The following is a 69,717-nucleotide window of genomic DNA, read 5'->3' as shown; positions in this document are numbered from 1 at the left end:
AGGAGAGGAGGGAGGAGAGAGATGGACCAAATGAGAGAGACGGGGAGAGAGAAATGTTGAGACAAAGACGTGTCATGACTAATTTTGTGTTTAGGTATACTGCAGTGGTAACAACTGCAGTGGGGGTGTACTATGGAGCGAGATGGGTCTCTTAACCTGCCTACATGGCCTCAGTAAATTATGCTGCACACCTAACCTGCACCAGAGGAGGTTATGCTCAGAGTTTTGGTTTAAATCAGTTGTAACAAGCACCTTCCTTTCACTCATTCTTCTTCTGACGATATTATAGATGGTCTTGAGTGGCATATTATTATTAATAATAATAATATTAATAATAATAATAAGTACATGCACGTATGTATGCAAGTGCAATAATAAAAACAACAAAAAATAAAAGGAATTAAGTAAATGAATGAGTGAATAAAAGACATGGAATAACTAAATCCTTGCAAAACACAATGCCACACAAGGCAGTAAAAGACGTAAAGGATTGGACTATGTAATATGACTTTTACTGATAAAAAAAAGACAAAGACCGATTCAATAGCTGTATGTATACACGTATAAAGTGAACAGACAACAACAACTTGTGAACACACTTTGCAAAAGCCCAAACTACATCTGACAAGACTCTCCACATGTTGATCCGTGTTCTGTTCTTAAGTAAAACAACTGTTTGATCACCATGTATTATCTCAAAATGTTACCTTATATTCAAATACAAAGATTAGAAAATCAAAAAGTTCAAAGATACGCTGCTAGTAGGCTGATATTCATTGCTAAACAGATACTCAGGGAACGGTGAGAATGAAGGCTGGGAGAACATCCTTTCAGTGCCACAGAGGAAAGGTGGCATGCTTGCCATCGACCTGGTGCGCCTCGTCTCTGAAGATCTCCAATTCTCTTCAGGGTCCAAGTGTTAAGGACTGATGTTGATCATAAGAGCAGCTTCCACACACTGACGCACTAATGACAGTTACCATCCCCAAAAGGGAAGCCTACCACTGTGCATTCAAAGTGGAACACTCTTATATTTTTCACATAGGGTGAGAAAGAAGAATTCATGAATAGGAAAGTGAACAAAAATAAAGATTCATCTTGTGGCGTCTCTTGAATGCTAAATATAAGATGAAGGCCAATGATTTTAGAGCAACCCCAGACAGACTTGTCAAACTTTGTGCCATTACTATCCTTTGTCTTAGCACAGTTGTCATGTACAGCCTGTACCCATATGAAATATTAATTTTGCATAATAACTTTCAAAGGGGAATAAAGCACATAGTTAATTATTAATAGCATGTGTATTCAAGGCATCTTTTTTTTCACACACACCAAAATACTCCCTGACAGTTGCCACTCGAAGGAAGAGAATCCCCATAATGCCGCGCTAAAGCAGAAATGACAATCACTAAACACTGATGCAAGTTCCACGAAACATCTAACCTACATTTCACAGGTATCAGTGGGAAATTAACCAGCGCTCTGCATTTTCTTATCTTTCTCTCAGCTAGTCCCACCTGCTCTTCACATTTATAGACAGTATTAAAATGATTGAAATGAAGCAGCGGTTTTGGTGTAGGCCATAGGACACATGCGTGACAATGGAGCTTCACCTAGAACACTGATATGTTAGAATCATAAATGTTTCATGGCTGACAGGTTAGCAAGCAGTTGCCTATTACAGGAGACACGCAGCAACATTAGGAATGGTGTTTCTGGTCACCTAATGATCTAAGTCCACCGTTCACTCTCCTTTTAGCTCTATTTTGGCCTCCACCAACTAAGCACTATACTATTTAAATACTATGTTCACTTGCTAACTTGCTAATGGCTAACATCTGCTGTCTGGTGCTGGGCAGGTAGTGCACAGTGGGTTTAATGGAAGTTTTCCACTGAACTTTCCACATGACGCTCATCAGCGCGGTGAGAGTGACCAACACTGGTAAAAAAAAAAAAAAAACAATGAGCTGAAAGACACTAAAAAGCTCCACAGAGCTGAGGAGAACTCTCTGTGAGTTCTCCACTATGAGCGACCCCCTTTAGATTGCACAGTCATTCTGATTTTGATTTTGATGTGTCTTAATATATAGTTCATATCAAAATGACTAATTGATAAGAGCAGTTTGTAGGAATGTTATAGTGAATAAATGAAAGAAACAGCTAGATTAAGATATTTTCAGCACTGTGTGTGTGTGTGTGTGCAGACAGCGAGGCCAAGGTCAGTTAATTTGGAGTGGCTACGTCATAAACCCATCAGGCGTCAGTAGGGGAGGAAATCAAGCAAGCCGCTCTGATGAGGGGAAATGCTATCTACTAGACAATGGATATCTCATTTACTGCATTTCTGTCCCATTTCAACACACTTTGTCCAGAGCCCGTTAATATGCACGTTATCCGACTGCACTGAGGGGGTGTATGGAGCCGACGAAAAGGGAAGTGGGGGTGGGGGGGTGCTCAGAGGGTGGTTAAAGGGAGGGCGGCTGAGGCGAGACGGACCATTTCAGTGTCAATTTACAGCAATTCCCACCGTCAAAAATGAGAGGGAAAAAGTGAGAGTACTTCCCATTTTCTTCCCAGATCTTTTAGTTTAATTCAATTGGACCTTTCAATACCTTATTTATGACACACAGGAAGCATTCACCCTATTGCATTATGGGGAGTGGGGGAGAGATAAAGACGCTGATTCTTTAAAGCTCTTCGGCACAAAGGGAGATAAAAGCAGATAAAGCGAGGAGTGTGTTTTTCATTGTGTTCTGTTCTGTAAGGGAGGAGAGGATTAGGTCGCTTCATAATGTTGCCTGCCCATGTTCAGGAGACAAAACACAAGCTAACACATTTAACTAAACTCACACCCAGGCTGGATTTGACTTCTCTACATGTTCTCAAAGCGACGACACGCCAAACGTACACTTAGAAGTTATCGGGCCCTTCCCGTCAGCTGAGGATGTAGGGAACGCTCTCATTCTTTAATCTTAATCAAAGGGATCGTTCCAGGACTCTGATGAGATGAAACCCTAAAAAAAACGTAGAGGGGAATCGCGGCAAGACAAAAGCAACAACTGTAGGCCGCCACACATGAATAATAGGTTAGATGTGATCGAACAGCTCCATCCGCAGCGATGGCGAGCCGTCATATCTCTTCTTTTCCAGGAATGTCAATCAATAAGCAGTCGGTAATGGGGGAGAGGGGGTAAGTGGGGGGTGGGGTGGGAGGCATTGTTGCGCACATCATCTCCAGATTCATAATGATTATGAGCGTCTTTAACCCAAAGTCTTCCAGGATCGCAACCCCTGTGCGCTCCGTACGCAGGCCTTCCACACAGCGAAGCGCAGAGGGAGGCTGCCAGATAAAACATAATAAAATGACACATTCCCTCACTGAGTAGCACCGCCATGATGGCTCCAGGCGCTACCTTTGTTTCCATCACAGCGATGACTAAAATCAAGCATTGTAACGCGACACCCCTGATTTCATGCAATGTGGTGGATTATGGATATGAATTGAACGCTTGGCTCTTTTTTTTTGTGTTCCAATTTCCAAATTAGGATTTTCTGCCTTCATAATGACACACAAAGCATTCTCTTAGTCAAATCAATGGCAGCTATTTATATGAGTAATCCCTCACCCAGCACTGAACTGCCAGAAAAGAGGGATGGTTTTTAAAGTAATGCTGCAAAACAAAAGGAGTCACTAAATGAATGCAAATTGGCTTTTCTATCTTTCTGAATGTCCATCTTTAAGAACATGGTTCGGCTGGCCAGGAAGAGGAAACAAAACAGCTGTTTAAGACAGCTCATTTAGCAAATAACCCATAACGCCATGTTCGTTACCAGTTAAGCTCAGAATAAAATGTTCAAATAACCACCCCTCCCCTTCAGTAGCAGCACCAGCTCATTCCTCTCTGTCTTGCATTTCAACAGAACAGGGCATGAATGCCTGACAAGTAGGCTATCATCCAAGAGATCATTAAGCACAAGGGTTGAAGTGCCATCTTCACTGCCATGGCAACAGGGTTGAGAGATGAGATAAAAACAATGCGAGGCAGGAGGCAGGAGGCGGGGCGGGCGCTCAACGATCGCCACTGATCGATGGATCTCTCTCTCTCTCTCTCTCTCTCTCCCTTCAGAGGCCAGCCACAGGAAGGGGAGGCTGGAGTGGGGAGGACAGCAAGAGAAGGAGGGAGGGAGGGGAGGGGGGGAGAAAGGCCAAGCAGCTTTAGGGCTTCATAGGTGCACTAACAGTGGGAACTGTCTCTCTTCAAAGCGCCGATCGTTTTCTTCACAAGGGTCTAATTCAACATGTCAAACAGCACATTTGCATGGGAATGATTATTTTTACTCTGTAGCAAGGCGGAGCCAGAGGCCTCACATCTGTACCAAAGAACACCAAGTATAATAATAAAGTCACAGAGACCGTATCAAACCAATTCGGCTGATTATTTTACAGCTGTGTCTAAAAATGGTTCAGGGCCCTCGCAAATCCGCGTGGATCAGACGGTGGTTGTGTTTCAGTCCAAACAGATCAGCCACACTGTACCACAGGTTTGTGAAGCATAAGCACTTTTTTTTGTGAGAGTGTGTATGAACACAGTATCTATTTACCTCTTCTCTTCCTACATAACAGCCGTTTTGAGTATGAAAGAGGTGAGCCGAGAGGAGCGAGTGTATTATCTTTTGCAGCTGTCAGCACTGTTCGTGGTTTTGTGCCGGAGCTCCACGGGGCTCCCACTAAATGCCATCAGGTTACGACTGTGGTTGTTTGCTTTTTTAATTATAGCAGGAATGCTTTTTGAAGCGTGCGATAAGCACTCCTAGACTCCCCCCCCCCCCTACACACACACACACACACACGCACACACTCTGGATGTTGCATGCGCACGCAGCAGCACCACAACGTGCACGAGTGCAAAAACGTACACAAACCCAGTTTGGGTAGTTGTCTCTCTCACAACATGTGCTAATCAATCTGTTGAGAGCAATCTGTCAGGAAATCTTTAGCTTTAAACAACCCACTGTGAATGGGGATGAGGCCCTTTCCATGGGGCAGGGCACTGCAGGGACTTAGCAATAGCTGTCTTTACGCATCCCAGAGTGTCAATAAGGATTATGAGAGCGAGCTTTTATCTCCTCAAACACACAGACCAGTCACTCATTTAAATGGATGAACAATTCAGGTCTGCTCAATAAATAAAAAAAGAATATACTTCCATAAATACATTCAAATCCCAACACCATTCACATTCCAGCACCATATGCTTAATTTAAGATCTAATCTCCCCTTTTTCTATTTCCACCAATTCACGGAAGGCAAATCTTTGTACACATAGTTGTTTAAGACCTCAAAGGATAAACACAGACTACCTATTGTTGATGGCAATGCACCTTTATCCTCAACTTAAGACCCACAGTTCCTTTGAGAGTGCTCCTGGCAGATGCCGTATGCAAAGCAGGTGCACTGAGGGAAACATGCCCGACAAAAGAGACATTATTGCATTTCACAACCTCCCAAAAAGACGAGCGGAATATTAAAGGTGACACAACTGTATTTACACATCAGTTCAATAGACCTAAAATAACCTAATTTCTATCTTGCTCTATCAAATAAAAGGAGGCAATAAAATCTGCGAAGAGAAGAACAAATAAAAGCAAATTTTGACATTTTGCTTTTCGACGCCTTCCATTTATAGGTCAGAGGAAACACCAGCCGACCTCTCATTGTTTTTAAATGCCATTTTGTAAGGCTTGGAAGCAGGAATTAATTAATGCGTGGGTAGCTGCCACTGTCAAGAGGCAGCACATTAAAATCAATGATTAATAAATTCAAAACACACAACAAACTCAGCTGGGAGATGAAAATAGTATTGTGTGCTCCATAGGAAGCAGCCCCAGTGCGGGTCCTCCCACTGAACGCGGCGTCCACTCAGATGGCTAATGGAAAGTAGCCGGTGCCAGCTGTGTGCCTGTGAATAAAATCACTTTAATTAAAGGAATTACAATGGAAAAGGAACCGGGGATGTGTGGAGTAGTATCGACAGGAAACGGTCTCTCATGTGTGACACACACACACTTTTACACACATTATGAAATCCCATAAAGACTTGAAAGAACAGAGTGCCTTTGTGCTCGCATTATTAAATAGGCCTAATCCACACATGCTCTATTGTACTATACAGCTCTAAGATCTACTCCAAATATGTCCCCCTCAGTCTAAATTGTAAGGCAAGATACAGATACTTCTTTTATCAACCATGACATGAGTGTGGAGCACTTCGCCAAAGGATTTTTAGAAGTTCTGGCTCTGCCACAAACCCACTTCCAGATCTAGATGAAATCCACAAAAGGCTCTTAGACGAACATTATTGGAACAATTAAACATTTGGCGTCATTGGCACCGCAGAAACAATGTCATTCAGCTTGCTTTTGCACGTCTTTTAGTGATACGTCGCTCGTGAGCGAGGCGGCTCCACGGGCTGTCTTAAGTGACCGATGGGGGGCCAATTTCTCTTTTTTCAGGAGATGAATACGAGACGGAATAATAGGATGATCCTATGACACATTTGTTAAATACAGTACGATCCAGAAACATCTCAGTAGTAAGACCCGAGCACTTTTGTTCGTTGTGCCACTTTCCAACACACAAACATATTTTGGTATAAATAAAATGTCCAATTTACATGTGTAATAGTTTTTGATCTGTATTTATACAAAGCAAGAATTATAGTATTTTGGAAATGACATGCCAATCATAGGTCAAACATTGCTAAATTTAGCTTAATTAGAAAAGCCAGAGGTGGACACATTGAGCCACATGATCTGGTTCACTGAAAAGAGCCTGAATTCCGATCACTAGTGTCCTTCCTTGCAGCGGGTTAGTGACTGAGTGGAGTGACAACAAAGTACGACTCAGTGTTCAGTACTTCTTACGTCTCTCCACTTTGGTACGTCGAATTTGTAATATAATGTCACACTGTAACGTCGGCGTGTGCCTGTGGGGACTTATCCTACAGAACGCAGAAATCTAGTGAGAGAGGTGAAGCAGTTGTGGAACGGACTATCACACAAACAGGTACTTGTAAATATCCTTTTTTATGTTTGGGGTCCGGAAATCAGGGAGTAGTTTTCAGTTTTTTGTTTATGAGACACAGCTCAAGTTTAGGGAAAAAACAGAGGTATCTTCAGGAGGTATTCTGTAAGAAAAACGGACACATCTGGGTAACTCTTTGAACCTGTATCAGATATGGGGTTACAGAGGGTTTTGAAAAAGTGAAAATATCCATAATATGGCAGGTCGATTCTTTTTGGGAGTTCATATACATGCGCCTGTTTTGGTGGGAGATGAAGATCCACTGGGACCTTGTATGTTGGATGTTTTGTATGAGGTCGTTATATTATGCTGTTAAAATGTAATGTAAATGGTCATATATGAATATAAAATGATACAATCAATCATTCGATAATAATAATAATAGTTAATATGTGAAAATGAAAGTAATCTAACCCTTGTTTCTGGGTTGTGTTTTCTCATCGACAGATTCTTCAGATCAGTGGTAAAACCTCTGTTCCATTAAAAGCTGTTAATCCTTCACGATGAATCACAAAACACTGGAGAGCGCACGCAGGATTCAATAGCGAAACATAAGCATGTTTAATGGTGGTTATTATTGAAGACTTTAGTTTCCTTGCAATAATCTGAAATGTACAAACTTTGCAGCACACAGAAACAGTGTGAAAACTCAAGCACAGGCGTTACTGTTCGAAAGAGCCTGAGAACCCCCCCGTTCTCTGTCAGATGTAATCATGCTGATATTACTCGTTACATTCCATAATGTTTGCATTCAGGGTGCTTGTTTGTAGCCACTCTTCATGTTAATTGTTGTTAATTAAGCAGTGTTGTGTTGTATTTGGCCCACCAGAGGGCGCCCTTTGAGTAGAAGCAATGCAGCAGACCTTCCCTCTGACTCTTTGTCCAAGCTGCTCACGCTTGATCGAACTAGTTGATCATTTTCACGCTCAATCTGACTATCTGAAGGCTTAAGAGTCCAGTGTGTCTGCTTGTTGTTGGATGATTTCTGGGCATTGATGCTTTATTTATAGAGCCACTTCTATATGCATAAAGAGGCTTGGAATAGTCACTGTCATATGTGCCCTGACTGTGCCTTTTACTCTACCTGGATATAATTAGAGGGAAAGTATCAGGTCTGCGCACTATATCCACACTCATCATCACACTGACTGTCAGGCAACACAGTTCCTTTTCTTTGTGTGTGTGTGTGTGTGTGTGTGTGTGTGTGTGTGTGTGTGTGTGTGTGTGTGTGTGTGTGTGTGTGTGTGTGTGTGTGTGTGTGTGTGTGTGTGTGTGTGTGTGTGTGTGTGTGTGTGTGTGTCCTCTCCTGTGAGGGGAATCTGCCATCCTGCAAGTGGTCCCGCATTTAATCAGAGTAGCCACAAGAGGGAGACAGACACATGTTTAAAACAGCATGGAAGAAAGAGTGGCATGTACATGAGGAGACCCCGAGTACTTCAGCACAAGCATGTCACAGTTCGAAGCCACTTTGGGGTTTGGAGGCTCCTAAATCACCAGCGGCCCTTCAGACACTCCAGCTCATCAGTAAATCCCTCTAGATGTTTGTGATCACCGTACACCATGAGATCAACGGATCCCTTCGAGGGTTTGAGAAAGAGTCAGCAGTCAGAGCCCCTGTTATGGTTCTATATCTCACTCCACTGTTGTGAATTAGCCTAAGTCAATGAAATATTTAAGAGTAAGAAGAGAAACTGAGTCAGCTGCTGACATCAAAGTGTCTGCTAATATACACTGGAGCAACTTGTTTACATGGGATGGTGGCAAGGCCCTGAGGGACGCCTGGCCTGGTTCTCACTCACAAACAACACCATCGGCAGCGTCAACACGCAGAGAGGAAACTAACCACTGGAGACAGGTCTGGATCTGTGCTGGTGGTTAACAAAAACCTCCGTGTGGTCTAGTTTTCTGTGCGACTCTCCGGCCTCCAGCGCCCGAACGCGGAGCTGGATCTCACGAGGCACCAAAGAGGCGTCAGAGTCACAAAACTGACCCATCAAGACAAAACTGTCGGTCGTAACTCAGGACCCCCGGTCAGGTGATTCATTTCACAGCAAGGAAATAAAGTCTGTCAGTGGGGCTGTGCTAACTGGGTGATATAAACAGCTTCCATATGGCGGCAGAGCTGTTTCGAAAACTTCAGCCTCTTTGTATTTAGGTCACAGGCGGATAAGGTTTTGAAAATCAAACAAAAGACAAAAGTAAAAAAACTGATTCAGAATCTCATTTCGAGTGTCCGGAGTGTTGTATTTGCACACTTAATGGGGATCTTTAAGAATAATGCAGATGCTGACAAAAATGTCATTCAGTGTATCAATTCAGTGCAAACTAGTAAGATATAAAAGTTAAAAAAAAACAAAACTATTTACACATCCTGAAATACCTGATACGTGTGTTATTATATTCACCGTCTCATAAATGTTGTTCATGTAGCAGAACTGTAAAAAAAAATCTTAAATCTTAATATAAAAATGTATGCAATAGATACAATAGATTACATTAGTATTTACAGTAAGTTTCTCTTGGTATTGAACAAGAGGAACATTTTCATTATTTAGCTTTTTACTCTGCTTATGTTTCATGAAACCAACTCCCTGCTCCTCCCTGACCACTGGATCAGAGTTTACTTTTTTCTATTAGACAATGGAGCACAAATGTGCTTTTAAATTTACTTTAAATTCAATTAAATTGAAAAATAAATGAAATTAAGTTAGAATTTTGTCTTTCTTATCGAAGGTGAGAGGGCTTTATTTGTCTGAACATTCATTTAATGATCAAAAACACATGACGGCATGGTTCCAGCCATGTCATGTGACTTAAAATGGCTCTTAACTGTGAGATCTGTGTTTGGAGCATAGACTGTGGTTTTAGGACAAAAGTACATCATGTATTGCGATATTTGTTAAAACAATATTATAAAAGGTTTTTTTTAAATGTTCTTGAACCCACAAACTGTCAACACAAACCGTAACACCATAAGGGTACATTCGCAGCTTTACTCTATTTTGTGCATATTTAACTGGTTTTGTGAGGACATTCATACTTTAAAAATCAAAGACTCCGTAATGGTTCACTGTTAATGAATTACTGCAAAGTGCAAAAATTATATATTTATATTTTCAAAAGAAAAAAAAAATAAACTGAAGAGAAAATGTAAACGTTTTGTCTTTGACCCATTTTTGATTAACATGTTTCAGAGTGCGTTCTTTCATTTTACTGAGGTGACATTTAAAGAGACGTGTTGAACATATTTCTTACTATGAGGCTACAGCCATGGGCAAGTTTTTTTTTTCCCCATCTGCTTTACTTGAATTTCAGTGTATTTAAAAATCACATATTTGACTAAAATCCTATGCAGATACTTAAAGCTGAAAAAGACCTGACCTTAGATTTTAATTGTGCAGTTTAACATGATCTGTACACTGACTCGTGTTCACAGTGCAACAGTAGAGCGGAGCTGTGGGGGTGGAACTTTGGAGAAAACACTGTTTCCTTCTGACAGATTGTCACTTTCCCTGTGACACCGCGACCCGAGCCTGGATAAGCTGAAGAGAATGGATGGAGATCGTCACTTAGGTTAAGCCTGGGCTAAAGCTAAACCTGAGAACTAATGTGGTCAGTCCGGCTGTCTTTGGGTTACCTGGCTTCACTGGGCCCAACATTAGTGATCCTGGAGCGTGTTATCATGACACTGGTCATCAACCGGCTGTTACCCTCTGGTAACTCGGGAATGAAGCACTTGATATGAAATGACAGGAAAAGGTGAAATGCATACGATAGAACCACATAACAGGAATAGAATACGCAGCTGTAGAAACATGGGATGTGATTTATAGGAACTATAGAGAGAATCATTATATACTTTAGTGTCTTTAGTGCAACTTCTGTCTACTTTTTCATTGTGGAGTTTTTTGCTCGTCTGCGCTGACAGTATAAGGACAGACTGCATCTTTTATCAACTCATCACATTTCAAAAGTAATGACTGTCGAGTGGCTGCCTGTGTTGCTCCCACCTACTGTAACCCACTCGAGAGACGTCTGGAGCTCTCGGAAATAACTGGGGAGCTGACACCAAATCAACTTGTTTTTAAATTCTGAGAGTTACAGCTAAATTTTGATGCACTTTAGTGATGGTGTATTTGCAGGTTTTTCTTTTCTGGTGAAAACAGAACGGCTTCAGATTGACAGCAGCACAGTGACACCTAGTGGTATACAGCCAGTGTGACCTGCTATGACTAGGTTTCCTTCAAAAGAATTCTCAGAAACAGTCTAATGGAAAATATGTAGCAGCATTTTATTTTAAAAAGTCAAATAGAAATCTTACATTTTGGTGGTGGGGAAACAAACTGCAGGTTGGGATTAAAATAAAAGTTAAATACAATCAATATTTTAGCTTCTGAAGCCTGGCTGGTTCACTTGTCCATATAGGTAGCCAAGCTACTGGTCCCTAAGCAAAACATGGCCATGTTTTGTCCAATAAAATGGCAAGATTAGAACCAAAAACAATAGTAACACCTATTTTACACACACACTCACACACACTCTTTCCCCTCCATCATGTGAAGCCCACTTTTATAGCAGCAGATAGAGCCAAACGTGACCCTAGGAATAGTTTTTGGGCAAATGCGGCCACTAATAGATTAAAAACAGCGATCACCACATACACGCACACACACACACACACACACACACACACTAAATCAAGTAGAGACTCCATAAAATGTCCATTCAATTTGGCCTCTGCATAGAAAATAAAAATGGCAACCACTAAATGTAGGCGTGGTTGGAAATGCAACTCAAAAACACAAATCTCCTCGAGCCGTCCCATCCCCATCTGCCCTTTGCTTTGTGTTTCACCAGAGTAGGGGGGGTTAAATAGGTAAGATTCCTGTGGGGATAGGGACCATCCAAATCATTTGCTCACTGTGTGCCAGCGCGTCCCCAATTTAGCCGGCGTTGGTGCGTGAGCCCACCACACAGACATTTAGAAGCATCTTAATCCAAGTAATCAGCATGACTTTGAAAGGAGACAATACTATTTCCATCAGTGTTTCCCCACTGAAAAAAAAAAGTCCCTCGTACATGTGTGTACTGGTACTGCAGAGGCAGCGCTGTTCAGAGTCAACACTCCAGAGTTGCTTCTCATCCACTTCCAGCTCCAATGTAAAAATCTAATTAGGATGCGGTGTTGTCTCGTCAGTTTCAGTGTTTGCGTCGTTACTTTGGAAGGAGGAGGACGGAGAACGCATCCTCGGCTTGATTTTCAGCACCGTGGCATCCATTCGGACAAACTCCTCGGTTTTCTCACTGCTCAGGGGCGGGGTCAGGACGCCTGAAGGGACAGGACAGCTGCTGTGACGCTCCAGCTCCACGTCCTGGTAAGAGTAGGCCTTGTCCTGAACACAGCCACAAACAGATTAGAGGCATTATGAGAAAGTGGAGGAAGGGTGGCGGTTTGTAGTATTAAAGTTGAGTGTTTTACATGTGTGTTGAAGGAATGTCAAAATTCTTTTCACTGCATCTACAAGTTTGATTTTGAACCATGCTTCTTAAATATATTAAACCTAAGGGAAAAAAACTCAGTTGCCTTCTCATTAGAATAATTTCACTCACCAGCCACGTCATGTAGGAGGCATGGGTCTGGATGTTGTGCATGTCATCTGCAGGGATTCCTGTGAATGTTCTCATGGGCGACCCACCAACCTCCCGCAGCGCCATGGCGAACGGCACCATCCACCTCACGCACTCCTCTACTTCTACCCTCTTCAGAGCTGCACGGTCAGAGCAAACAAAGTGGTGAGTCAAGGCAACAAAAAGGAAAAGACAAATATTCACGGTAAAAAAACGAATCCTGCTGGTATGTTTTAATAAAACTTTAGCAAGAAAGAGTACATTTACAATTACGTTTTTGTTTTTTACCTGAGACATTTTCCACCAGCTCCAGAGAAGAGAAGTGAAACAGGGCTGAAGCAGCAAGGATGCGATTAGAAAACTCCAGGCAGCGCATATCGAGCATACACACGTCCAACAACTAGGGGGGAAAGGAAAAGAGCCGATTAAACATTAGAGCACTTACTTGGTGTGGTGAAACGTTTAAATCTACAGATTTATTATGTCTAGACTTGCTGTATTTTTTGCTTATAGTTCTGATTTTGATTGACAGCTGGGCCACAGCCATAGTAACTGGTGGTGTGGTCTAATTAACAGAAGGAAGGTGGAAACGCTCTGGAATAATAGAGTCCCAGCTTTAGTTGAGGCCAAACAAATTTTTAAATCACCTCATTGGTTAAGAATCTATTAGAATCATCTCATGTGCAGGGCGATGAGATGATATATACAGTGCAAAAGAAAGATGTGTCCATCTCAATGCCAAATCATGTGATCTCTATAACGTGTGATACGATGTTGTGAATTCAGCTGCCTGGCAGGGTAACATGATTTGGGCAGACAGGAGGTGAGTAAAACTGTAGACACAGTGCAGTTAGTTTTGCGTCTTTCCTTTTTAACTTTGCTGTATCATGTGAGACAGCAAAGCTTTGAGAGCTAAATTCAAGCACTTTTTAAAAGGAGATACCCAAGCTGTGGCACCTGGATCTACAGCCAGGTGCATTAAGACAACTCCTCTACTGCTGGGCCATGGCCCATGGTCATTCTGGTTTAGTATTGCCTCGTCCTGTTAGATTCTGCTCTATTACGTTTGTGTAGTTTACAGGAACTAGAATTACATTTTTACATAAAATGTAGCAGTCTGAAGTTTTAAAACAGTGCTTTTTTTGTGAAGTCAATGAATCAATACTTGTTTCATTGTAGAATCTAAGCTGAACTGCATGGTGCTGCCTGCGCTTCTATCAAACACCACTGATGTGAACAATGAAGAATGACAAGATGCACAGAACTGCTCAGCATTCAGTTAATTGTGCTGTTAAGTGCAAATGTCACCATCAAACATCCCAGGTGAGAAATAACTTGGTCCAGAGCTGTCTAAAGTCTTACTGAACGAGATATGGAAAAAAGACACCAGCCTGAAAAATCTACACTTCTTGGTCATGTTCTGTATTAATGGAGTATCTGATACATGCATCAACTTATCATTAAGGAAGGAGGGAGGGAAACACAACAAAAAAAAAAAACATACCTCTGCAATCTGTGTGAAGGTAGCCTGGGGGTATCTGGGGATGAGCAGCTCGTCTGTCTCTTTCAGGTAGGCCACCTGCATGTAAACATTGAGCCAGGAGATGGGAGTCTGTGGGCTCAGACTCCATTTCAGCTCCTGTGGTAGAAAAGAGAAAGCAGACAAGCTGTTGGTGCTGAGAAAGTGACACCATCGCCAACAGCAGTGCGACGACTTGCAACTTAAAATCTACATAGATTCAAGATTTGCCAGGGTTCCAGGATTGTGACCACAAAACATCATGCTCTGAAATAAGATAGTAAAAGAAAGGGAAGAAAACATGTCCTCCATGAATGATTTAGGTTACTAAGGGCCAAAAAGTCATAGTCAAAGAGTCATACTACTTATACACTAGAATCTACTAAACCTACATCAGTTGGGGTAGATTGGGGTAACACAATGCAGACCAGTTCATATTGGCGTCATTATCAATGAGCAATGTGCGCTCTTTACCTTCATAATAATGATTTCCATACTGAGAATCTCATCTTCAGTGCAGGCTTCATCTGTAACATAGGCAAACTGGTGGACCTTAGGAGGATACATCTCCTGTGACAAGGAAAAACACAGAGAGAACATTACTGCAACCAATCATACCAACCAACGTCATGTAGCAGGAGAAAAGGGACACTGCACCAAAGATAATAAACCGAAAGCAAACCCACAAAGACTAGAAAGAACTATAAGGTATTTAACGAGCAGGGACTGTGATCTCCCCACTCTACATCCTGTGCTGTGTGACCCTTCTTACCTCTACTTTGGCAGCAATGAAGAGACACGTGATGCCTATGAGCTGCAGCGTTGATTTGAAGACGTTCCTCTGTGTGGCCATGAAGCGATCAAAGTAGTCCTGGGCGAGGTGGTACGTCTCCCTGTGCAGTTTGTACACCTCACTCACCTAAAACATGCAGACAGACAGACCATCACTGCACTGATGTGGCACCCCCCCATGACTTCAAGTGACATCCACCGGTAGGTTTAAGTGAGTTAACTGTGGACATTAAGGTGTCAGGATGTTCACAATAAAGATGGTTTGTTCATCAGGAGAAGCTCATCAATAGGCAAAGACTCGATCCTATTAATTGGAACAAAGTCATATGTATCTTTGACGATTAGTGAGATTCCTTTTCTGCACCATTTTATCTTAAAAATGAAAATAGCAAAGAAGAGTTTGGTTTCTCAGCATGTTTTCCGCAGCATGAAATAGTTAAAAGGCACAGGAAACTCTGTTCTGTAGTGTTTCTTTTTTTACTTAAATGTCATCATGTTTATTTCCTGATTCAGGTGGTGGTTTTTCTGTTCAGTCTCATGTAGTAAACATGTCCAAATGGGGAACACCGCTTAACCTGGGCATCTTTTTCAATGTGATTAATGGTCATTAGTCTAATTAGTGGTGACCTCGACTTCTGTGAAACGTTGGACAGTGCAGGACTACTACAGGTGAGCATGTGCATCAGAAGGACGTCACTGTAAGACTTCCACCGAGCGTATTTCAAGTGATAAAGAATATGGATGTCGTGTGCAGATATAATGAGTATGCAGCATGGATTTCAAGCAGTGCTACTTTTCATTTGGCTTGTAGACATTTTCTGAGAGAGAGAGAGAGAGAGAGGGAGCACTCTGGTGAGGACCCACATTGCTTCCGTGTAGCCCTTAGTGCCATTTTTGATGGCACTTTATCCTCTGATGTGAAGAAGAACCAAAAGAGGCTACAGCAGATAGGGTCTTTACTGAATGTAATAAGTATGTTTCCCCACAAGATGCTGTTGACTATCACTTAGCCATTTGTGGCACAAAATGGATACTGATGATTATCCACAAAGTCAAGTCCACCATTACCATAAGAGTTAACTCTACAGTCATGAAACTTAATGATATTCTGTAAGGTAAACAGCTGAGATTATCTAAGTGAAAGGCATTATATGCTTTTTTGTTTACAATGGTGTTGACAAAAGAGGTGTTAAGGTCGTCACACTGAGACACGCAACGGACCTCCATGAGCCAGTCCAGGAGAATTGCCCTCATCTTGGGCTGCAGATGAGGATGCTTCTCCATCATGTGGACGTCCCTGGTGTAGGTCTTATCCTTCTCCACCATGTTGTTCCATACCACATCCTTACTGGCCCAGCTGATAAACACAGAGACAGACAATGGTAAATCCTCACTGCCCCACCTGATGTGCAAAGCTGTGTCAGTTGCATTTAAATTATGATTTACCGTGGACAGATACAGAAACCACTAGATAATATTTTAGCCCTAGCAGGGTGGGTAGTGATTAAAAGGTGAGGGAGGAAAACCTATAAGACACAACCCCAGAAAAAAGCAGTATTATGAAAGAAGACACGTATGTTAAGCCTAGGCATCCATTTGAAGTCCGTCAGTTTGTGCCTACATACAAGAGAGGGCACGGGCGGCTGCATGATGTACTACCTAACCTCATATACCCAACCACACAAGAATAGTACTCACCACAGCGCAGGAAGCGGGGCACAATGCACGGGGGTTGTGAATATGTTGTTAAAGTTATAGTGGGGGAAGCCTGCGTTTATCAGAGTGACTGTTTGGTCCTCCTCCTGATCAGGTGTGGGGATCCACCTGTGTGGACTTGTGTAACCGCCATCAGGACTCCAGCCCAGCTTCGCAAGAAAGAGGGAGAGGCAGAGAGATGACACAAAGAAAATGAGAAGGTAAGATAACAATAAAGAAACATGTTGTGTTAACGCCTATTCTTCAATATGCTGACTGCAAACATTAGGGCCTGAAGAGGGAATAAACGCACACCTCCCCAACTAGTGTCAATTAATAATAGATCAGTCATCTTAAATACCAGCCGTATCGCTTATGATACAATAGAGACCAACTGATTACTGTACTGAGGTACATGCTTCGAGACAAGCGATCCTACCTCACAGTCACGCTGCTTCTTCTTCGTCATCTCTGCTACCTCCTCATCCACATCATGTAAATACTGGGGGGGGCGAAGAGGGAAAACGGTTGTTATTTTGTGTGCAACTCAGTTTCGCGAACAAGCATGGGTCTGGTTGGATCAGATCACTTTCCACAGCATGTGAGAATCTGTGAAAAGCAGAAACTGAACCAGGGTGCTTTTACTTTGCAAACACCAATAAAAAAAAGCATTAATATATGCAGCAATTGTTACATTCAATACAATATCAGTTACAAATCAATCACAGATCCTGGGTACTATCACTGTCACAAGGATGAACATCCTGCATGTGACAAGGTTTCTATCTTGGTTATTCAATTAGGCCTACATGTGAAATCTCGCTGCTGCTCAAAATGGGGTTTAGGCCGCTTATTATGAGCCAGTCTGCGAGCCTTTCACACTACTTACAATGGCAACATCTGCCTTCCTCTTTCTCGATCGTACTGTATTTTCCTTGGGCGCCTCGGGAGCAACAGACTTCGGTTCTGTTTCTTCCCTGTGACAACACAAGACAAAAGAATCGTGGCTGTAAACCTCCAGAATCCGCACAAAACAGTGGACAAACATGTTAAAATGGTCAAAATCAGGTCCGATAGCAACAAGCTAACTCCCCGGGTGGCTAAAGCATCAACTCAACTTTTCTTTCTGTCGTCACACACTTTGATTGACGCGCTCAAAAAGAAACTCTTCACAGAGGAAACAAACAGAAAACTCACCGTTTTCCTCGCATTATACTCGGAGGTATGGCTGTCGGCGTCGGAGTAAACCTGTGAATGAGAAATGTTTTTAAGTTTAATTTGAGGGGGTTAAAGAAAACACATTCATACACTCCCAACCCCCACTCTCAACTCCCTCCTTCTGACAAAGCCCGACTCAGCCTGGCGCGGGGAAATGGAAACGGTACGCGATGTTAAAAGTCGCCTAAAAGTGCCACACATTGCTCGTACGGTCGTGAAATTCACCAACAGCCGACAGCAGACGCTATTTTAGCTGCTTCACGTTGTTATTTGTCGTATTTCAAAAGGGAAGCGGGTTATTTTCTCCCACTAACTTCGGACAGCTGTCTTGCCCCATAATGGCCGAACGACAGGCGCAACCAGGACGTCTATTTTCTCAATTCACCATTTAACATTAACAGCAAAGACAGCGGACGTGCATGCTAACACACGCGACACTTAAATACGGACCTTCACGCGGACTTTCAATTCATTATCCGCGTGACAACTTCATTAGCCAGCATTAGCTAGCAAAGTTGCAGCTGAAACTAGCTCGGCTAACTCCAATGCAATGATACCGCTTTATTTCACCCGCTCACCTCAAGATTCAGCCCTTGAAGTTCACTCGTATCCACGTCCTGAAAGCAAATGTTGAGAAGCTTCACCGGCTGTTTTTCACACTTGCAGACGCTCCTTGGAAGTGTGTGTCTGAGTGTGTCCAGGCCGGGATGGTTGCTCTGAGCTGGCGCCTTGTAGGGAACAGATGACTGGAGGCATCAACGTCAGGGGAGGAGTGGATTTAACTTGGCGCTAAACCTCCAGCTCCGCCGCCTCTTTACGGCCCAATTTCACCGAAATTCGCCGCAGTTTCACACCTGTGGCGTGTGAACGGCGCTCCTGTTCGATGTAGTAGGTTTATATTGAGCTAAAGAAATAGAAAAAATAAGTTTATAACCGGGAGGCGTGACTGGTGCCGGTGACAGCTGCGGGGGGCGGAGCTTCCAAAGAGGAAGTGCCCGGGCACCGCGTGGCTAGTCTGTCAGATGTAAACAAAGCCGAACTCCGTTTGGATTGAGCCTAAAATAAGACATAACGCGACCCAGGTATTGTGGGGCAATCGGGCCATTTCGTCCTGTGAACTTCAAAGATGGATGTCCCCCGCTGTCACCCTGGGCGCATCTGTTATTTAGCCCCAAAAGAACGATGTTAGCCGGCGGATGCTGCTGTTGCCGCCGGGCCGCCCATTTCCAGCCCGGGTTGCCATTCATATCCCCCCTTTGCAACCACACAACCCTTTCCCATGGGTGAGCTTTCTGCACCGCCAAATGTGCTTTTAATCCAGGTGTTAGGACAATGTATGATCAAATATTGCTTCCTATGTTTTCACATAGAATTTGAATAAGGGTTTTTGTGAACATTTTGTTTGGTTAAACAAAATTGACCTTTGGCCAGTCACGTGATCCCCACTCTTAGAAAGACAAAAAAACAAGATTTTTTTCCAGGCTCTTTGTGTTTTTTCCTACAAGAACTGGAACATGAGGTTTTTGAACCTCTTCGGGCGCCTGAAATCCGTAGTTATCGGAATGATTCATGTTAAAGCTTTACCAGGTAAGACTGCACTGACCTGTGTCCTCCAATCTTTAAAAGTTTTCATGGCTGGAGGAAGTATTCACTTTCTTTACTTAAGTAAAAGCAACAGCAATACCACAATGCAAAAATACTCTGAATCTGCATTGATAATGTAAAAAATTTGCAAAATGTACTTAAAGCATCAAAAGTAAAAGTTCTCTGTGCAGAAAATGTTGCCCCTGTTAATGTTATACTGTTGCATATCCCATGCATTAAGGTGGGAGAAGCATTTGGCTGTTGCAAAAGAGCCAGGTGAATTTTAGACCATTTTAGTGTTAGGGAGTTTAATATCTATGCATCACATTTTAATAAGTGATCATATGTTTTGCGTGGAAATCGTCATTTATAACTGTCAAATTAATGTAGGCAAGTAAAACATACAATAAATGGAATTAAACGGAAATACTCAGTTACACTGAGCCACTGCAAATTTGAGAGCTACAGTATGTGAAAGCTTTAAGCATGTAACCAGGTTTCTGGTCTGCCTCAGGTACCCCCCTGGGTTGTATGAAAATGTCTGAAATCACTGAAGCAGCTTGCAGGGAGGCAGCACTCTACCGTGATGCCGGGGTCGTAAGTTATTGCACACTGTGTAAGATCCATACACACATTGGAAGTCTTTCCAGGCAAGCCAGTGAGCATCGCTTGTAAACCTCTCTTTCAGGATGCCGTGATCATTGAGAACATGCATGATATCCCCTACTCCTTCTCTGTGGGCCCAGAGGTGTGTGCCTGCATGACTGCAGTATGCGCCGCTGTGAGAAGCACCTGTCCATTCATGCCGCTCGGAGTGCAAATACTTTCTTCTGCTAACCAGCAGGCACTGGCCGTAGCTCTGGCTTCAGGTTCAGTCTTTACGTCAGTTCAGTTATTGTTGTGCTGTATATGGGACTGCAGACCTCTGCAGCCAAAGCTTTTAGGACACAGCTGGACAGAGGTCTTCAATCATGTGTTGATTTCCCCACCAAACAGCTGATTTGGCTCTCTGGTCACCTTTTCTAATTTAAGGTGTGCTCATCATCTAATGTTACTAAATGGTTACAGGTCTGGATTTCATCAGGGCTGAGGGGTTTGTCTTTTCCCATGTGGCTGATGAGGGCCTCCTGAATGCCTGCGCCGGTGACTTACTGAGATATCGCAAGCAGATTGGAGCTGAGCATGTGCAGATCTTCACCGACATTAAAAAGAAGCACAGGTGAGATCACTACCTGTATAGTTTGCCACTTGGATCTGGACGGCTTCGGCTTTGGGTGGGGCCTTTCTGTGCGTTTGTATGTCCTCCTTGTGTCTGCGTGGCTTTTTTGCTGGATGTTTAATCAATCAAAACTCCTCCCACAGCTCAGAGACATGCAGGCAAGCTTACATGTCAACCCTATATCGCCTGGGAGTGTAACAGCGAGCATGATTGGTTGTCTGTCTTCTATGTGTCAGCCCTGTGATTGACTGCTAGCCTGTCCAGAGTGAGATAGCACATCGCTTTTTGTAAACGAGTGAATAATGGAAGCAGATGGAGGTAAATCTTTGCCTCTGATTGGTTTTTCCTTCTCTTAGCATGCATGTAATTAATCATGTGATCACTTGACAGCTGCTGGTAAAGTAGAGAATGGCTCATCCTTCCCTTTTAGTGAAAATGTTGGCTCCTCAGAGCATTATTACATTTCATGAATACAGGCCCAAATCCATGCTGATTGCTAAAGAACCGTGTCTTTGAAATGAAATACATACATTTAATTTGAATTAATTCAACCCTGGTTTCAGCCCACCGTCCTGAGTTAGTCTCAGTCTTACCCCCATGCACAGTAAACTGTATGCGTCTTTTCCAGCTCCCATGCCCTGACATCAGACGTGAGCATTGAGGAGACGGCACGTGCCTCCGAGTTCTTCCTCTCAGATGGACTCATCATCACAGGAGCTGCTACTGGAATGCAGGCTGACCCTCAGGAGCTGCGGGGTACTGTCACACTTAACTGATACAACCAGGAGCCATAATACAACAGACACATACTAAATGAGCGATGAGATCAGACCAAAAAAAAAAGCAAGTAACTCCCCAGATTTAAGAAGTACCACAGCCTTGAAGTCAGTGCCCTGTTTGTCCAGCAGAGGACATTCTCACCTGTCTGGATGTCCTCCAGTATGGGAGTTCCTGACCAATGATCGGTATTCACCCAATATGGCACCCTGAAGCTGAAGCTTGGCTGCACTGTGTCTCGGTTTAGGAATGCTGGACATGCACTCTCACTCTGTCTGTCTCTCTCACTCACACACACCATATATAGTACAGTACAATACAAGTGTTAAGTGGACATTAAGTAATCTAAACTCTGAACTCCACTGGGTGAGACCGTTTAGTTGAGTTTTAAATATGAGCAAGTGTGAAGACTGTGTGGTATATACTTTACTCACTGCGTATCATTTCCAGGTGAGGACAGTCATTCTCATTATTCTAGTTTTCACACATTTGTCCAAACTCAGTAAAAGTGAAAGTTCCGCTACATTTCCAGAGGTGGACTGTGTGAACTAAAGGCAGCGCTAATCAATCTTTTTACAGCAGACATTTTCGTACGTCACAGCAGACAAAGCGCAGGAGTACATAATACATTGAGTGAATTCCATTAAGCTGTTTCAGTTTCATGGTTTGTTCATGCTGGCTCACTGACACACTGTCATGGCTCACTGGGACACTTGAACAGAGCCATCGTTAATGTTAATAGCAACAGCTGTGCTTTTCCTGCTGTGATAAGTCAAAATGTCTGCACTGAAAATGGCTTAGCGACAGTGAAAAAAAAGGAACCAATCCACATGATTTTCACCTGATTCTGCACTTCCCCTCAGCTTTACTGAGCTTTGTTAGCCTCTTTCGGCTCCTTGTTTTGGTTTTATGGCCTGCAACTTAACCGTTTCGATTCATTCTTTCCATTCTCATCAAACTTGCCTCCACCTACACAGTTTTTCAGTGAACCAGCTGCACAACATGACAAAAAAATGAATGCTAATGTTGCTTCATATCCACTGGATGTGCAAATAAGCATCTGTTTGCTAACAAGTTTATAAACTATATTTCTAAACTAAAGTTTATAAACTATATATGTCAGCTGGAGTTAGATTTGCATAAAACAAGTACTTTTACTTACAATACATTTACAATACATTTTTCTAATAATACCTCTGTACCGTTGCTGAAGTAAGATTTCCAACGCAGAGGTTGTAGTAATTGGGTATTTTTGAATTGTTGCATTGTTATTTACACTTATTTGAATGCTTCTTTCATTGCTGTAAAGGAAATAATGTACTTGTTACTCCACTACATTCACAGCTATTGTTTCTAGTTGCATTGCAGAATCAAAATGTATACGCAAAACACATGATCACCTTTAAAAAATGATGTCGTATATGAAACATATATAGCAGAAATACTGCTATATAAGCAACATATTACATTTATTGGTAATAATGATCCAATAAAAAGACACTGAAAGGGGCCTATTTAATCTTATTTTTTTAAAAGTAAAATATTGAATGCAGGATTTTTACTTGTAATTGATTATTTGTACATTTTGTTGTTCTACCAATATTTGAATACTTCTTCCAAGTTCCATCAGTGTCCAAGGAGGCTGTGATAGAAGGGACCCAGGTTTGTCAGTGGGTCTGAAATCTGGACCATGTCTCTCCCATAGCAACACCAATGTCTCCAACAAGACGTACAAAACTGCCTTGGATTCACACACATGAGAAGAAACACACACTCTCACACACACACACACACTTTCCCCTTTGCTTTCTACTGGAGCTCATATTTAACTGTGGAGGTTAGCCTGTTCTGTGTCCAAAGTTCACTAGGTATATCACTGCCGCTCTTGGTTTGGTCCCCTTCACAATAAAATCACACACTGTGGAGATTGAAGAGTTTTACACTGGAATGGGGTTGTACACAGGGATGCCCACTCAACCCCATTGTTCACCATCAGTATTGAGCCTCTGTGCCTGCTCATTTGAGATGACTATTAAGGACACCATTATCAATAGAGAAGAATATAAGTTATCACTCTATGCTGATGATGTGACGCTCTTCTTAATGGAATCAACAACAATACCGCGTCTAAAAGAGCTTATTTTCCGGTAGGATATTATCCAGGTATGAAGTTAACATGGATAAGTCTGAAGCTGTGGCCATCTGTGGCCAAATTCCAAATTCAGTTAAAGAGTGGGTTTAAATGGACTAAGGATGGCATTAACTACTTTAAGCTTTAAATGGAAACCACACTAATATTTTCTGACCATGCCCTAAGTTATTTCTGAGGAAGTTTTCTACCAAGCTATCCTCAAAGATCCAAAGGTGGTCCTCCTCGCTGCTGTCCCGAAGGCTTTGAGGGGAGGGCCAAAATCTATTTGTTACAATTAGTCTTGGGGGCTGCAATTAAATGTATCACAGCACGATAGCTGAAACCTGAACCTCCACATCTTGATTCAAAATGTATGGTGTATGAGATGGAACAAATCACATAGGATACACCTGCAAAGACCATCTTCTTTTGAGGCCTCTGCATTTTATGTCTGCCTCCTCAGATTTTATGTACCTTCATTATACTGTGTACATGTGCTGGGGAGAAGCGAGTAGGAAATAAAGGCAGTATACTGTGTGCTCTTTTAAAAGTTGCTACTCTTCTGCTGTGTCTTTGTTTCTGCAGGTGTTTCCCAGTCTGTGAGAATCCCGGTGCTCATCGGCTCTGGAGTGACCTACGACAACATTGAACGCTACCTTGATGCAAATGGAATGATCATCGGTTCTCATTTCAAGGAAGGCGGCCACTGGGCCAACGCAGTCGACCCGGAGCGAGTGAAGAGGTTCATGGGAAAGATCTGTGACCTTCGAAAATGAGAGGGTGCCTCACACAAGTTCTGTTCCACTGTATAACTACTGTATGTACTGACACATTAAAAAAAATAAAACCACCACCTTAAGAAAACAAGATTTATTTGCAGTTTTTTTGTACATTTTATAAATAAGCACAAATAGAAAAACATAGTATTCAACTGTATTTACACTTGTGAGTCGAAAAAGAGAAGCGTGAGTACCCACTGAAAAGTACAAAATGGCAGTCAGTACAAAACATGAACAGTGGTTTTGTAATTATTCCGTAAAGAATCAATTAGGAACAAAAGGAACGTTTATCTTAGGAGGTTCACATAGTATCGTTATGATTTTGTGCAGCGTGAATACTGTACAGGTCAACATTGTATGAAAGTAACTTTTAATACACTTGTCACATGAACATCTAAAGCTAAGGCACATACTATAATACATACTGAACACACCCAAAGAATAACCAATCAAAATATGCCACACTTATAATATATGCATCATAATTAAGAGCAAAGCATTCTACACATTTTTCATATTTGGATCAGTGTCACACACTGTAACCATGACAGTACCTTTAGAATAACTTTCACACACCTCTAATCTATAAACCCAACCCCTACTTATATCTAATCAATCTACACAAGTCAAACAACTCAGCCGTTCTCATTTGATAATGTACAAAGGCTTTCAGTTGATGTTTTCCAACCTGAGGTTTAACTCAGTGATTTCGAGTTACAGTGCAGGCTGTGCAGATTAAGATCAAACTCAAATGTGTTGCTGTGGTTCATTTGGCTCAGATCAGTTCAGATGTTCTATCATTTTACTGCACAGGAAGTGGTGAATCTCAAATGCTTTAGCTGCGTGAGGTGAAACGATGGTGGAAAACCTGAGTAATTAAGAGTCAAGGCACTGTGCTGCACACTGAGCTACGGTGGGGACACCTTGAGACAAACACTCCCTCCCAGATCCTGTTCAGTAGTTGTAGAGGCGCTGGCACGGCTGCTTGAAGTGGCATTTCTCAGCCGGGGAGAAACGTGTCTTAGCCAGGTTCTGCCTGTGGAGGGCCCTGCGGCTCAGCTGCTTCCACTCCGCCTGGGTCCTGGCCTTCTGGACAGCCAGCAGCTGGATGTTACTGGGCAGAGGGATTCCCCAGGCAGCCAGACGCCAGGACACGTGTCGCCTCACCGCCGCTGGCCTGGACAGACACGAAGAAGTGTTATAGTGTGTGCTGATGGCATAACAGGTGGAATACAAGATGAGAGAGATAAAGCATTACTGCACAGTGGCTCTTCAGTCCTTGTGAAAACCAATTGAAGACTGAAATCCTAAATGGGAGGCTGTTTTTGCAACATTTTTGAAGGTCCTCATTTCTCTAGAGGTTAGTTTGGGACTAAATCCTCAGATTGTAGTTTAATATCAGCATTAGAATTAAAATAGCCTTCATCCTCAAGTAACACCGATCAAATTTAGATCTGCTAATACATGTCATCCAACCCAGGGGGGCCAAAATTGTTGGTTAGCTAAGCATGAAAGTCTATTCTTAAACTTGCTCAGCGACGTCTCATTCTTTAGAGGAGTAGTCTCATTCCCTCTCTTGCAGAGAGTCATAGGAGAAGATTAGTACAACTCTCTAATCTTTCTATCAACTATGAAGCTATACACATTATTATAAATAAATTATAATTATTATGAAAATGATCATGTTTTCACTAATTCTACTTATAAAGGAGATTTTTTTCTGTTGTGGTCCCTAATCTTTACATAAAAGTAAGAAATGCTTCTTCTACCACTGCACATACAGCATACAACCTTTAGGCATTGGACTTCATCAGCTGCTGCAAATGTCATGCATTTTGCCTGCAGTACAAAGAGGCTCAGTACCTTTCAGCTTCTGTTGTAGTCTATTACAGGGCCGAGTCCCATTTTTAAAATGAACCCACAGCAGGTTGCATTTGTGACTTTCCATCATGGAAGTAGAATCTTGCAGGTAATGTGGTAAATATTGGATTCATTGGAATAACGGTAACTCATTGCTGTCACTGGGTTCATGCCACATGAGCTGTGTGGTCTCTCATTTGTGACAGCAGATACTTCAGGTATTTCATTTTCACTTGTTCAGTGGTCATTCGTTCATTTTGGGCTCAAGATCAAAGACAAATGTGTGTGTGAGCTGAAGGTGTAGATGGAAAGTAACCTGGAGGTGTCCTCTTCATCCTCATCTGAGCCTAGCTCTTCCTCCTCCTCCTCCGCTCCGCTCATCCTGCATCTCATCTGGTAGACAGACATGCTGGGGTGCTCGATCAGCAGGTTCTCCAGGGGGTCCACCTGGGGGGCTGACAGCGCCTCGTTCTCTGTAGAAGGAACATTCCGGCATCAGCTGCGCCCTCACCGAGCCACAAACCTTTTAAATGTGATCAAGAACATTTCGATGCAGTTCGAGTCGGCTCTATGTCCCACCTGGGAGATTAACAATGACCCATCCTCCCTCCTCAAACTCCAGCAGCTCCTCATAAGCGCCGTCGGCTGCCTCAAAGTCCTCGCCGGTGCTCCCGAGCAGATGAGACAGAATCTTCCCGATCATCTTTAAGCCTCTATTGCAATCTGTGGAGTAACAACAGGAAGCAGGTGAAGTGTGAGGATGCTCCAAAGAGCCAGTGGAGAGAAGGTTTTCCAAGAGACCTCCTCACCCGAACCCCCTCCCTGCTTGCGTCTCTCTCAAATCCACAAAGTAAATGGCTCCCCCTTGAGGCTGAGTTGACAAACACCACCAAGTACCTGTCAGATCATGGACATGTCAGGCCTGCTTCCATAACGCCAACTCAGAAACCCGAGCAGCCTGAGTGGTCACGTCATAACAGTGCATGACGTGGGGTCATGGGGTCATTTTGGAGCTGAAATGGCTGAGGGGGCGCAACGATACCGGCTGATATTACACTGATTGCAGAGATATTATGTAATCTGTGATCCTGCTTCAGACTAGTGCAGACTTATGACCCCAAACTGACCTTTTGTCCCAAACTGAACACACTGTAACTCTTCTTCTAGCACGATGTGAAACTTATATCTACACTCTTTATTTGTTTGTCGGCCTCTAGTGCGGGTCACCATGCCGTTCTTGGGCATAGATATTTCAGTCTGTTATTTATATTACTATTTTTGTGCACTTACGCAATCACAACGAGACTAAAACTGAGAAATCTTACTGTCACAAATCAGTGGAAGTGGTCATCATGACACACTGACCTCCTCCTATCCAGCATGTGTATGTGATTGTATTTTTTAGTACTCTTTTCCTTAACTGATCAGAGTATCTCCAGGCATACATAAATATACCACAGCTATAATATACCAAGATGTATTGCATTTCTGCTGTTGTGGTTGAAGACAAACACAGATCCATAAATAGCCCCGTGTTTTCCCCCCAGTGTCTGGATGCCTTGCTGCCTGTCTGTCACCTGACCCCTCCCTGTAAACACAGACATACTGTCCACGCCAGTCTCAGTCTCGGCAGTTGTTGTTATACCCAGCTGATACGCATGTAGCAAAACAGGTGATTGAGAAATAGGTGGTTCTTCTTTTCTTGTAATCGCAGCTACTTGGATTGGCTTTTTTTCCCCCCCAAGTGGAGAATGTAGTCCTGCTACAACATACTCAACTATAGTGGGTATTGCATAACTGAATTTAGTCCAAAAATCAAGAAAGCCGTGGCTGCAAAGACAGCACAAATCTGGCTAAGAGGATTGCAGTCAGAGAACAAAAGACAGATTAAATCCAAGGCCCATCAAAAGCCACTATTCACACGATATGGTTATATTTGGCTGACCTGTTCGAATCCACGGGTGTTTATCCACGGGTGTGGCAGCTGCACAGACAGGATCCAGCTAAGGAGCAGCTTCAGAGACTGTTTTGATCACGAAGTTGTTTATCAGTGAGGGTGCTCCGCGGTGTCCTCGGACATCACCAAACCCCGCCCACGGAGGCGGGGCGAGTGTGCGTCAGTCCTGCGTCACACGTCAACAAACAAGCCCGCTCCGTCCTCCTCGCAGACTTGACGGCTGTGCGTGACAGCGAGACGTCAACACACGGAAATGTCAAGTAGTTTCAAAGCCTCCGCTCGCTGCTGTAAAAAATGGGGGGTAAAATATGCTACAAACAAGCCCCGGACCACAGCAATATGTTCACGAGAGGCAGAAAACACGGGGAAAACCTTCTTCTGTTAAACAGGACTAATTATTTTTTCATTATATAGTTATATAGATGAATGAGCGAACGGCCACCTAGCTAACTCCGTCTATAATTTCATATATATATATTTATATCTATAAATTTGATATTTTTATCGGAGAGCCTACTACAGTTCCAGATAGTTCACACCCTTCTCCTCACGCCATCGTTTGTTGTCGTGCGCATGCGCTTGAAGTTTGTTATTTAAGAAAATATTTATAGTAAGCCTGGACGGCGCCTTATAATTGTCAAAAGGAGAAAGCTTATCAAGTCAACTGGTAGGTAAATGAATTTAAGAACTTGGAATATTACAACAGAATGATATAGTTTGAGATATGTCCATCTATCTTTGCTTGAAATAACCATCTTGTCTCAACTCTCTGTTATATACTCTCTGACATAGCGTTTGAAAGCAGGAAGTAGAGCAATCCCATCATCCAGTGCAAAGACCGTCGTTTACAGAAAAGCCGAATGCATGTGAAGAGCAAGAAGTACTAATTCGTACATTTGGGGGAGGACTGAAGGTGAGTCTGAAACCTGTTGTGACAAGTAGATAACTGCCGAAGGAAGGCTGGTGACAGCGAGCTGCCTTCTGTCGCTTGTCTCAGCTTAAACACAGATGAAGAAATGAACTTCTAAGTTTAGTGCTTGAACTCATACTTTGTTTGGTAGCTCTAACGTTTAAACAGAAAGGAAACTTAGAACAGTGCGAACTTTTAGTCAAACCATGGTTGATTAAGCCTAAAAAAGACACTGCATAAGTATAGTAGCTTATTATGTCTAATTTAGTTTGTATTAAGTCAGTTTGATATGGAGCCTTGCTGTTTAGACCAGTAATTGACTGCTGTGCTCACTAACGAATCTGTTCTACCAAACTCCATTCAGAAACCGGGTAATTTAATAAAATAACGCTAATGGTAGGCATTAATAACGCGCACATTTTGAGTTTGGATATTTGACTAATTAATAGTATCTATGCTGAGATTCGGCGTATTTTGGTGAAAAAAATTGTAAAATGTGGGGACATTTAAATTAGTATTATTACATTATCATTTTGACGTTTTAGTAATTTTATGCTATGCAGGCCATGCTGTACTTACAAGTAAAAGTGAAACCAAGTTTTCCATGATAACTGTGCTGTACCTCCTTTGTCTGTCACTTCTTTGAAGCAGGTGGAGGAAACAAGCTCGAAACCGCTCAGTACTGATAAATTGAATAAAATAAATGAAGACGAGTACAATATCAGCGAAGATGGTTCCTGCGCTCCCACTCAGTTTTGTGGCCTTTTGTCAAAATCTATTTGAAGTCATTGTGTTAGTTTATGTTTTAACACATAGGACAGATTCAAATGTGTTTAATAACCTTACTGCAAACTAACTGACTGCAAACTGTAGAGCAAAATGAGGTTTCCTTCTAGTCTGACCCAAGGCTGAGAGATGGGGTCTTTATTTTCTAGGTGAGACCACAGCAGAGCTGACTGTCCTCTTTCCTCTCCTGCCAGTGTCTAATAGCAGCGATGGCTCCACGAATGGAAGACATCATGCGTCTGTGCTGTGAAATATCAGCTCATGATCAGATCAAGGTGGCGGTGAAGAACTCCACCAAAGGAGCGGCGGTAGCAGGAGGAACTGCTTTTGTGGGGGGGCTGCTTGGCGGACCTCCAGGGATTGCTGTTGGTAAGAATACTAATGTACTGCTGAAGCAGACATCACAGCTGTCTGATCAGGGATTCAGGTGTAGCCCACACTCACAGGGGCCTTTGAGACTGTAGAGTCCAAATAGAAAACTCTTTTCTGACTAATCCAAAAGGACATACGTGTATTTAAGGCACGGCCAATGCTTTCTGTAACGGTACTTAAACGCACCACCTCCTGTTCCTTAGTCACTGCAGGGTTATTGATCAGCAGAGGATGAATCAACAGTGATTTGCTGCTGTTTTATATTCAAAATATTTGGGCTTTTGACTTTTGGTTGGGCAAAACTTTTGTCGATGCAGTCTCTGAGAACTTGTGATGGGTAATAGCGGAGGCATCCCTGTGCTAGGACGGGTAGACAGGAAATAGATGTCACATGTAGAGTACAGAACAACAAAGTACATACAAACCCGGAAGAGGGCAGGCCATACAAAGAAAGAAGGAAAGAAAGAGAGAAACAAAATCAGGGTCGGTTATTAAAAAGCTTAAAGTTTTATTCTCCTAGGCAGAAGAAACATGGATGATCAGTGCCAGGTTTAAGAGTTATCAGTTTGGAGAGAGGTACACACACACACACACACACAGCAAACATACAAATTCCAATACTCACTCTCTTTTAAGCTCTGTTGGATGAGAACAAGATCTGGCTCTTAAGCTGCTAAAGGCTCCACCAGCTGGTCTCCAACTTTGTTAGATAGAGCTGAAAACAGCAGGAAATGCAGATGAGAAGTGAGAGTGAACCAGACCAGTTGATGTAAAAACATATCACCAGAGTTATCCTTTAAGATTCCTCATCAGTTGTCTTCAATGCGGGTTTACTTCATATTAGAACATGCTTCCAGTGGAGTTATACTGACCCCCCCACCCCCTCGTGCCTCTACCAGGTGGAGCGATAGGTGGTCTCCTGGGCAGCTGGCTGACGAGCGGCCAGTTCAAGCCTCTGCCTCAGATCCTGATGGAGCTGCCTCCCGCCCAGCAGAATAAGCTCTGCGATGACGTGGTGGCCGTCTTGGGCAGCCTGACCTGGACGGACGCGGCCCAGCTCATCGCCCTCGTGATGGGCAACGCCACCCTGCAGCAGCAGGTCACGGCTGCGCTGCTTAGCTACATCACAAAGGAGCTCAGAGCAGAGGTGCGCTATCAGGACTGAGTTATGGTTATAGGTGAACTAAACAGGATGCCAAAGGACTGCCAGACACAACAGGAGCACTTTGGGCCCAGTGTGTTTTTTTGTACTTCTCTGGAAAACCTGAATAATGGATCATTACTGTGCCAAGCTGAGTGTGTATCCTACTGTCTGCACAGTCATGATAGAAGTCTGTGTTGCTCAATAATGAATGCAGAGTGACTTTATTACAAATAAGGTTGTTGTTTTTTATGAATTTTCCTCTCTGCTTTTTTTAAAACTCTGTATGACATTGTGCCTGGGGAGTCATTTATAATGTGATCTCTTTATTCCCACACTCTGTATCAGGGTATTTTTAATCTGGTTATGAATGTCAAATAAATTATACACTCAAAGCTATCGTGTTTTACTCATTATTTGCTTATTTAAGGTTGTCCGGGTTGTAAAGGCAACATTTGGAAGAAAAATACACACATTCATAAGTAAAGAACTGCTGCAACTCTGCAAGTGAAGTGAATTTTTTCATGAAATTCTATTTTCCTTGTGCGACAAAATCTAAACCCAGAAGTCCACCTGCTTTTTGGAGCTTTGATCAAATGTCACTGCTGACACACTTTGGCCACATGACTGGTTGTCATGGTTGCTTTTCACAATTCAGCTTTAATTTTATTCCCACCTTATTTATTAACGCAGATCCATTTACACACTCTGTAAAATTTGCTTAATCATCCACAGCATCAATTACCACACACTCCTTTTTCACATGATGACCAAGTCAGCGGAGGCTGGATAAGAGCAAACTTTCAAAGTGGAAATCAATGACTGATCCTATTTGTTTAGAATCGGTAGGTGCAAATACTTTAGTCACATGAGGCGTAAATAGACTTTGTACGGTGGATACACTGACTGACAAACATCTCTGTGACATTTGACAAAAGTACGACCCAGAGACAGGATGTAGTGCCTCTACTGTGACAAATCCCCAAGCTGATCAAAAAACAAATATATCTCGATGTATTGCTTGTTTCAACTTCAGAATTTATCATGAAGGATGATGTTGTGGCAAAAACGTTTGCAGTCACCCGTTGTTTCCGTGTTTCCTGGGTCGTTACTTGTCTAAAGCACATTTGATGTAGAGCAGAAGCGGAAACAAACGGATTCACCTGCAAAACATTCATCTGTCTGAAAGCTGTGCCACTAGAGGGCGCTCACACACCCCAGGACAGCGCTTGGGAGTTCTGCAATTATACTGTATAATTATGTTGTTTTAAAGAAAATGCTGATTTTTAAAAAAATTTGTATAACAGCTTTTGGATAAGGATGTTGTAATGACATCACATTTAAAAAGCAACAACATATCCAGCGTCTCCTTTCTTCCCTAAACTTCTACAACATGAAAATAAGACCCAGGTTATAAAACTAACTGATCTTTTGGCCAGCTGAGGGCATTGGATACTAAACACACTGCAGTCATCTGACCGCTCCATGGTGCTGCATCTAAACATGAGGAAAGAACATCAGCGCTCACTGTCGAGTGATCATGTACAGCTACATTTGTTTTATTCACTGTTAACAGATATGAAAGGTCATCCCTTGACTTACATAAAAACACAGAAGGCACACTGTGACACTGGGCTGGTTGGTCTAGGATCTCCAGGGCCTCGCATAAGTAAACGTGAGATCTCGAGACTTCCAAAAGGGTCGAGTCCACTGGTCTTTTAATGATGTGGTACCTTATATTCTACAGGACATAGGTGGATAAACAGGTGTGGGCCAGCACCCATCGTTAAAACACGGTAACTACAGTAAAGCTCCTCAGGGGCAGATTAAGGCATCAGTGTTCAGGAACCATCCAAACCCTTTAACACAGTGTAAAGATGTATTCTGCTGTTCGTCTTTGAAATGTGGATCAACATTGTGAAAGAACGCTCTTTAAAGAACAGTGAGACGTTTTGGTACATACCCTCATTCATTCTCTCGTATCTGTCTGGTAAAGATAAAGCTGGAGCCAGGAGGCACTAAACGCATCATCAACGACTTCCTCCTTCCAACTTTGGACAGAGCCGGACTTTGTACTCAGCATATATGTAATACGCCATCAAGGATTACAATAGAAGTAAATAACAGTAAAACAGAAAATACGCCATACATTGTAGAAATATAGAAATATTACCAGTTTGGCAGTGCTCTGTGAGTGAATGCATTTAGGCAGAAGTAGTGTGACAGTGTGGCAGTGCTTCAGACTCTAAAAATACTCTCGTCTGTTTGAAGGCTCTCTGTTCTTGACAGAGTAACTAAAGTTCACAGGTGCATCTGTGAGCAGTGAAGTAGGTATTCTGGGAACAAAGTGAGTTCCATCACTATCAGAAATTGATTTCCATTTGCTAACTAGTGTTCTATATTGACTTCTTGACATTTTATTTGATCGTCTGAACTCGGTGCGTCGTGATGTAGCTCAAAAAATTCTCACGACAGAACCAAAATTGTCGCATCCGAGGTCTATTTTTTACTAAAAATACCGCAATGCAAAGCTTTGCTTTTCCTCCTGAGATGACAGACGTGTAAAACAGGTGAAGTAAATTCTCTTGTCTAAATCTATCTGATCTACTTCAGTGATCTAATGTTTTACCTAACGAGTGCAAAATGGGCGAGAAGTTGAGGAAAGCTTCCCAGTTCTGTGCAACATTTGTTTAAAACACAAGAATAAATGTCTCCTAGAACAAGTGAGTTGATTGTTGAGATCATACCTAAGCTCATAATCCTATTCAGATTTTCAACTACCTGAATCTCTTTAATGCTTCCTAACTGACTCCTCAAGCGTTTGAATAAGAAAGGCAGCACTCAAGCAGCGATGACACAGCATTTCAAAAGTGTTCAAACTGGAGCTGCAGAGCGCCGCCTGCTGAGCACAAGGCAGGTTTGAAGCAGTGATGTATTAGTAAAGCATGTGCGAAGAATACATTTCACTTCATTTGCCTGTAGAGTGAGTCAAATAAAAAAAGAATTTACACTGTACAATACATCCATTCCAATCTAAAGTGAGACTAGGAGAGCAAAGGTGTAAAAATGCTGGAGCTGTGTGAGTCTAAAACTGTTCAGAGAGGAGATCACACAGTCTATGAGACACAGAGTCCCTGCTGGTCCGGAGGGTGAGGCGGTACATCTGGGTAGAAAACACACACACACACACACACACACACACATAGTTACACAGGAGATATGATGGTTCATTACAGGGATGAGTCTGGGTTTGTTCGAGTGTGTCTCTTTACCTGTGCTTGTGTGTTGGGCTCCAGTCTGAGGAGGCAGCCCACCTGAGTGCTCTTAGTGTGGATGACTCCAGCTCCAACAAAGTTTGCAGGATTGGGGTCCACCCCGTCCAGGAGGGCCACACCAAAACCTAAGATCTATGACATCGTTTACAGGAGGGAAGGAGAAAGAGTGGGAAAAGAGTGGGCGTGAACACGGCCCTGACTCATACATGTGATTTCTTCGCAGCATGTGCATGGGATTTGTCAGCTAAATAAATCTGAAGATACTTTTTCCTCTTATGAGAACTAATTAGATGCATGAGACTATCCCGAAGTTCCCTCCTGAGTTTAAAAAGTGCTGTAGTTTAGTGCAAAATAACAACAAAAAAAGGTAAAAAACTGCATCACCGGCACCAAAGCATTCTGGGGGATTCTGCTGAGTGTTTAGAGAACAACGTACACACCCTGAATGAGTCCAATAAACACTACAAATAAACTTACCACATCATGCCATGCCATATCCTAAATGCATCACTAACACAATGAGCAGAAAAGTGGAGCACCGACAAACGATTTGCTCTAAGCTGTCAATGTTTCATGTCATATATCAAGTTAAGATAAATTATGAGAGAGTCCTGGATTTTCTCACAAACAACTGGTTCTTGTCTACGGCTGAGCAGTTTTTCACCTTGGCCTTGGTCACATCTGTGTCCATTGGGTGTTTGGCTTTGAAGATCCTCTGATCCTCTTGCTGAGGACTGCAGACACAGAGAGGCATGAGAGGAGAATAACTATTTCTGGGAGGGAGCAGGTCATTATAACAAGAACATGTTACTATAGAACGCAGCCGCTAAAAACAGAAATATATATATATACAACCTATTTGAACTTCATTCAGTTCATTTTTTGTTTGACACTCGCATTTGTACGCAACCTAAATGACACACACAGCTCGGCCAGCATGAAGTGAGCCTTACGCTCCAAGCTGTTTCCAGCGCTGGAAGAAGTCTTGGGATGTCATCTCTGTAGGCTGAAAAAACTTGTTCAGCATCACAGGGAGTTTAACTGCAATGTTCTGGAGAGTTCCACCATATCTGGTTAACACACACACACACAGTCAGATATTAGTATATTTAAGTATAAATACTAACAGATCAGTAATGACCGTATTCAGACACCAACACCAACCTGAACTGGATGTTGAGCACCGGAGCATCTGTGAATTCTGAAACACACTCAATGTTGATGATCTGCTGGACCTGAGCCCCTCCTTCTATTATGGGGTCTACTGTCTTAGAATGGACATTCAGCTGTGGAGACGATGGTTAAGGATTCAACAGGTACCTTTTTTACGTTGCTCAGTTTGAGTGGCACGCAGACACAACTCAGGTGCAAATTTCTCCTCAGCAGGGACGAAGCGGCAGTACTTGTTGATGAAGTTACTTGTGTTAAGTAAACTGCAGTGCTTGCTGTAACATGAAGCTACCAAACAGTGGAAAAGATATGAGTCTGGAGCTCATCCTGAGTGGTCACTGACGTGGAGAAGCTGAGGAACTGGGTAGAAGTCTTGTTGCCGTAGAACACATACACACGACCTGTGGGACAACAGCAGGTTCATTCTTTCTGAACTAATAACATCTGTCCCTTAACCACTACCAGTCTTTTCGTTATTCTTTAACGCAGCCTCTCTCAGGTAGCCTTTGAAACCATCCTTAAAACTGAACAGGTCTGATAGATTTGAAAAAGCTGCTCACCCAAGTTCTGCCTGTACTCAGACTTCAGTCCAATCTGTAAAAGCTGGTTCTCATAGATAACACCGTTGTTCTTACAAACAAACCTGGAATTTACAAGCACACAATTACACATTTACAACAACAACTTCCTGTAAAGGTCTGCACTTCTGCTGATTGATGTTCAAAGCAGATGTGGAAGAGGGCACAGCAGCAGTCACACTCATTTCAGCCAGGCTGTATAACGAATGTGTAAAACCTACATTACAAAGTGGGGCAGTGGAGTTGAAAAAATGTGTTTACCTGCCAAAGATTGTCTAATAATATCCACTTCCATTATGGCAAATGCAAGTTCCAGTGCTTTTGGAGTCTGACTCATGTAGCAGATTAAAAATAATGATATCCCAGACTCTACAGCTTGGATTTTGACCATCCATTTTTTAAAAATCTGTCTCGTGTAGTACAATACTAAATCTCTGGAGTGCCCCGTTAATATGTAATGTGGATTACCCGCCAGTATGTATAACTATTTACAAACGGCATCTATTTCTCTGCTAATTTCATCAACCAAGCTCGCAGTATGGTCCCACCTGGTGAAATGTTCCTCACACACATCTATGGATGCAGGGGTGGTGCTGTCTGAAAACACATCAACTAGCAGGCTGGCTCCTGCTGAAGGGGTGGCGTTTACATTCAGCAGGTCTGTGAAGGGGTGGGTGGAACTCTGGGTGTGAAAAATCAGCAAATACCATCTTTAATATACAGTGTCTACATACAACCAGAATCAGATGAGCTAAATTTAATAAAAATTCATTAGTGTCCAACATCTGCCAAGACATTGTCCACACAGTCCTGTAACAAAAGCCAAATCTCTTCAAGGCTGCTTTACGTAAAAGAGCAAAAAGCAAGTGGAGAGAATACAGACGACCTTCTGAGCCAAACACTAGAACATGCAATAACATGACTGATTGGTATAATAACTGCTATACTGCATGGTGTTTTCTAGCTATCAGTATACCATGGTCCCAGCAGAGAGCATGAAGGGACTAGAGGAGGACGGGCGGGGTCTGTTGGTAGGAAGAAGGTCTGCCATCAGTGAAGGAGAAGACTGATGGAGAAAGAAAAGGAATGGAAGGAGGAAAAGAGGGACAGGGGGTGAGGACAGAGAAGGGAGGAGAGAGAGACAAGTGAAGGTAAAGATCAAGGAAATGCTTGAGATGGAAGAAAACAAAGCTAAAGGCCAAAAGGCTGCAAACCAGTACCACAATACAATATACAACAATACACACAGTCTGACTGTTACAATGTTGTTTGTGTGATACAGACTTGTGGAGGATTATGGATGAATGCTACAGAGAACTCATAGCAGGAAATTCTTAAACATGCCGATTTGTATGAGAAACCAGAAATGCTTTTCCTCTGTAGGATTTGTGTAAAAATAAAAACCCAAGCTGTATTGATCAGAATGCTCTGCTACCTATCACAGTGCTGTGGAGTCACCTTTGTGGCTTCAGTGTTCTCACTGTGCTCGGTGCTGCCGTTGACGTTCCTCCGGGCATCGTCGATGTCGGGCAGGTTGCCTGGGCCCTTCTTCTTCTTCAGCTTGGCCAGGATTGAAGACTCTCTCTCTGGGAATGGAGGCATCTCTTCTAAGACTGTGGCCTGTGAAGGGCAAATACAGTAATTTTGTGATTTTCTATTTCAGACAAGACTTCCTTTATAATACACTGAATGGCGCTGTGACAGTAAAAATGTTTAATTTTCAGTGTGGATGTGAACTAATATTACAAATACCAAGGAAATCCAGTCAAAATGTGGACTAAATTTCAGAAAAGATATGCAATGTTACTTTTAATACCATCACGTGATATTGTAGCAGACTACTAACATACAGAAGATTCCTCCAATAGCAGGTGTTACAGTAAAGGGTGTGTGTGTGTGTGTGAGTTCATGTTTGTATATGTTCTGACATAACAGTGTGTTTTCGAGTGTGTATGAGATTGAGACTGAAAGACTGTTATCAGTATTTTGTCCACTTCGGGCATAATTCACTAACCAGTATGTCAGTGCTGGCGATGCAGCTGAGCCTCAGGTACTCGACAGCTCTCTGCTGCAGCTCCACGTCAGCATTGCGGAGCTGGCTGTCAGAGCGCAGGACGTCTTGGATCGTGGTCTTGACTTCTGGAAACAAGTTAATGAACTTGATGTAGGCCGACAGCAAGAGCGCCCGAGTTGGCACAGAGCACAGGTGGAACTTTGAGTGCAGAAGGTTGAACTGGACCAGAGGGCTAAATGAGAAGACAGCACAGAACAATGACAGTAACAACATTCAAACATTCAGGTCAGCACTACAGGAAACTAAGTCTATATTTCCTTTGTATATTAAGCAACACTGGCTTTCACCCATGCATTTAAAAGTGTGGTTCATAAAAATTGCCAAAAGACATCTCTCATTTAAGCTGTTGAATTTTCATATGTATTTTTTGATGATATCCAAATGATATCCACACAATGCAATACATGGTTCTGAAAAGTATGTCGTTTGTACCTGGAGCGCGAGTCCCCTGCAATCAGGTTACCAAACTCTCCCAGGATGTAACCCCCCACCTTAACCAGGTTCTCATGGCAGGCGGGAGCCTGGAGTGCCTGCAAGTGCACACAAAGCATGGCAGTTTTGGGTCAGGAACAACATGGAAGAAACCGCACACTGCCATCTACTGTAACATTTTGAATAGAATCGGTAAGTAACCACTTAGTCGACATCGTAAATGTGGATGTCACATTGTCTAGCAACAAGGACACAATCCCTCACTGGTTTCCCACTGTGTCGGCTCCTTGAGGATATCTGAGGGTTGGAGTGTAATCAGCCTGAAGGGTCTCTTTTGATTGCTAGTGGTAAAACTTGATTGTATTCATCCCACTTTGGTTACTTTTTCTATTTTTTTAAAAAAATAGTAGTTTTTCAACTTTATGCAGTGAGGAATCATAACTGCTGCTCAGAATGTCCCCATCACATTTTTTGAATTCATGTTTTTGTTTTTTCCCTTGATTATTCGGTGTGCTGTACACACTTACTTACTGTTTGACAGCTGAATAGCTCTGCATTAAGAAAGAGATGCATCTAAACTTTACTTTGATAGCCCCCTCCAATATTCAATAATGACTCAATCACTCATTCCTTGTGTGGTTCCTTGTGCTTTATCTGAACGCAATAGGCACTGCTGTATGTGACAACTGTGGCAGACAACAGGAAACAAAGCACCTCATTCTAGCTGATGCCTGTCTATAGCATGTTAGTGCACCTGTGGAGGGACTGGAAAAACACATTTCTGTTTTTGAATGTGCACCTAAAAGAGAAAAAGCAAAGGCCCATGTGAGGCCTGGGGATGATTGCTGAAATGGGTTTTCTATTTTCAACCACATGTATTCCCTCATGGTGTAACCAGTTTTAGCTACCTCCCACTTCCCACACATGGAAATGTTTGCTTATAACACTGTTGAGGTGGATGCTGTTAATTCATACTGACATTCAAGGTGGTCTGAGATAGCAGGAAACTTCATGCCCACCTCAAAGACGGTCTTGGCAGCATAGCCTTGGACATCATCTCGGTTTATGACAATCTGGATTACACGGTACCACACCTCCTCACTGACATAGTCACCGGCGATTCGAATGAGGTTGAGAATGGTATCCACGTACCAAGTGTAGTCCACTGCATATTTTTCTGCCAGGATAGCCACCTTGAGCACCTGAGGAAGAGAAGCAACTAGCTGAGGGTGAGACAAGCACACAGAGGAACTAAATGGCGTAAAGGCCTGTACTGATGACCCACTATCTCTTCTCTGATTGAGTAGTCGGCGGTCTCCAGGTAGCTCAGCATCTCTGCTACAATCTGCTTGGCGTTGCTGCGGTCACACATGGCGTAGAGCAGATCCACAGCTCGCTGGCGAACACTCACATCTCGCTCAGTCTGTATAGAAAACAAACATGCACAGAATATATGAAATGACGGATGTATCTGGCAGATTTCATCAGCTGTAGCTACTTAAATTCCACTGTGGCCTATTACACATGCACTGCCAGCAATTTTAAGGGAAGGCCATAAAATTTACCCAACCAGGACTGTTTGGGTGAGGAGGGGAAGGATGGGAGGAGTTAATCAAGGTCTTTTTTTTCCCGGCTTTATTTCTGAAACATGTATTACCTATGACGGAAATACACTCGTAGGCATTGGAAAAGGAAGCGCGGGGATTGGATTAAGAGCAGTGGACCTTGAGACGATCACCCAGCCGGTCCAGGCAGACCAAACGCCGCCGTGGGTGGTGCGACCGCCCCTGGAGGAGAGGAAGAGTGCTGGGATAAGAGCTAAGCTAACCCAGCCTGGACCTAAGGCTGCTCCTGGCTAATGTCCGGCCGCAAGAAAATGAGATGGACCAAATGTAAGTGGGGGACTGTTGTGCCCACATCTTTACAGAGATCTGGCTCCATTCTAATATTCAGGATCAAACTATTGTACTTTCCACACCGCCACACAACCCTAAGGGAAGGTGTCGACTTGCTGGATGTTGTGTGAATGTAGCTGAAGCGAAGCTTCACCCTGTCCGCTGTGACCTCTCTGCTCTGCTGTGTGTGTGTGTGTGTGTGTGTGTGTGTGTGTGTGTGTGTGTGTGTAGCTCAGACCTGCAGCTCTTTGGTGTACACAGAGAGCAGAGGACATAGACGAAGGCAGCCATGTAACCTGGTCACTACATTTTTATAGTCCCAACCTCACATCCTGACTTGTAAAAGGTAAAATAAATGACCTTGATATTTAATGTTGCCTGGGTTTGAAAAGCCCAAGGGTGCATTTTGGTTGGAAGACGAATTCTGAAAGACAACGGATATATTTCAAGTTCTAAAGCTCTGCAAAATGCATTTTTTACAATGTTTTGAGAAAACACTAACGTTAAGAGTGGTTTTTCATGCCAACTCAAAAACATTTTTAAAGACAATTATCAAAGTGGTATTAAACCACCAAGAAGTGAATAACAATTCCAGTGGCACAATTCAGACTCCACAGCTTCCCACTGGTCAAATGGTTAAAAAATATGGAAGAGCGACTACCAGGTTCTAAAAGACATTATCCAAGCTGTACACATCATTTTCACACTAACCCGGAAAAGCTTTTCAAAGGCACACACCTGATGAGGGACTCACCTTTAGAGCATTGATCACAGTGTCTATATGCGTCTTTACTGCCTCATGAGAGAACTCAGAGCTGGCCAGAGTGCACATGCTCTCCAAAGCCAAATATCGGAGGTTGGTTTCCCTGTGCTGCAGAAACTGGCCCAGCTGGTTGCAGGCTCGTACCAACAGGGTGGGCTCACTGAGGAACAGGATACAACAATTAGCTGAAATGTCCAAAGGCCAGAACATATTTCCACATCCAAAAACGCACAAGTGCCCCAGTAGACGGGAATGTGAACTAATCACAGCTGGGTTTGTCCTGTGGCCTTGAAGTGGCCTTGTTTAAAGATATAGCATATCTTGGTTCGAGCTTAATGTTCAATTCTTGGAGATTCTAATGCAGTGTTACAGTCTGGGTTGGCTATAGCTGCATTAAAAACTAACATCCAATTCAACATGTTGGAAACAAACACAGTTTGCTAAAGGCATAACCAGTGACCCAGTGGTAATATTACCCAGGAAATGAATCAGATATTCCTTTTCCAGAACATGCCTCTGTAATGTTTCAGGAATTCAATGACTGGCAGAAACTTGTCACAGTGAATGTGACCGACCTGTCATGGTGGATAATGAGGGAGATGGCTTCAAAAAGAACAGCGTTCTTTGCGTTGGAGTGCTGGACCTTCTTGGACTTGGGCGGCTCCTGGGCTTTATTGAGGATGGTCTCCAGACACTCTGTCAGACGACTTCGCAGAGCTGCATCTTCTGTAACAACAAAGGCTACGCTCTTAATACCTCCCAGCCTTTACTTTAACTCGTCAGCTTCATTACTCAGACCTTAATGCTGAATTATACATTGAATCAGATCACTCTATGTAATGTTACAGGAGACATACATTTTGAGTTCTTGAGCTCTTGTAAAATTTCTATTTTAAATATTCTATTATTTCTATTCTATGTAAAATGAAACACACACACACACAAAAAACAAATAAATCAATGACCAGCCATTTTCTCCTTTAACCACATTATGATGTTAATGAAGTTTGCCTAATCACTAGTCAGGTGATGGACTACACTGGATCATAAGTTCTCCTCCAGACACACATGACTGTACTGTACCATACCAGGTGGAGGGTAGCACTGTAGCAGGCGTAGCAATTTGACAGACAACCATGGCGCAGCAACAAAGTAGTACGTATAGTCCTGGAGGTCGATGGACGCCGAAGTCACAATCTGGACAAGTGAGAACATGATTACATCAATAGATGTTGAAATCAGATTTTATCTGTGACCTCAGCGTGCTGAAGATATCAGGGGATGTTATTAAGACACCCACCCTACTGAGCCTGGCCACGGCCAAGGAGATGGATGTTTTGAAGTCGTCAGGACTCTTCTGGGCCAGAGTGGTAATAAGGCTGGTAGCCGCTGTTACTACTCCCTGAAAACAGACAGATGCATGTTTGTACAAGAAATAAAACTCAGGTCTGATTCAGATGCACAGACATTAGAGAGAGTGAATGAGTATTACATGTCAGCTCTGTATAGTGTGTACTACATACTAATTGTCATAGTTTACTGTTGTTGCAGCATACCCAAAAATAACAACTTTACCATTTGATACTAACATGAAAGGCACACTCAAAAAACTACTTTCTAGTTTGAGTATACTTTATTTTGTTACCAGGTGCTGATCATTAAGTAGATGGACCACTCGTGCTGTCCATTCTCCCATGGGCACCAGGTCAGGAGACGTCCTGTTGAGTCTTAGCAGACATAGTGCAGCACTCTGCTTCACACTGTCCATGGTGTCCCTATCAGCAGCAAGCACAATAAAACTTCATTATAACCCAACAAATGCAGATTCAAATGGTCACCAACATATTATCTTGAAGATTTCAGTCCTGGATTATTTGCCATCACCTGTGGTTGCTAGAGGCAATAGTATGTATATTTTAATAGAAAAGCCCCCATTGTGTCATGCAAAAAAAAAAAAAAAATCACATGTTTATTGGCCACCGGGGGCAGCAAACTGACCACAGTGAAGCTAATCTGTCAGAAATGCAACAGAACTTTTTAAGACCTTAACAAAGAAACTTGACACCCTCTCTAGTAATATGGATATTTGTCCAATACTGATATGCATCTTTATATATTATGCAAAATCACTCAATTATTGAAGCATGCTGATCACAATGTTTAAAGCAATTTCACTGTTATGGATTACATGAAAGAAAACCATGTACACATCTAAAACAACATCTTAGGTAACTAATTTTGTTAGCTTTTGACTACAAATTGCCTTAAAACCTTATTTAGAACAACAGAAGTGTGAAAAACCATATCATTACCCAGGCCTAATGCAATGAAAAAACAGGGTGGCTGTAAAACCCTCCCTCTCTATGACAGCCTCAGTGTTAGTTGGACTGTTGGCTTAGAGCTGTGTGTATTCAGATTGAAGATCAAGGCCATCAAAAAGACCAAGTCATATTCTGAGACAAAGCTTTAATCAGCACATAGTCCTCTTAAACCTCAGTTAAATATGATATTACATCAAGAATCACGACAGACTGGCTTGAAACAAAAAAAAGAAATAAAGGAAATAATTAGTTGTGGAGGCTTTTCTGGAGTGCTGTATCTGGTAATCTTTTGTGTATGACACATGCTGCTATCAGCTGACTACACCACTAGACATTTAAACAACTGAAGACAAAGCTGTCTTCCGTATCATCCAAATGAAACTCAGAGCCACTAGTGTCCAAGACAATCAAACCATTTACCATGAGTTCAATGTTTTTTTTTCTCTCCTGACTAACACTACCAACTTATTTGCTTATCATTTAGAGCCAAATCTATTTTATTAAGGTTTGTGTACAAACCCTGCCACCAAGATGTTGGGAATCTGAGAAGCAAAAGCTTCGGCCATTTCTCTGCTGCCCACGTTTGCAATGCAGTGCAGGGCCAGGTTCATGAAGGTCGGGTTGCGGCTGCTCAGGTCATTCTTAATGCCGTTGTTGATCAGACGGATCAAGTCACTGTTAGAGTTTACCAGAACAGAGATGAACAGGTAGCCCTGAAATGGGACATGGAAAATGCTTTTAGTGCAATTCCACCGTATAAAGGGGCAACAATATATGTCAAGTTATTTTTACACCCCTTAACACAAACAGAATTGTGTGACAAATGATGAACAAGCTCTGAACATTTGACACTGACTGAACATGAGGACAAACTTACAATTTGTTTCTCTGTGTACTTGTTGGAGCTGAGGAGGTTGACAGCCTCCATGTGTCCAAAGTCGATATCATGGCCCAGAAGAAAGATAAAGAGCAGCTTGCAGACATACTTTTTTTTGCTGTAGCCATCTAAAGCCTTGTCTCCTATCCACACACAAACACACACACACATCCACACCCACACACACAAAGAGAGATTTGAATGTCTACATGAAGTTACACTGGTCTGACACTGCCCTGTGAGTGAGGTAGGCTAAAGAATGAGTTCACTTAGTGTATACCAAACTGATGAGTAATGGGCGGTGAAGGCAGGATAGACTTTGGCTGATCCCAAGTTTTATAGCCAGTTACACACTTACAACTGTTTTGTTAACCGTTAGGTGAATAACAGAAGCACCACTGAACTGTTGGGCCACCACACAAGTCACAAGTGTCACTATGCTTGAAATTATGTGCTGGATTATTATTATAAATTATATGTGGATTATCGAACAGTGCCTAAAACCTCCTCCCAAAAAATATTGGATTTGGTGTGGCTGGGGGAAGACAATTTTTTACAACAACAATAATTTATATAAAAGGAAAGGGCAAGCACATGGGAAAACACTCACAGCCAAAGATTGGTCAATGCTTGGAATAATGCACATAAGGAATACATTAGAATGAACATAGGCCGGCATGCTAGGCACTATGTGCAGAGGACGCAGATTCATTCTGGAGCAAACTAATTATAGGCAGTGGGGAACAGGTGGCAGGAGAAACAACACCAACAGGAGAGTAAGACGGACACATTGACAGTGAGGTGTGTGACAAAGCAACAGCCATTGACAAAGTGTGAGGAAAGGAATAAAGCTGAGAGACAGTTACAAGATGAGTTAGCAAAGCAGAATAACAGCAACAGGAAACTTTGTATCATGGCAAAAAGGTTTCCATCCCAATCATAAATACACCAGGTGCTACAAATCAGTGTTTGGATGGAATGAGAACCAGTCGATTAGAGGCCCTCCATGCCACATGCTTCCCTGTCCCTCAGGTTTAGTCTGGTTCGTCAGAATTGTTCACCTACCTTTAAATTTGGAACGGATATTGGCCAGTTCTTTGTTTATCCTCTTAATCTCTGCCTCTTTACTTTTACCTGCAAAGAGACCAAGATATGTTGCATGTTATGTAGTGCAGTGATCACTCATTAAGTTGAATAAAGCATCCTTCCTCCCCATTTACTCTGCTTTGCTCCTTTTAGATGATCTCAGAGGGACAGAGTATACTTGCTGTGTCCATCGTAATGAAGAAATATATCACTCTGTGTAGTGTTATGGCTCTTTTATGTGTTTTTATAAAGGGCAGAGCAGCGTCATCATACATGCACATATTGGCTACACTCAGTGTCCGCTTTATTAGGTACATTAGGGCAACTTGAATTGTTCGTGTCATGGATTGAATAAACTCCTGCTTCATGTTGTCATGATGGCATCACACAGTCAATCTGGCAGCTGCACATTCATGCTGCAACTCTCCCATTCCACCACATCTCAAAAGGTGCTCCATTGTGACTGGCCATTGGAGTCCTGTGAGCTCTTGTTCGAGGAATCAGCTTCATATGACATGTTTATGACATGGAGCATTATCTTGCTGGAGGTGGCCGGTAGCTGCTGGTAGGCTGTAGCATTTCAACAAAACTAGACTGGTATTTACTGTCCAGTCTCTGTGAGCCTGTACCACAGCTTCCTTTGCTTAGCTGACAGGAGTGAAACCCCATATGGTCCTTTGCTGCTGTAGCTCATGTGTTAGTGTATATCACACAATGAAATACTGAAATGTCACAACTACACCTCTTTTGCACATTCGCATATGGCATTCAGCAAAGAAATCGAATTTGAGGTGTTTTCCTGGGATTGTGACATCTGAATCTCAAAAGTTAGAGATCAGAATCTCCTCACTCAACTATGAAACCCATTTGAGATTATGATCTCATAGAAAAGGATCTGAATGTTGGCAGAGGAACTGAGGGGATGGGTTGTTGTAGCAGTAGGGTCATTTAGGACAGGATGCAGTTGTTTTTTTTTCGTTTTTTTAAATAGGAAAAAAAATGTTTCTGTCTTCCAAAACTTTAAACCATGTGTTACATTCACCCATAAGTGAATATGTATCTGAAATGAAACTGAATATGTTGATAATGACAGGCTCTGTGGGCCTCAGCTCTTGTTCCTCCTTCATTTCTGGAGTCCTTGTTAGCTGTTGGGTGTATCTGGCGATTTGATTAAACATGGGAACTAGAGGGAACAAATCATCCTGAGTCATCTCTGTGTCTATCCATCTTTCTTTCTGAGGCATGGTTTCACAATAAGTAAAAAGCCATGTCAGGCAAGTAAATCTTGCAACTCCAGGGAAGTGGAAACAAACGAGTTAAAGACAATACGGCCTAAAAATAAAATCTCAGATTTTTTTTTACTCTACACCTGATTTTTTAATCTTTTTTTTCCCTTAACAACAAACTAGATTAAATGATTCCACTAATGTTACCTGTGTTTTATGGCTGCCGTGTCTTGTGTAACTCTCAGTGCCACTCAGCTGTGTGTCTTTTGCTTTTAGTTGTCACGGACTTCAGCCAAACAGCAAACAGATGTTTGCTTAAGGTCAGACACAGCAAAACCAAACCCCCCCCCCAGACGGCTGAGGAGAAAGTGCCTTCTTGGGGAACATTTGTGTTCATATTAACTGAGGGAGCTCAGAGAAGCAGTGGTTGTTCCATAGTGTACTTACCCAAGTGACACTTTCATTTATAAACATTGTCCTGAGCAATACATTTGAATTTATTGATAAAATTAATTTCTCGACTCACCTATTTAAAAGAAAGCTTTTCTTTTTATTTTTTTTACATTTATTTTATTGTGTTTGTTCGTTGAGGCAGATAACTCTGGCTCACACCCCAACAACTGTTTTGATTACTTAAATTACAATTGACTTTAATCTTTGTTATTCGTTAACCACTAATATATAAAACTATTTGATTGGGGGCAAGTAAAAACTGACAGTACATTTTTGACCAAATTTATGACCAACAAATAAAGATGACCATATAAATGCAATATTTTAATACCTGGTAAATTTTTGTCCCGATTACTAGTTTATAAATCCTATTTGTGGGATGTGAACGTTAACTTATAATAATAACTCACAATTATTGGTAGTAAAACATGTAATCCCTGCACTGATGGATGTAGCTGGCCTGAGCCCACTTTAAGCTACTGATTGTCACACACACACCACAGCTGCTCACACTGTGAGCTGTGCGCGTCCTTTCTCATGTCACCTGATTTGCCCCTCACCACGGCTAGTGAAACTGTCAGGTGTAACGTCAATAGTAAATCACGTTTGTGAGAATTCGCTGAGTTTGTGTCAGGAAAGTGTTTGAAACCCGTAAATTAGACAAACTTGAGGCTCCACAGACTTGGCAGAAACAAACCGTTGGCTTAACGTAGCGGTGCGGGCGGTCCACGCCCTTCGACATGATGTTAGCAACTGGAAGCTAGCGGCTAATGTCAACTGCCAGCTAATTGGTCGTCGAAACTCACTTTAATACGTTAAACTTACCAAAACTGAGGGTGAAAAGAACAAGAGCAGACTCTTGTTGTCATGTTCAGACCTGACCGGTTTGTAACCCTGGTAAACGTTAGCTAGCTTGTTGCTAGCATACCCGAGAAGTGTCTGTGAGTGTGGTAAACAAACTTACAGTTCCTTATGTCGGAGATGAACACGGCCAGGCCTCGCATCCCGTCCCCCTTAGCGACTGCAGGCATTTTGCTCACTCCCTCGCGTTTTCTCTCCTGTATTTAAAGCAACCGAACTTTATTGGGTAACTTTGTTTCAAAGTTTGCTAACCGGCTAGCGAACGTTACACAGAACCGGGAGCCCTGACATATGACTGAGACAGGAACCAGACAGGCTGCGGCCGCGTCCCATACCTCCCGTGCTGCACCTACAACCCAAACCAGGGCTGCGTCCCATACATGTGGAGTTAAACAACAACAGCCGGCTGATCTTCAGGCGGATCAGCCTCATAAAATACAGGATCGTAATCATTGTAATGCTATTCTGTGGGCAAATCCCTACAGAGACTTTTTATTTTATTTTAAAGATTATTTTTCATTTGTAGATAAAGAGAGAGGTCAGATTCCACAGAAAATTCTGTATTTTGTTTTCATTTCATACATTTCATAGGAATAGCAATGAAGAGTAAAAAAATGAACAGAGTATTATAAAAATAAAGCAAATAAAAATACGTAGAATATACCCAGTGTACACAAGTTACTTCAGAATCCCCATTAACTTATTGTCCATTTGTCCATTTTATTTCAGATATTTTTCTGCACTTGTTAGTATTTCTACTAACTCTACCCTTCGATGTTTCTGTGGCTACCATTTGTGTTTTACTGCATCTAAATGCATTTATTTTGTCCCCTTTATTAAATATTTAAAATGTACATATTGTTGCTGATGGGAGAAAAACAGTGCTGTTAACTGCACCTAAATTCATTTGTTTTGTTTCATCTATAAAGCCTTTAAAATATGCATTGTTTTACTGATGAGAGGAAATAAAAACAACGAGATAGCCTTTTAACTCGATGTATTTATTTGGTCTCATTTATGAAATATTTAATGTGTTTATGTTAACAATAACATGCATAAAGCAAAGTTGTGATTCATCAAATGTATATATCTTCAAAATGGCTGGTTTACCTGTTCAGGGTGGTTCATTTATGCACAAATTTACTCTTTGCCTATTATGAAATAGGCCACAGTGGTCTTTTTTAAAAAGTTGGTCCTGAGAATTAGATTAAACCCAAATTTTGGTTAGTTATAGCCTAATAAAACATTAAATACTGGCAATTGTTAAGTACTCTTTAGGTATTGTTCACAGACAGGCACTGTTCCTGCTCTTAGGAGAAGCCTTTTAACATTTACAAATCCATAGCCAACATTAGTAATGTTCATTTTTAGCCATGCAGGGTGGTGCCACAACTTGATAAACAATCTCATGACGGTGACATATAGCTATGATGTTGTTGAATCAAAACATTTATGGAAAGAAATTAAATCATTGCTTACATGGAGCCTGGTGTCCTGGTGAACATCCAGCCAAAAACCAAAACCTGGGAGTGGGGAGGGAAATACTGTGGATGACTGCTGCCTTAAGAAGATCCAAACAAAGCCTTACAAGTGTTACATACACCACAGTCTCAATATGCTTGAAACCATGTAGATAAGTCACAGAAGTTTTGGGTTTCTGTTCTGTGGAGTGATGAAACAAACACATGGAACTTTTCGGGTCTATGGATCAGCGGTATGTCTGGAGGAGGAAGAATGAGGCATACGCTGAAAAGAACACCCTGCTCACAGTGAAGCATGGCAGTGGCTCAGTGATACTCTGGGGCTGCCTTGCTTCTTCTGGCATTGGAAACCTGCAGCATTTGGAGGGTAAGATGGATTCAATCAAGTATCAGGAAATCCTAGGAGAAAACCTCATGATACTAGAGTGGCCTTCACAGTCGCCTAACTTGAATCCCACAGAAAATCTCTGATGGGATTCAGAGAAGGCCGGTGCAGCACGCAAACCCAAGAATATTAGAGAGCTGGAGGCTATTGAGATTCCTCAGGGACGCTGTCAGAACCTGATGTCTGGCCATGCATCACGTTTGCAGCAAGTCACAACAGCAAAGGGGTGCTCTACTGAGTACTAAAGCTGCTTATCAAGAAGGGGGTTAATACATTTGAGACTGCAGTAGTCATTAAATGTGGCATATTGTGTTGAATTTGGAGAAACCAAACTCTTTTAATTGTTCTTCCTCAGTCATAACCATGCTGTTAGGCTCTGATGTGTTCAGCAAACTCCACGACAGTTTGGTGTGTCACACAACGCTCATGCACACCTTCATAATGTTTGACGTCTGTTTTGGTGTTGGAAAAGTTGCTAAGGAATGATATTCTTTGAACATTTCCTACAGCACTTCATTCGTGTCCTCGTTGTACTTACATTATATTTTGTTGATATACAGGAAAACGTGCTCATACCAGTGGAAAATGACACACTTTTAAAATTACACATCCTCCACATTGTGTAGTGGGATATAGTTGATATAGTTAGTTCCCCAAAAATTGCCATCAATCCCTTTTAATTGATACCTATCATGGGGGTTCTATTAATCTCTTGCCCCCTGTATAGTATAAATCTGGCTTTTATTGCAACCATGTTTTTGCTCACTTGATCTTCCCTCCTCTGATGTTTTTAGTGAAATGAGACTTTAATGCAACTATAATACGGTCTACACAATGATAACGCTGCATAGTAAGGCTTTAACCTGTATTTAGCCCGTTTACAGCACAGCTTATACGTTCTTTACTGCTCATACACTCAATGGGCCATTTTTATTAGCCACAGCCAACTTCTTCACAGCAGCTTTGTCTCTTTTTGAGTTTCATGCAAAGAGGAGCCTCCCTACCTCACTCAGAGAAGTGAGGTTTCAAAATGATTCAGCACTGAAAGGGCATAACATGATATTATAAAGCTGCAAAAATAAATACATGTGGTTGCAGAATGACCCTGCACAAGCAGACCAAGCAGCAGTAGAACGGACAGTACCTCTCAATGCTACACAAGGGCCTGGGCTCTCTAATTGTATAAAGAGAGAGCAGATGGATCACACTCTGAGATTGGTTTTCATTAAGCTCCTAAAAGGAACAGAGCTGCACCGAGGTCAGATTTACCTCTCAGAGGATCCAGGCTGCAGATAACTTGTTACTAGTGAACCTGCATCAGTGATTCTCTCCTCCGAGGTTAGCTGAAGGTCAGATCCGGCTGTAACTGTGTTTACATCTGCCAGGTCTCATACAGGGCAGGCTAAAAACAGGCTACTGTTTCAGACAACATTAAAGAACCAGATAGAGACTTCCTGTCTCTTGCTGTAATTACAATTGCTCATCACAGATGGTTTACTGCATGGGTTAAGTGGGCATGTGGCCCCTGGAGTGGTCATTGGCTTTAAAGTTTCTTTTACATGGGTATAAATATGTGTACACGCTCTATGTTCTCAATAAATCATTTTGGACGTCTTTCTCAAGGGCTGAAGTGTCTCCGACTTTAGGTACTGTTTTCTATGATAGACTTTGCATACATTTAGTTATTTTTTCCATTCGCTTATTTGTTACTCACTATGTAAAGAAACCTCTGGACCATGATGTATGAGTACGTCTATTATCTCCAAACAAAAACACACAATTTTAAGTGTAGAAGGGCATGCAATTATGAAATAATACATTATATAAAATTAGTTTTTAGAATTTTGACCCTTGCCTTCCTTTTGACCAAAGTAAACTGTGGTTAAGCTGAGCTTTTACAGGTACCCTGTGCATTGATTGATGACTAGTTGTGCTATGGAGCAATGCACCAACAAAGGCAGGAAAGAAGACTCCAAGCAAGTTAACATCCATATAAACAAAGAAGGTTTCACACAGAAAAATGAGGTCTGCCCCAATGCATGTTTTATGAGGAAAGAAACATGTTGAACACGTTTGTTAGACCTCCAGGACACACAGTAGCGCATCTGTGATGCATACTGTGATTATTCAATCAGTACTTGTGTGTGGCCTACCCCCATCTGCCAGTGGTACACAGCATACGTCATTCCTTCCTCACCTCCAGCATCAGAAACCCACATTCATCGTGTGAGAGCAAATCACTGTCAGTCTTAGTCATGTGCACAAGTGGAGTCCTGATTCCTGATTGGCTTTATTTCATGCTGTTGGTAATCAACATCCTATTTGATTTAAATGAATAAAAATTAGCAATTACACGTAACCATAGTCAGCAAACTATGAACTTAGATGTACAAACTTAAAATGCGATTTATAAGCACCTCTGACTTGTGAGGAGAGGAGATGAAAGCAGTCACAAACCCCAAGTAATTCCGTGAGAACATCTGATTCACTCATTAGTCCATTTTTCCAATGGGGAAACCTCATTATTTCCACCCCAAATGTTGCTACTGATGGTGAGCGCTTGTAAACATTTTGCTTACTCATAACAGAGGCGTCATTAGCGCACCATGTAGTCTTTAGTGCAATTAGGAGTCACCCACTAAAGCTGTTACAGAGTTATCTTGGTAACAGTGAGTGCAAAGATGACTGTCAGTTGTCTTACTATTAATTCAGCTCAGTGTAAGGATATGAGCAGCATTAGCAATGCAAAAGAATATGAAACTAATATCAATAAAAAATGGACAAAAGCATATTTCCAAAAAAATGTTGGAATTTTCCTTTTCAGCTACATCAATATTCTCGCAGCATTTATTCACATTCTTGAAATTTTCATTGATTTATTTATGTCCTTTGGGGCACTATAGATAGCAACTGATCTGTCAAGCATCAGTAAATGATTTAATAACCAACAATTAAACCGATTAAAACTCATAAAACCAAAAACAGGGCTTTATGTGTAAAGTGGTACCAAATGTGACACCCCCTCTGACACCCCTAGTGATAAATCCAGCAGGCTGTGGGGTCTGATGACAGAGCCTGGTCACATCGGTATCTACAGCACCAAATGTCAGTGTTAAAATCATTTAATTTCAATGGATTACCTTGTAGGAGGTGAAATAAATCTCCTGATCACATCATGATCAAATCTGATGAACTGGTATTGATGCTGGTTTTACTTGTTTCAACTTTGGAAAAGGAAAGAGATTTGCATACATAAATCCTATGTTGTTATCTTTATCGTAGGATGAAATAATTGAGTCATTTCTTCATGGCCACTTATGAAGAAGTTACTGTAGTGTACACGTCAGGCCATCGGACCTGTCAGCCCTGATTTTAATCATGACCCTTCCTAATCTCCCTCCTGCCCCAACTCTCCATGAGCCCTCCCCTCTATAACAGCTGTATAAAAACCACAGCATTCCGCTCTGTGTGACAGCACAGCTGACAACACGTACCACAGCTGTTCCTAAAATATTCTGCTGCTGATAGAGCCTGTCTTTTCAGAGAACATCTAGTTTCAAGCTCACCTGTAGCTCGTACAGAACAAACTACTTTACTGAGCGACAATTATACTTTTCACTTCCGCTACTGATCTTGAGACAGGCATGAATGCCAAGAAGTCTGATGAGCAGGGGCCAGGCAGAGGGAGGTCTGTGAACTCTGCTTATGAGGAGAAGCCGCTCAGAAATGAAGTAAGTAGCACTAATGATGCTTGTAATGTGTGTTTCTTAGCCACGGCTAAAAGAAGAATGGGCAGTTATTGGAAAACAGTTTTAAGTAGATGTTGCTCTTGATTGGACAGTGACATTCATAAATACATCTTGGTGGCTCCATCAACAAGCTGCAGGACAGATGTGGGTTGTTGTGGCTCTGTCATCTCTGGCTCTTGTGTTACTAATGTCTCAGTGTGACTATTTACTTATTACAGAATACTGACTTTATGCAAGGTTTAATTGGCTTTATCAGAATTAGGCCTCCATCAAATTAATCCAAAATTAGAAATTTCTCCCTTTAGATTCCTCTCTCTTTTTTTAATCAAAGGAGAACACTGGATAATTGTTTTTCAGAGCAGATATGAATCTTGTGGCAGAAATTCAATTTCAGTGTTACTTTTTTCTGTACTGATTCATTGGACTGCAGTAAAGCCAGTCAAGATGTAGACCACTTTAATTTTGGTTCAAATGAGATGAAGTGTTTTACAATTTCTGTAAGATTGATTATAATAAAATATGTCATACAACAATGCCAGCACCCCCCTGAGCTGCCTATAAACCTTGTGATTTAATGAGCATGTTTGCCAATTGTCTAGTTATAGCTATTCTCAATTTTTTATCAATCCGAAGATTTAGGATTAATTAAAAGTTGGGATTGATGAAGGTAAAAGGTTTTTGTGGAAAATCATACAGCATAAAACTAACCTGGGATTATGTCAAGACCGCCTAGTAGGCTATATTAAGCATTATATTTGGAGCCTGTTCAACAACTACGGTCCAAACAGCACATAAGCAGCATTAAAAACGTATTGTAAATATAGGAAAGACAACCTTGGCCATGAACGTTATAATCACATAAAACAAAATAAAACTGAATGACAATAGCTAGCTTTTAGTTTTGAAGGTGCTCTTTAGAGTTTTTGTTCAGTGTACTCACCCAAACACATGATCTTTGAGGTCCAACAAATGTGATGAATGCTTTTCTTCCTCATAAAATATTTGCCAAGCTTGTTTACATGCATGTTTACTATTTAGAAGTTTAATAAACGGTTGTTAACTGATTTTGTTCTGATTTACAATGCTATTGTCTGACATCTCCTGTGAGAAATGAGCTTTTAAATACTCCAGCATTTTAACGAGGTAGCCGCTCATGTCGACAAAGTCATAAAGAAATTGTGCTAGCCCCCAGTAGAGGCTGAATAGAATAGATGAGCCAGGCCTATTGTTAATATCTACTGTCAGCTTGCCACCAGTATCTGACTACTGAAGAGGAATCCAGGATGCAGGGGGAGGACAGCAGCAACATCATCATCAAAATCAAACAGACTACGTGATTAATGTTGAATGAAGATAAAGGAGACATTATGCGCACTTTCAGGTTCATACTTCTTTAGGCTTTCCACTAGAACATCAATACATGTTACAATGGTAAGAAAAACTCATGCTGAAAGTTTTATTCAACAGGCAAACATGTCTAATAAAGCAGCAAAACTACATAAAACATGGCAAAACTTCAAGTTTCCAAGTCTGACGTCTGCTCATTGACAGTTGGGACTCATCATCCTTGAGCTTATATGGTTACTGGTCCTGATTAAGACAGCAGCCCAGAGTAAAATAATGTTACACGCACAAATTCCATGCATTCAGTACAGTAAGGTAGACTTGTGTTGAAGTATCACCAAAAGCTGGTGTAATCAGTATTTTTATATTAACAAGGGGTCCACTTGATGTGTGTAATTTGAAAGGAGTCGTTCATAGTGACAATATCACAAACTCTAGTATCCCTCAGCTCTATTCTGCATCATTTCCACCTCCAGCAGGCAGCTCTTTTCAATGGAAAAGCTGTGATAAACTGACTGTACACTACCTGCCCAGCACCAAACAGCAGACAGCAGTTGGCGACTAGTGTATGAGCACAGTGAAGGCTGTTGCCAAATATTTTCATCAGGAGATTAAGCCAAAAATAGACCAAAAACAAATCAAAAACAGTCTCAGCTTGTTTCCGCTGCCCCAGAGTCGCAAATAAATTAGTTAAAGCATTCAAGTCACACTGGATTAAGTTTTCCCAGCACCTTTACCTCACTGCTTAGTGAGCCTGTAGGTCAATAAGAGATGAAGAACATTTTATTCAGGTTTATTTGTTTTTTGAAGGTGACATTGAGCAAAATTGGTGAGAGCCAGGACAACGGGAGCATCTCCACCGAGAGGCCCACCAGCTCTCAGAAAGGCGCTGTAACCATCATATTCTCACTGAAAAATGAGGTTGGTGGTCTTATCAAGGCACTAAAGTTTTTCCAGGTGCGTATTTCACTGAAGGTTTTAAATGCTGTTAAATCTTTCAGTTAATTGTCAAATTGCTGAATTGACAAATTGCTTTTTATTGAAATGATCTTCTCCGGATGTTTCTTTGATTGTGTTTGGAAGCGTTTCCACATGTTTTGTTGAACATGTGTCCTTTGTATGTTAAACACGTTCAGGAAAAACACGTCAACCTCGTTCACATTGAGTCTCGCAAGTCAAAACGAAGGAATTCAGACTTCGAGATCTTTGTGGATTGTAATACTGACCACGAACAGCTGAAGGAGCTGACTCAGCTGCTAAGGAAGCATACTGATATTGTTGAGATTACTCAGATGGACAGCTCCACTCTTCCTGATGATGGTAGGCCATACTTCACTCCTGACTAAACTGATGTATGATAAGGAATGTCTGAGATGTAAATACCATAATGTTGGACTGCCAACAAGCACCAACTTTAACTCTGACGATTAAATCATGCACAAGAAGAAACCCTATGAGATATAAGCAGGTTTAAAATAATTTAACTGAACCTGAACTGTTTTTCAGATATGGCTGATGTGCCTTGGTTCCCTAAGAAGATCTCTGATTTGGATCTCTGTGCAAACAGGGTTTTGATGTATGGCTCTGAATTAGATGCAGATCATCCGGTATGTAGGACAGTCACGGTTGTGGTTGTGGTTAAAAATACAATAAAGACAGCTAAATGGGCTTCTCTATAGTTTTATGATAAGGAAATTGAGAAAATGTGAATTCACATTGTGAATGTACTTGTAGGGATTTAAAGACAACATATACCGTAAGAGAAGAAGACATTTTGCTGATTTGGCTGTGAGCTACAAACAGTAAGTTCCATTGTTTCTTATTTCTAACATCAAAAACACACTTATGCAAACAGAGTTCTCCCACAATGTCAGACCGTATATGCTGCATCTGTACTGTACGCATCGTCTGTACAAAACAGACAAGAAATGAAATGAATTTCCAACTACCAGCCCAAATAAAATGCTGCCAATAGTATTGAATAGTATTGAGATAGAGAGAAAAACAAGAGGATGATGAAGCATAAACATAAGTACTTTTGAGGCAAACAAGCATAGTCTTGAAAAAGAAAAAATAGTTGTGTGATTTTTGCAAGCTATTCCAGTCTGATGGTGTTTTTCATTCATAGGGCCAGTTTCTATAGAAATAAGACATAACAAAGACAGGGTGCTGAGTGTGTCTGCATATAATAAGCTACGTGGAATGAAATGCTGTTCTAAATCTAAAGGATTTTAAACATAAATGCATTTAAACAGAAAAGCGACCAAGGAAAATGTCTCTTAGAATTGAGTGGTAACAAGTTAAATGTACCATGAATGATTTTTTGTTGAGGAACAATTGATGTCTTTTACTAAGTTATGTCAGCTTAGGCATTATTGTTTGCTTCCCACAGTTAACAGAGGTATGCTAAACTAAAGAAATAACTGTATTTGTGTGTATGATCGTGTACTTTTGGTCAAACTGGAGCACTTTCATTACAATTTACTGTGATGAAGAAGATGCAGAGACAAGGGATGAATGCAGCAGACCAGACAGATCAAATGTGCATTTAAGAATAGATGGATGGCACTACTTTCACTTAAAAGTTTGCTCTGGCTATGGCACTGACTGACCTTTCTGTAAACTACATGTAAAGTATGAAGACGTGTTTCAGAGATGTTTTTCTTATGTATTACTGTAATAATAGGAAGCAATAGCTGTGAGACAATTAGTTCTGTCACTTGGAAAGTAAAGGAAGTGATTGAATGAGAGGACTACTTTATGATAAAATCAACAATATCTCAACTTTAAGTCAACTGTAAGCCATTTTAGTCCGTATTAAGTATTACATGCACATGTATCAGTATCATCTGCATGTAAATGAACAATACAAACACAACAGTGATGTTGTATTTAGAAAATTCACCAAATTACTATCATGTTTTCATTTGATATTTCAAAGCTGTATTTTGGGCTGTATCAATTAGATCAATACCAGTGAATGTTTGTGTTTGTCAGTGGCGATCCTATTGCTCGTGTAGACTTCACAACAGAGGAGGTACGTACCTGGGGTGTGGTGTTTAGGGAGCTCAACAAGCTGTACCTCAGCCATGCCTGCAAGGAGTATCTGAAGAACCTCCCTCTTCTGGCCAAATACTGTGACTACAGCGAAGACAACATCCCCCAGCTGGAGGACGTCTCAAACTTCCTCAAGGGTAACTGTTCAAACCTAAGCCAGCTTTGCTAATTCTGTGCGTCTCAGTGACAAGATCTAATGGCAAGATCTCAAGAAAATCCTCAACCTCTCTTCAAGAAAAGACTCCATGATTTATAATTATATTTTTATTTTGGTAAATTAAAAATATATCATATGTATCACAAATATGTGTGTGTGTGTGTGTGTGTGTGTGTGTGTGAGTAGAGCGCTCAGGCTTCACCATTCGGCCAGTAGCAGGGTACCTCTCCCCCAGAGACTTTCTAGCAGGCCTGGCCTTCAGAGTATTCCACTGCACTCAGTATGTCCGCCACAGCTCAGAACCTCTGTATACACCTGAACCGTGAGTAAACACACACACATGCACGCATACAACAGAGTCACTTGTTCAGCCATGCTACTTTTTGAGTATGAATTCTTCAGGACAAGCAATACCTGCCTTTACCTTTGCACATGTGTGTGTGTTTGATGCAGAGACACATGCCATGAGCTGCTGGGCCACGTTCCTCTGCTAGCTGAGCCCAGCTTTGCCCAGTTCTCTCAAGAGATAGGTTTAGCATCACTGGGAGCTTCCGATGACGCTGTGCAGAAACTGGCCACAGTGAGAAACTAAACACACACACACACACACACACACGTACATGCACAGACCAAATTAGTCAAATGCATTTATATTTTGGAACATTCCTACTATGTGCACAAACACATACATAACTTTTGTAGTGACATCCATTACTTTCATTCTCACGCTGTGTGTAAATGGGATGTTTTGTTCCAGTGTTATTTCTTCACAGTGGAGTTCGGGCTATGTCAGCAGGATGGCAGGCTAAGGGCTTATGGAGCTGGACTCCTCTCCTCCGTCAGCGAACTCAAGGTGACACATGACCTGCTGTCTGGCTTTCGACAGTATAAGTTCATCTGCTGCTTATATTGTGCATTGCTATATGAGTGACTATGAGTGAAAATTACGATTTTGGATCTCAACTCATGAAATGAGAAACATTTTCTTTTCACATTGTTACCACAAACCCATTGATTTTAGATATACAATAACAGTATTTGTATGTTACTGTATGTCTTAAATTAAAGATCCAATACTAACTGGGCTACTACCACCATATTAAGAGGAAACTTATCTTTTACTTCCACGAGTTTTAGAGACAAATCTCCTATTCTTTGTATGTTCTCATCCAGATTGCCATAACCCTTTTATAGCTTTCACATGCACTTAGCCAAAACCATGTTATTTGACCAATCAGGCTTAAGAAGGGCATTCTCTGTAAATCTGACCACAATATGTCTCTTTCCTCTATTAGCATGCTTTGTCCGGCAAGGCCAACATCCTTCCATTTGACCCCATGGTGACCTGTAATCAGGAGTGCATGATAACTACGTTTCAAGACGTTTACTTTGTTTCTGAGAGTTTTGAGGAAGCCAAGAGCAAAATGAGGTCAGTTCTGCTTTGCAATTGCAAGTCCTCCCAAATATTGCAGTTGTAATCCAGTCTCTGAGTTTTTACATCATCTTTGTTGCAGTGTGCAACTAATCTAACCAGCTGGCATTACCCAACACTGTAACATTAGCAAATGACCATCACTGCAACTACAGTTCAGCATTTTTGGAAACATTATTTTCCTTCTTTCCAAGAATTGGATCAGATGATTGATACCACACTCGTGTCCGTGCATGAAGTATAGATATAGACACAGGAGGTGATCATCTTATCTTAGCTTGAAGACCGGAAGCATACAAACAGCTTGCTTGACGCTCTCCAAAACTCCAGGAAGTCACTGCACCAGCTGTTCTTTGCCTGGAAACAGTTTGACCACAAAACTCCCAATAAAACCACAAATTGTCATTTTTACATTACTTTTTGAGCTTTGGGTGTATTTTTGAAGTTTCACTATAGCTATTAACTTTCAGTCTTTATGTGAGCAAGGCTACTCACTCAGTCGTTCTTGCTGCATTATTAAACATGACAGTGGTATGAATCTTCTCATCTCACTCCTGAAAGCAAAGTGCATTTCCCAATTGAACAATTTCTTTACCATTTACCATCTTCTGCATCATAGCAAAAGTTGCCAAATTGGTTTTTAGTCTTCATGCTGCGACAATGATCATTTCCAAACAGCTGAACCTCAGCTTAGCTGTAATCAGGTAACTTACAGTGTCATTGTTTATGTTGATATATTTCATTCAATTAAACCAGTATTGGAAAGAATTTACACTGTAGTGATGGATCCTGGAATTTGACTTTCCATTTTGTTGACTGATTTTGTAACTGCAGTGTTACAGTAATTGAACTGGGCTGTTGATATAGTGACATTGCTGTGTCTACAGGGAGTTTGCCAAGACCATTCGGCGTCCATTCACAGTACACTACAACCCCTACACCCAGAGTGTAGACATCCTGAGGGACACCAACAGCATCAACAGCATGGTGAAAGACATCCGGCATGATCTGGACATCGTAGAAGACGCTCTGAACAGACTGAAGACCTGAGAGTGAGGGGGTGGGGGTTGTCATGAGGGTCTGGAGTTGGAAAGGCTTGGTTGGGGATCAGTGGGTTGGATGAACTGAGTATAAATTAGTGAAATGAGTGAGGTTGGATGGTGGTTTCATGCAAACTAGGATACTGACCTGAATGAAGATGTGGGTTAGGTTAAAGTGTTGTGATTTGAGGTTTGGAGATGAATTTGATGGAACTGTGTTGAAAGCTCGCTGAAGTCACCAATTGCCACATAATCATGACTAGATTTTTCTGAAAGCTCCAATTTATCTCACTTGGAGCTTAGTGCAGATGCACTTAAAAATCATATCAGCCACAACCCATCATTCAAGGTAAGCAGGAGGTGATCAGCTCATCTCAGCATGAACCACATCAAGACAAAGCAGTTCTACATGCAATCATGTTATTCGCTCTGAAAAAGAAAAAGATCTGGAGGATTCCAAGAGGGTTCCAGTAGCTGCAGTTCTTGGAGCCCTAAAAATGCCTGTCTGTCTGTAGCCCTTAACGTTAACTTTCTTAATGTTGTTGATGTTCGTCTGTTTTCTGCTTGGCTGGTTGATATTATATGCTGACAACAATATAATTCAGGAGGGAAACACAGAATCCTGTTTAGTTTCTGACAGGTAAATGGTCAAACTTATATAGTGTGTAAGGTATAAGGCTGGTGATGTTCAATATTTTTCATACTATCAAGACATCAACAATGAATGTATCCTATCCAACATGTTTTGTCTGTGTATCAAAGCTTGATATCTTACTCCTCTGTGCCATAGACATCCACTGTCCAAAAACTATTAAAACCACAGAGCCACACATAGAAACCTTTAGTGGAGGCCTGCACCTGTTTCTGTTATGACTGAGTACTTACCCTCTTTTATGTACGTGCACTTCAACTTTCAGGGACTACTGTAATACATAGGGTACAAAATCACAGTGGGCATGGATGGCCCTCCACTTAGAAGAGTTACACATTTGTTAGAATCCTGACGTTGCAGCACGCACAGAGGTTGGCTACATGCAACAATGATGTTGAAAACCCACTGGCTGAAGCTCACCGCTCCATGAAAATATGTAGTCTTCTATTCCACTGTCCAATTCCCCTTTTAAAACAATATTTAAGTGGCCCTATGCATATTAAAACACATTTTTCTTGCTGTTATCATTCCTCCCGTTCATAGCGACCATCAAAAGATCCTCCCTAATGCACAGAACACTTTTTTATGTGTGGGTAAATGTAACATTTATTCTTTTATCTATCACACACAAGTCTTCCAGATCCACAAATCCTTTACTCATGCATACATGTAGTAGAGTAAAAAGTACAATATTCCCCCCTGAATTGTGATAGTAGTAGTATATTGTAGCACATGATACAAATATGTCAAAATTGTCTTGGACCTGAGTGAATGCACCTAGTCACATTCCACCACTTCATTCATGGTCACATTCCATTTTCTGCTGCTATGTGAAGTTTGACAAGTTTTTTGTTGACACATTTAACTGGCTGTCCATAAAGGAAAATTCAAACACTTTACTGCTGGTTTAAAAGTTTGCAGTTTTGTCAGCTTTTAATCTTTAAAGTGACTTCATTGTCTTCACTGGCCAGCAGTTGACGTTCCTTCCCCTGGATCTGAATCGTCTTTTGAAAGTTCCTTGTTCTCTTTGGCCTGATCATCTGGAGTTCCTTCCTGCCCTGAGCCAGCATTTGATGTGGGAGCCTCACATGTCGCCTTCACTCTTTCTTCCAGCAGCATCCAGGAATTTAGGAATATGTTGCTGATCGTAATCCGCTGCTCCACATTAGGGTGCAGAGTTCTGTGAATAAGGTCCTTTGCCTCTGACGAAACAGATGGAACATTTGGGAAGTTGATATCATGCCGCATTTGAGTTGCCATCATCCTCTTAATGTTGGTGGCATCGTAAGGCATTAATGCATAGAGCATCATGTACAGCACAACACCCATACTCCACACATCAGACACTTTGGGGTTGTATGGGAGACCTCTCAAAATCTCAGGTGCTGCATAAGATGAGGTGCCACAGTAGGTTTCACTCAGCACTATCCGCCCGTCTGTGTAAGTGAGCCTCTTACTGAAACCAAAGTCACATACTTTGAGGTTGAAATTCATGTCCAGCAGCAGGTTTTCACATTTAATGTCTCTGTGGGCCACATCCTCATTGTGAAGATACTGGACCGCCTCACACAGCTGTGTGAAAAGCCTGTAGCTTGAATGGTCACTTAAGGCCCCCTTGCTATTGATATGTTTCAAGAGGTTTCCTTTCACACAGAGCTCCATCACCACATACACCTAAAGATACAAACGTGCACAGTTAAATATATACAACAGAATGTGCAATGAATTAAAAAAATATAATAGAAAAATTGGACCCCACAATACAAACGGTGGCACTTATAGCCATGCTACTGGTGTGGTTGTAGGGATGGCAATGCTTGTTATTTGGCTCACCACTTTGGTAAAGACTGAAATTATTTCCACAACTATTGGATGGATCGCCATGACATTTTGTATAGACATTTATGGTCCTCAGAGGATGAATCCTACTGATTTTGTGGTCTCCTGACCTTTCTATAAAATTTCTATTATTTCAAGACTTTGGTTTATAACTAAATTCCTGTAACACTAAAGATATCAGCCTCAGCGATACTTTGTGATGCTAACATGCTAAAAGTAAGACAATGGACATCGTATATATTGTACATAATTAACATCAGCAAAGTAGCATTGTCATTTTGAGCATGTTAACATGCTGGCATTTAGCTTTAAGCATTTCTGTGCAGCCTAACAGAGTTACTAGCATACCTGTAGACTCTAATGGACCTCCTCAAATTAAGTGTTTGCGTTATTGGTGAGCAAGAAAAAAGAAATATCATATTGACATAAAGGTCAGAAACTGTTTGGGATGTCGTCTTGATTGAAATCCAGCTTTTGCATGCGTGGAAAGGCAGCGTTTTTGTTTTATCAACCAAAACACCAGTTGTATTTAATGGGTGTAATGCAAAGCTAGTATGACAGACATGTCAGACTATGGATGACATAGGGCGTGGGACATAACATTTAAGCTGATGCCCCCTCTTCAGGGGCTTCCTGTAGCCAGGTCTGTGAGGACATGTCTGGACATGGAGAAGTTATGACCTCCACTCACACCTCTGACACCTGGTCTCAATGGAGGCAGGTCCAGGGCAGCCACAGGTAAACCAGTGGTCCCTCTGGTGCGGTCACCTTTTGGTTTAGATGAGGCTGCGATGGCAGGCACTCTGGCTAGTGCACCCGCTGTAGACGACTCTTGTAGTAGCAGTTGTGGACTGACCCAGAAGCCAGCCATGAATATACATCTATGGCCTCCCTCATTGTGTCACAGATCCACCACTAAAGAGTGATGACTGATTCAACTGTTTCACCGTTGACTCTAAGAAACTGTGATGTGTGATGTATGAAGTTTTTGATAATGTTTTGACAAATATCATGGCAGTCTTTGGTACAGTAACTCACACATTGGCTATGTACAACTACTACAACTAAATAAATGATACACTCAATCATTATAAATAAAATAAAATAAAATAAAAAAGTATTACCTTGGATGTGTGCAGTTCAAAGATATCAAGAGTCTTGACAATGTTGGGATGGTTCAAAGACCGGATGATCTCCAATTCCCGTGACAAAAACTTTTCCAAGTTTTTAGACATGAGCTTTTCTTTGTATATAATCTTTATGGCAACCATTTTCTTCAGCTGGGCTGACGATGCACTCACAACTTTGCCATACATGCCTTCTCCCAGTTTGCTCTTAAACTTATAACCATTTTTCTGCATGAATTGCTTATTACTCATCATGAATGCAATGATGACCACAGTAAGTTGAGTTACCAAATTTTCTCCAAAACCTGATCTATTTTGAGAGTAAAGTGTCACACAAGTCAGAGTGGAACTGTTGATAGAATCATAACATTATGACATCATTTTCTAGAAACAGGGATTCTGAGAACTTTATAGCACATCTCCATGTAAACAGTGTGTAAAGCATATGATGCATTTCTTCCACAACATTATCCAACATGAAATATTTTCACTCTTCACTCACTTTCTCTCACATTTTACTCCACAACACCATCCTGGCACCGTTTCCATTTCCCTCGACCAGAAATGGTTTTGCAATCTTAACATGTTGGACAGGAAAACAAAACAGATGCTAAACAAAAGGCCATCCAGTACCACTGAGTGATTGAGCAACTGTACTGTGCCTGTCGTTTATTGGAAAGTATCTCACAGTATTTCACAATTGCTTTGGCTTCATTTTCACAATGAAATTTGAATTTTAAAATTACAACACAAAGTGCTTTACTCCTAATTTTGGCATAAAACACAACAAATACACAATTAATATGTCGGTATCAAATTAGGTAATATATCACGCTCCAACTTCATCACTCAACTAAAAAAAGAGTTAATTCACTGTATGCAGGCGTCAGCTTGTGAAATGATTTGGGGGTGGAAGTAATGAATTACATTTACTCTTGTTGCTGTAATATAGTCATTTTTTTAACTTAAATGTTGTACTTCGCTACATTTCAGGTCACATCTGTGAAGAAGTCCTGATAAACCTTGTGAGAATGGAACATGAGAAAGGAGCCAAATTCACACTGCAACAGAGAAGAAGCTGCTGAAGAAGCTGTGTGCTCAGAGAGGTGACAAAAGTGTGTGTGATGCTCTAAAATGTAAATATTATATTAACCTAGAACCTTAGTAGCATCTGGTGGAGTCACTGGAGGGAGCTCGCCAACAGCTACTCTGCGGCACGTGTTAGTGATGCTTGGTGAGGTGAGATTAGGTGATGAACAACCTATAGTACTCCAACCTAGATTTGTACGAATTGCATAGGGTTCATCATCTCCTCCCAAGATTTGTCATGGCGGCAGTGCCCTTGAGCAGGTCAGCTTATTATGAGACCAACGCTCTAGCTGTGGTGGTATTTCATCTGCTGTGGTGTTGGGATGACACCCGTTTCTCACCATTTCAAGCCACAGGAATGCAATCTTTGGTGTCACAGCTGGCACAGCTGGGGGAACTGGGGTGGGACCCAGACAAAGCAGGCAGAGCTGGTGCAGATCAAACATTTATTTACAAAAATAAGGTGCAAAGGCTTACAGGACCACGAGGCAGGCAAGAGAGGCAGTCCAAAAAACATTAGGAGCAGGCAAGAATCCAAAGTCCAGTACAACAGGGTGTTTTGAATCAGTGTCAGTGTTCAGTGTTGCTCTGATTTGAGACCAGCACCGGTCTAGCTTTAGTGCAGCTGTCGTCATGGAGACAGGTTGGACGTGTTCATCTACAGGTGTCACATTAGTGTCTGAGACGGCAGTCCTTTGCACTATGACCTGGCATCCAGGCCATAGTTTCCTTTCCTTTACATATTTTCACCTTTCATCCATCATTTAAACTCAGGACACAGTTCTCCTCTGTTATTCATCAGGATTCAGGAGCTCAACCCGTTCCAAACGCCTAACGTCACATGCTCTGCTTCCTTTGCTGCTAACTCTGCTTGTTTAGTTGCTACAATGACAATTCCCAAAATGCGTTGTCAATACATTACAATGTTTTAATAGCAATCGCAAGAAGAGAAACAGCATTTCCTTTGCCCTTTTTGAAGATACAATTAGGTTTGTTGAAAATGTTGCTCATCAGGTTAATGTTATTGAAATAAGGGCTGGCTCCTGCTAATGCATGCTGCATTGGCTCACTGAGCTGTACACTTAGTACTGGTGAAGCATTGTGCTGTCTGTATTCTGAGGATAGAGCATGTGATTGTTTCGCGCTTCCTCTGTAAGGACTGAATTTTGGGGCAGCCAGACGGTGTATCTATTTGCATTAAGAATTATGCACATTGAAACTCAGCACACATTCTCATACATACAGTCGCATACATTATGTAAGGGACCCTGATGCTATACTGTGATACAGGGTGTCATAGCAATATATTTCCAGAAAGTCTGACAAAAGAAAATGTGGAGCTTTGAACCATTTTACGTGGTATTCCTCATTTGTCAAGAAATCAATGTGGCCTTGATGACTTAACTTAAAGCTCCATAATATACATACAGGAAGTGAGCAGTTCGGCAGGTGGATGAAAAAAACCTTTAGTTAGTTTCTCAACCAATCAAACTATCTGCTGTAATTACAAAATGACTGGTATAAACACCTAAACGACCCTTTAACAGCATAAAATAAGTAATCATTTAAACATAAGCACCAAGAGCTGTTAGTCAATGTATTAAAATATCCGTCTATGTGTGTTGTATTTAACTTATTTTATTAATCAGTCTATTTATGTATTCTGGTTCATTTCTATTCATTTGTGTTTGTCATTTTAATTTTGTGGGGCTTTTATTAATTGATTTATGTATCCATTATGTTTTATTTTTAATTACTATTTATCTATTTATTCATTCAATCAGTGTTTTTATGGTTTATCCATGGTCACAGCTATTTAAGACATGAGAGACCGTATTTCACAAAGTCTTCCAGCAGATGGCAGCAAGAAACAACATCTACCTCACATGTCAAACCAGAACAAAGATGTACGGTATCGTGTTATGTCAAAGCAAAGTATAGTTTGAGTAATATGTATGAAGAAGCACTAAATACTCTGAAATGTCTTTGCCATATGTTCTTATAATCATTCAGGAGTAAGAACTAAGCCCAGATGCCTGTTTATGTTTAGCATCACTTGTTTGCACTGCGGGTGGCAGCAAAGGCAAGAACAATGCAGGGCTACTTGTCCTGCACTGGCTCACATGGTTCTCATCTGTCTCCCTGCAGATGTTTGTGGACTGCTGAGCCAGTAACATGTACTGCTATTTCAACATCAGGAAACCATTAGCCCAAAACGATTATCTGCCTTCTATCTATCTCTCCACTGATTCATCTCCGTATAGACCCACTTATTCCTTTATTCACACTTCTCAGCCGCTAACACCTTGACAACAGGTGGTCAGATGAAAAGAGAGGCATTTCTAAGGTGCTGTCATCTTGTTGGATGAGGCTTTTAATCTATTAGCATTAACCTGGGTCACTGGTGTTTATCATGTCCTTGAAGTTCTGTTACATTCAGAAATACTCAAAAACTTTTTTCTCTCACACTGTGACTGCTGTTCATTGGTGCACAAAACTCTGATAAATCTGGCTTCTATGGCTGCCAGTAGTGCACTGTCAACTCCCATGATCCTAAATAGCCACAGTCATAACAATGCCTGCGACCAGCCACAGCACTTCACAGCCATAAAGCCCCCCTGGCACGCTCAATTTATCATACATTTTGCACTTTCACACTGTTCACAGAAAGACCTTCGTGTGGCATTAGTGTTAGTTTGTGAAGAGGCCCTCTGACACCCAGCCTGATGCACCTTCCACGGCTTGCATTCATGTCCAACCTGAAGGGAGAGGCGCGAGGAAAGGACCCCGGCACACAAATGTGGGCAATTTGGTTTGCGGCTGACACCCGGCGCGCTGAATAAATGATCTAAATGCTCGCCAGAGATTGTTTTGCCACTGCCGCCCCTCAGCGATGACACAAGAAGGGGGCAACACACCCCCTGTGGCCCTATGATGGCCAGCCAGGATGAATATGAGGAAATGAGGCAGACATCCAGTAAATAATAGTTGCCATTGTGCCCCTCGGCAAGCGGCAGGGCCGGGGGTGGGCTGGATGGGCGGGGGGTGGGCTCTGCATGATATGCCAGGGCCTGACATGGCACCCAGACCCAGAGCTGTCACCCCTGCGGAAACATCACCCTCGCCTCCACAATTTGTGCACTTAACACTTCAGTTGGCACATGACAGGTGCTTATTTCCCCGCACTGGCTTTTCCCCCTCGCAGTGATGCCTCGGAGCCCAGGGCACACACGGCATCTGGTATGGATGTCTGTCTACGATGCTGCTTGCTGTAAAAGTGTGTGACTACACCAGTGATACTTTTCACATCCGCTCACCACTGCATTTGCAGCCCACTGAGCATGGCCACAGTGTGCTTCAACGTGTGTGTGTGTGTGTGTGTGTGTTCATATGTATATACGCGCCAGGGACAGCAGAATCATGTGTCCACGGCTGGATGTGGGTAATAAATCAGGCCAGCAAATTGGTTAGCTCAGACCAATTTCCACACATTCTTAACAAACCACGTATACTGTAACTATTTTGTTTAAAATGTTTTTTCTTTTCCACTTGCATATCTTTTTGTTTTACTGCAACACACAAAAACTGCTTCAAAAACGACCGTGCATCTTCTCAGGTTTGTCAGTTGCACTTCCATACAGGCTACAGGAATAAATACTCATATGCATATCATTTTTGCATATTCATATTATACCTGACTCGATTTGCATTCCATACTTTAGCATTACAACACGCTAAGTTGTTGTTTTTCCCCACATCCACAAAGACACACTTAGTGTGCTCGTCCAGTCCAGTTAGTCATTTTAGAGAAATGTTCTGCAGAGAGTAGAGAAATGAGAAGTTATATGATACTTTACAGGCATTTATTTAGTATTACTGCTTTTAAATGGCCGGCCTCCAAC

General features: G+C 41.8%; 7 protein-coding genes across 9 annotated transcripts; 3 read left to right on the top strand and 4 right to left on the bottom strand.

Moving 5' to 3' along the window:
- Positions 1-11,377: 11,377 nt before the first annotated feature.
- ccne1 (cyclin E1) lies at positions 11,378-18,620 on the bottom strand. The gene is made up of 12 exons (XM_070830794.1): positions 18,515-18,620; positions 17,916-17,966; positions 17,608-17,695; positions 17,158-17,220; positions 16,722-16,888; positions 16,245-16,380; positions 15,004-15,150; positions 14,706-14,801; positions 14,217-14,351; positions 13,001-13,112; positions 12,695-12,852; positions 11,378-12,477 (listed from the first exon to the last, which is right to left on the bottom strand). Exons 2-12 carry the CDS (start codon positions 17,927-17,929, stop codon positions 12,253-12,255), a joined length of 1,341 nt encoding a protein of 446 aa, XP_070686895.1. The 5' UTR covers positions 17,930-17,966; positions 18,515-18,620; the 3' UTR covers positions 11,378-12,252.
- Positions 18,621-19,433: 813 nt separating this feature from the next.
- LOC139203848 (uncharacterized protein F13E9.13, mitochondrial) lies at positions 19,434-24,508 on the top strand. Its single transcript, XM_070833745.1, has 6 exons — positions 19,434-19,523; positions 20,035-20,117; positions 20,209-20,389; positions 20,589-20,739; positions 21,368-21,495; positions 24,233-24,508. The coding sequence occupies exons 1-6, from the start codon at positions 19,451-19,453 to the stop codon at positions 24,421-24,423; spliced, it is 807 nt and encodes a 268-aa protein (XP_070689846.1). The 5' UTR covers positions 19,434-19,450; the 3' UTR covers positions 24,424-24,508.
- On the bottom strand, positions 24,503-28,348 carry LOC139203857 (tumor protein p53-inducible nuclear protein 2). The gene is made up of 4 exons (XM_070833756.1): positions 28,232-28,348; positions 26,866-27,009; positions 26,603-26,759; positions 24,503-25,603 (listed from the first exon to the last, which is right to left on the bottom strand). The coding sequence occupies exons 2-4, from the start codon at positions 26,987-26,989 to the stop codon at positions 25,381-25,383; spliced, it is 504 nt and encodes a 167-aa protein (XP_070689857.1). The 5' UTR covers positions 26,990-27,009; positions 28,232-28,348; the 3' UTR covers positions 24,503-25,380.
- A 698-nt stretch (positions 28,349-29,046) lies between these two features.
- LOC139206430 (protein C19orf12 homolog) lies at positions 29,047-31,841 on the top strand. Of its 2 annotated transcripts, none has more exons than XM_070836260.1 (3): positions 29,047-29,156; positions 30,089-30,308; positions 31,211-31,841. In XM_070836260.1, exons 2-3 carry the CDS (start codon positions 30,149-30,151, stop codon positions 31,474-31,476), a joined length of 426 nt encoding a protein of 141 aa, XP_070692361.1. In that variant the 5' UTR covers positions 29,047-29,156; positions 30,089-30,148; the 3' UTR covers positions 31,477-31,841. The 2 variants fall into 2 exon arrangements, with proteins under 2 accessions (XP_070692361.1, XP_070692363.1); XM_070836262.1 differs by having other exon boundaries at positions 29,059-29,156; positions 30,134-30,308.
- A 1,135-nt stretch (positions 31,842-32,976) lies between these two features.
- On the bottom strand, positions 32,977-48,788 carry LOC139224105 (AP-2 complex subunit alpha-2). 2 transcript variants are annotated; one of them, XM_070855978.1, is made up of 23 exons: positions 48,567-48,788; positions 45,903-45,971; positions 44,838-44,980; positions 44,480-44,673; positions 43,285-43,414; positions 42,940-43,041; positions 42,728-42,836; positions 42,215-42,365; positions 41,631-41,799; positions 40,267-40,404; positions 40,001-40,183; positions 38,982-39,079; positions 38,490-38,721; positions 37,934-38,095; positions 37,452-37,541; positions 37,024-37,157; positions 36,458-36,540; positions 36,210-36,298; positions 35,892-36,016; positions 35,681-35,797; positions 35,392-35,461; positions 34,725-34,859; positions 32,977-34,615 (listed from the first exon to the last, which is right to left on the bottom strand). In XM_070855978.1, the coding sequence occupies exons 1-23, from the start codon at positions 48,631-48,633 to the stop codon at positions 34,538-34,540; spliced, it is 2,868 nt and encodes a 955-aa protein (XP_070712079.1). In that variant the 5' UTR covers positions 48,634-48,788; the 3' UTR covers positions 32,977-34,537. The 2 variants fall into 2 exon arrangements, with proteins under 2 accessions (XP_070712079.1, XP_070712087.1); XM_070855986.1 differs by lacking the exon at positions 37,452-37,541.
- A 5,034-nt stretch (positions 48,789-53,822) lies between these two features.
- Positions 53,823-61,118, top strand: LOC139209724 (tryptophan 5-hydroxylase 1-like). Its single transcript, XM_070839589.1, has 11 exons — positions 53,823-54,060; positions 56,233-56,379; positions 56,559-56,742; positions 56,929-57,029; positions 57,157-57,224; positions 58,420-58,616; positions 58,823-58,958; positions 59,090-59,216; positions 59,394-59,489; positions 59,932-60,065; positions 60,956-61,118. Exons 1-11 carry the CDS (start codon positions 53,974-53,976, stop codon positions 61,116-61,118), a joined length of 1,440 nt encoding a protein of 479 aa, XP_070695690.1. The 5' UTR covers positions 53,823-53,973.
- Positions 61,119-62,720: 1,602 nt separating this feature from the next.
- Positions 62,721-64,960, bottom strand: tssk6 (testis-specific serine kinase 6). The gene is made up of 2 exons (XM_070830839.1): positions 64,724-64,960; positions 62,721-63,434 (listed from the first exon to the last, which is right to left on the bottom strand). The coding sequence occupies exons 1-2, from the start codon at positions 64,958-64,960 to the stop codon at positions 62,721-62,723; spliced, it is 951 nt and encodes a 316-aa protein (XP_070686940.1).
- Between the last annotated feature and the right edge of the window lie 4,757 nt (positions 64,961-69,717).

The sequence above is a fragment of the Pempheris klunzingeri genome, chromosome 1 (assembly GCF_042242105.1).
Source record: "Pempheris klunzingeri isolate RE-2024b chromosome 1, fPemKlu1.hap1, whole genome shotgun sequence".
Classification (NCBI taxonomy): Eukaryota; Metazoa; Chordata; class Actinopteri; order Acropomatiformes; family Pempheridae; genus Pempheris; species Pempheris klunzingeri.
This window is presented reverse-complemented; position numbering and strand designations above follow the sequence as displayed.

What these genes read in the sequence shown, in the direction of transcription:
- tssk6 (XM_070830839.1), bottom strand. Translation starts at nt 64,960, where the DNA reads ATGCAGAAAAATGGTTATAAGTTTAAGAGCAAACTGGGAGAAGGCATG. An exon ending in TTGAACTGCACACATCCAAG is followed by an intron (nt 63,435 to 64,723) that starts GTAATACTTTTT and finishes TTGTATCTTTAG; the next exon opens with GTGTATGTGGTGATGGAGCT.
- LOC139224105 (XM_070855978.1), bottom strand. Translation starts at nt 48,633, where the DNA reads ATGCCTGCAGTCGCTAAGGGGGACGGGATGCGAGGCCTGGCCGTGTTC. An exon ending in AGTACACAGAGAAACAAATT is followed by an intron (nt 44,674 to 44,837) that starts GTAAGTTTGTCC and finishes GTCCCATTTCAG; the next exon opens with GGCTACCTGTTCATCTCTGT. An exon ending in AGCCCAACACACAAGCACAG is followed by an intron (nt 34,616 to 34,724) that starts GTAAAGAGACAC and finishes TTTTCTACCCAG; the next exon opens with ATGTACCGCCTCACCCTCCG.
- LOC139209724 (XM_070839589.1), top strand. Translation starts at nt 53,974, where the DNA reads ATGAATGCCAAGAAGTCTGATGAGCAGGGGCCAGGCAGAGGGAGGTCT. An exon ending in AGAAGCCGCTCAGAAATGAA is followed by an intron (nt 54,061 to 56,232) that starts GTAAGTAGCACT and finishes TGTTTTTTGAAG; the next exon opens with GTGACATTGAGCAAAATTGG. An exon ending in GAAGCCAAGAGCAAAATGAG is followed by an intron (nt 60,066 to 60,955) that starts GTCAGTTCTGCT and finishes CTGTGTCTACAG; the next exon opens with GGAGTTTGCCAAGACCATTC.
- ccne1 (XM_070830794.1), bottom strand. An exon ending in GCCCCGCTTCCTGCGCTGTG is followed by an intron (nt 16,381 to 16,721) that starts GTGAGTACTATT and finishes TGTGTTTATCAG; the next exon opens with CTGGGCCAGTAAGGATGTGG. An exon ending in TCCTGGACTGGCTCATGGAG is followed by an intron (nt 15,151 to 16,244) that starts GTCCGTTGCGTG and finishes TGCATGTTTTAG; the next exon opens with GTGAGTGAGGTGTACAAACT.
- LOC139203848 (XM_070833745.1), top strand. Translation starts at nt 19,451, where the DNA reads ATGAGGTTTTTGAACCTCTTCGGGCGCCTGAAATCCGTAGTTATCGGA. An exon ending in TCTACCGTGATGCCGGGGTC is followed by an intron (nt 20,118 to 20,208) that starts GTAAGTTATTGC and finishes CCTCTCTTTCAG; the next exon opens with GATGCCGTGATCATTGAGAA. An exon ending in GGCCGTAGCTCTGGCTTCAG is followed by an intron (nt 20,390 to 20,588) that starts GTTCAGTCTTTA and finishes AAATGGTTACAG; the next exon opens with GTCTGGATTTCATCAGGGCT.
- LOC139203857 (XM_070833756.1), bottom strand. Translation starts at nt 26,989, where the DNA reads ATGATCGGGAAGATTCTGTCTCATCTGCTCGGGAGCACCGGCGAGGAC. An exon ending in GGTCATTGTTAATCTCCCAG is followed by an intron (nt 26,760 to 26,865) that starts GTGGGACATAGA and finishes TTCCTTCTACAG; the next exon opens with AGAACGAGGCGCTGTCAGCC. An exon ending in GATGAAGAGGACACCTCCAG is followed by an intron (nt 25,604 to 26,602) that starts GTTACTTTCCAT and finishes GTGTCTGTCCAG; the next exon opens with GCCAGCGGCGGTGAGGCGAC.
- LOC139206430 (XM_070836260.1), top strand. Translation starts at nt 30,149, where the DNA reads ATGGCTCCACGAATGGAAGACATCATGCGTCTGTGCTGTGAAATATCA. An exon ending in ACCTCCAGGGATTGCTGTTG is followed by an intron (nt 30,309 to 31,210) that starts GTAAGAATACTA and finishes TGCCTCTACCAG; the next exon opens with GTGGAGCGATAGGTGGTCTC.